Source organism: Juglans regia, chromosome 4, assembly GCF_001411555.2.
Source record: "Juglans regia cultivar Chandler chromosome 4, Walnut 2.0, whole genome shotgun sequence".
In the NCBI taxonomy this organism is placed as follows: Eukaryota; Viridiplantae; Streptophyta; class Magnoliopsida; order Fagales; family Juglandaceae; genus Juglans; species Juglans regia.
In genome coordinates this window covers 17567412-17628359 of record NC_049904.1, presented here as the reverse complement: position 1 = coordinate 17628359, position 60948 = coordinate 17567412, and the positions used below count along the sequence as shown (strand labels likewise).

Below are 60948 nucleotides of genomic sequence, written 5' to 3'. Positions count from 1 at the left end.
GAGCTTTCTCTGTTTGGAGAGAGTTCCTAGAAGTTAAGACAATGTCCACCACAAAGGAATTTATGTGTGAGGAAGCCCTAAAGCTGATGCGTAGTTTGGCTTATAGTCTGGATTTTCCATGTATAAGTCAGATTTATAACTTCGTTTTATTAATGAAATGAGTCTGTTTCCATCAAAAAGTCAGGATAAATTATAGCATATGCTTTAATTCATAAGGGCTTAAGTGACACTAATTTGATGGTCCTTAATGAAATAGGGAATATAATATGATTCTCCCAAGAAAGTAAAAAAAGGTTATGGAATAATAACAATATTAATAAGAATCATAAAAAATTTGAATGCTTGATAATGATTTTTCAAATCAAAGCCAACTTCCAAATAGAAAAAAGTATTTTATATTGAAACATAGTAAAGTACATAAAACTTACCCCTTGATACAAACTGGTTTCATCTTATCTCATTTCATCATTACAGTTTTTTTCAAATTTCTATATAAAATATAATAAACAATTCAACTTTTTCAAATTTTAAAATAATAATAATATTAAAAATAATATTTTAATAATATTTTGTTTAATTTTCATATAAAATTATCTTATCTTATCTCTTCATCCAAACATAACTTAATGTGTAATTTATTAGATATGTAGTTTCATAATAATTACGGAAGATCATCTTTGATTTAAGGGGTTATAATTTAGAACTTTGTTATTCATAAGTCTCATACACTATACATCATTATTTTTGTTATTTTATTCTTCTTAAAATAATTAAATTCTTTTAATCATCATTTATATATCATATATTTGATAAGAGAAAAAAATTAAAAAAATAAGAAAAAAGGTGGTGTTCATTGTGTGATACTTGTGAATAAATGTTTTCTATAATTTATAATATTATATGCGTATAATGATAATAATCAAGGACGTACCGAGTGTGCGATTTCTTTAACGTTTGGTTCCATTCCATATTCCGCTTCTTCTTCTTGTCTCTCTATTGCTCTGTAACGCGCACACTCGGAAATCCTCTCTCTCCTCGCAACTGTAGAAGGAGAAGAAGAATAAGAAGAAGATGTTGAGGTTCTTGAAGGGAGTAGTGGGTGGATCTGGCACGGGAATCAAAGATCTACCTTACAACATTGCCGACCCTTATCCCTCTGCTTGGGGCTCCTGGACCCACTTCCGTGGCACTTCCAAGGTTCCACACCTTAACTCTCTCTCTCTCTCTCTCTCTCTCTCTCTCTCTCTCTCATATGAGTACATATTGAAATATGGATGCCTGTGTGAATTTGTTTAATCCTTATGTGTTTAGGCGTTGATCAGGGCACATTCCGTGGTTCCAGTGGCTTAACGGATCTGCTCGGGTTAGGATTTGTTGATTTGCCTCCCTGAAATGTAGTTTCGGTTTTGGAGTCTAGAACTGGATTCAGCCCTCTGGATTTGGTTTCAGAGAGTTGATTTTATAATTTAATAGGAGTTAGAGTTCAATATTGGTTAGTGGATCTTATACTTGCAATGCTTGAAAAAACTACTTTGTCTGGTGGTGCTGCTTGCTAGCTTAGATGCTGGTTTTACCCGGGAAGCTAAAAACGTTTTTGACTCGTTGAATCTTAAATAGACTTCCACCTATAAGGTTTTCTCCCAGACATAAGGGCTGGAATGGTGACTTAGCTTGCCGTTATTTCTGTGTCTCGAAATGTTCTTTTGCTTCCTTTCAAGCTTATAAGCTAGCTAGTGAGTTGCAGCTTCTAGTATGAGAGGGCAGTAGTATGTGGGATGTATAAGCAAAGATTTGAAGCATTGTACTTATTCTAGGATTTAACTAAACTAGACAGAGAGGGTTCTGGACATTGTATAGCTTATTGGTCTGCGGTTTGTTTTTATGCGAACACCTTTTCTAAAATGGAAGATGGTAACTTCATAATTATGCATATATTTTTGCATCCCGGGGGTGGGGGACGGGGGTGAAAACCCCACCCCCAGCCCCATGCGGGGCGGGGTGCCAGGAAGGGGTGGCCCCGCCCCGTAGGGGGCGGGTAGCACCCCTACTTTCAAGGCAACATGGCTGAAGTCCTAAATTGCTTTGGAGCATGCTATGTAATATTATTAAGCTAAAGTAGTTTAATAACAAACTTAGGATCTGAATTCGAGAATTTGCTTTCAATTATTATGGTGCCAGTATGCCTGTAAAAGATTCAGAATATTCATGTAAATACGTTATTTGCTCGATATGATTGCAATCATTGTATATCTAAAGTATTTACAGGATTATTTATTATTAAATCCTAGGAAGTAAAATTTCTCTTTTGGCCTTTTTTTCATTGTTTTCATCATTGAAGTTAATGATGGCTTATTTTTCAGGATGACGGGTCTCCAGTATCAATATTTTCTCTTTCTGGAAGTAATGCCCAAGATGGACATTTAGCTGCTGGTCGTAATGGCGTAAAGCGTCTCCGCACTGTAAGCTTTTACTAGCTATAGTGTTAGATTTAAGTGGATGCTTATACTTATTATCTCTTTTCTTTGTGCACTCTTTGCTGGTTTTGTTTTCTGCTTTAGTGACTAACGGATCTTCTGTTCATGATTTTCTGATGTTGCTTTCCGTTTCCTAGAATGTAAAACTTCTTCTTACTTATAAAAAAAAAATTATTATCCCTTTGATTGATATTTTCCTTACTTTGCTTTTCAATCTGAGATATGTTCGCTTTCAATTGGTTTTCATTAGTCTTCAGGCAATTAACCTGCCATATATACAAAGATTTTGTTTTCATCGAATAAGTTCAGCTAGAGATTGTATGTGATATTCAATTGCATGCTTGTGTCTCAGATCTTCGTTGAAACAATCACAGATATGTTAGCTTGCAATTGCTTTTGATTCTGCATATTCAAGCATATAAATCTACTTTTGCTCTTGTCCAGGTCAGACACCCCAATATTTTATCATTTCTTCACAGTACCGAGGCTGAAACATTTGATGGTTCAAGTACAAAGGTTACTATGTATATTGTCACGGAGCCTGTTATGCCGCTATCTGAAAAGATCAAGGAACTAGGTTTAGAAGGTACAAAAAGGTACGTACTATCTCTTAGATGGATTTATTAGTTATTGTCATGCCTATCCCTCCCAACACAATCGTTAGTGTTATTTCTTCCATGCATACTGTAAGGCTTGAGTCACTAGCATTACATGATTGCATATGGATAGTTTCAGGAATTTCCAAAAATTCTTTTGACTAGCTACATCTGTACTATATTTTTCCACTCACATGCACATACTTTGCTTAATGGTTTTCTTTAAATCCATACTGATGGCTTATTTATATTGTTGTTTTCCATAGATTCTCCGTTTATTTTCTCATTTTAATATAATTAGTCTGTATGTGTCATCTGTCTTTTATTTATAGCTCAGCAGTAGATGCTCAATATCTCTTGGCCTCTATAAGTCATGTCAAATGCAAAAGCAAAATAATAGAACTAGGACAGCTGGTTGAAGCATCAATTATTAACGAGTTTGTGGATTTCATTTATCTTGACTTGGTATAATTTGAGTTGGTTACAGGGATGAGTATTATGCATGGGGCCTGCACCGGATAGCCAAAGCTGTGAGCTTCTTAAATAATGATTGTAAACTTGTAAGGATCCTTGGATTTGTTTAAATTATCTCGTATATTCCTAGACGTGTTTCTTGTTTTAGAAAATTATACTTTTATCACTCAAATTATTTCTCCTTTTACGATATAGTCACTAAAATGTCAAAGTCATCACTTTACCCTCCAAACTTGCACCCATTTTGCAATTTGCTCTCTCCTTCATGATCTAGCCATTGTAAACATGATGTCATTTATTTTTTGTTCATCTTAATGGCTCTCTTAATGAAGGGATGAATTTACTTATAAAAAAACGTTTGGGTAAGTTGCAACTTATGTTTCAAATTAGGGGAGTCTAGGTGACCGCCTTAATCTTTTCTTACTCTTAAGTTCTTCTTCTCCTCTCTCCCTCTCTCCCCCATTTACACACCCTCACTGAAAACTTCAATTCTACTTTTTAACTTACTTTTACTACAGGTTCATGGTAATGTTTGTTTGGCAAGTGTTGTTGTCACACAAACTTTGGATTGGAAATTGCATGCCTTTGATGTTCTATCTGAGTTTGATATGAATAATGAAGCTTCAGCTGGACCAATGCTGGTAATCTTTTTGTTTGAATGAGATCTATTTTTTTTTTATTGTTAGTGTTTGGATGTGAGATCTATTAGTTGCAATTTCTTCTTGACTTAAGTGATATATATCATATTATTTATGTGTACTCAAAATTGAGGCAAGATTTATAAGTAAGACTAAATATACGGTCTGTTATGCCCCTAGTTTTAGCATGCATGACCAACCACTATCACTTTTCTGCACTTACTCAGCTTATTAAGTCAGTTAGGCTTGCCAAATATCATCAACCAAGTGAAGAAGGCCACTTTTGGTGAAAATATAGGAAATATAGACTGCAAAATAATTGTTCAAGGAAATATTTAGCGCATTCCCCTATTATAGATTTGATAATTGGTTTTAACCTTGAAATCTGAGTTTCTAGATAATTTACATCAATTCTAATGGAGTTAAACTCAGCGCCTAACCAACCATAATGAACTTCTCTTAAGCCACCTTATTTGATCCCCTAACTTTAGCATAGCATCACCAATCCCACCAACCCACAATTATGAAAGTATGATTCCTACGCCAATCTTTTTCTATGAACATCTCTTTCCTCAGATAAAATGTTACTCAGTTCCCTAGTGAGAGGTTGGGTACAACATGTTATTGATTTGCTTCGTGGGGGTTCTTCGACTTCATCCTTGAGCAAAATCTTATTATCTCCCTATGGAAGGGGAATTTCACAGGGTCTAATAATTGGGGATAAACCCATTTGGTCATGGATAGCTAGATTTTTTATTTCCCGCCCGGGGGGGTATGTTATTTCCTGAAGTCTTTGAAAGAAGACTCCATTGACATTGACCATTTCTACATTTTTCTAGAGTGTGACTATGTTCAGGTGTAAAGTATAGTTTAAGTTTGAGTGTCCCCAACCTATGATTTGAAGTGTAAGCGAAAGGCTTGAAAAACTAACTCTAAAAGCTTACTTAAAGATCTAGAACAATGAAGTGTTTGGCGATGCAAGAGAGAAGAAATGGTGTTGTTGAATGAGTTGAGTGCCTTGGGTGCCACTGAAAAAGAATTGTCGTTCTTCAAAGAGGGTAGAACTATTAAAAAGTTGGAAAAATTATACTCTTAAAGGAGGTTAGTTGGAGACAAAAATCATGGGCTTTGTGGTTGAGGGAAGGTGACAAGTGCACGAGATCATTCTATTAGGTGACTAACTTGCACAGAAGGAACAACTCTATTGCATCCTTAATAGTTTATTTTTCAATATCCACTAACGCTCTATAAGTTAGTGATTATTTCATACAATAAGTGGTTATATTATACGATTTAATAAGAGGTTGTACACAAAAAAATCCCAATGGAGACCCAAATTGAAAATATTGCATTTTGATTCTTTGGGAATATAGGAGCAAATTGCCTAGAAAAGACTACTTGAGGAGAATGAGGTGCATGAGGTAGTGAAGACATTGAATTCAGATTAGGCCCCAGGTTCGGATGGTTTTACAATGTCATTTTTCCTAACATGCTAGGATGTGATAAAAGATGACCCGATGAGGGTTTTTCATGACTTACGTGATAAATGCCAATTTTTAGTCTTAGTGTAATTTATTTATCTTGAAGAAAGTAGGAGCAATTGATATAAAATATTTTCATCCCATTAGCCTTCTTTTTCTGATAAGTAATAATCATTTCACTAAGTCATATTTAAATTGCTAAAATGCACATTCCACGTACAATGATTGTGTGCAAGAAACTCATCTAGCTAGATAGAAAGAGATACAAGAAAGTCTTACTCGATCCTCAAACTTTTGGTAATTCCTTTCCCTCCAGATACACCATTTGAGACATGTAAGTACCATTTTCCACACTGTTGAGATTTGTGAACTACTTCCATGAGTTTAAAAGGTCCACCATGGTTATGGGCATAACTCAAGCCAAACCTACCTGTTTGAAAAAATCATTCCATAGAGCACTAGCCACCTAACAATATAGTTAAAGATGGTCCACAGACTCCCTATTCCTTTGGCACATATGGCACCCCTCAATCACACTAGTGTCTTTTCCTCAGATTGTCCATGGTAAGAATGTTCACAATTATTCTCAACTCATTTCATTTCATCTCATATAATTATTACAATTTTTTCAAATTCTTACAAAATAAAATAAACAATTCAACTTTTTCAGATCTCAAAACAAAAATAATATTAAAAAAATATATTCTAATAATATTTTATTCAATTTTTAACTTTCATCTCAACTCATTTCATCTCATCTGCAAAAACAAACTAGGCCTTAGTCTCCCATATTCTCTTCCAAGGAAAGGGGTTAGTATTATGAGGAATGGGGACACTGTAGAAAGAATGGACATTGAACTTTCTTGGATAGAGCCCAAAGTAGGTTATCTTCACCTTTTGTTCTCAAACTGGTGGAGTATAATAGACTAGAAATGCAGTGAAGGCCTAGAGCTCCCATTCATGAGTCACTCTGATGAAACAAACATTTCACCGAGGGGGTTCACTAGTTGACTCTGGAAGATTTGTTACCAAAGTATCCTTTGCCTGAGCCACCCTATATATCTCCATGCAAGCTTCTTGGGGAGCCCGACTACCACACCATTGATCATGCTAGGATTTGATCCTAGTACCATCTACCACTAACTAGTATGCTTAGAAAACTTCCCGCACCATTTTATTATATTCTTCCATAATCCCACCCCATATGTTCTAAGATCTCATTAGAACACCCACCCACGAAGTTTGTACTTAACATCTCCAATGATTCTCCATAGGGCCTCTCTCTGTCTCTCTGTCTCTCTGTCTCTCTCTCTCTCTCATTTTCGTAGCACTAAAGCCACTTCTCCAAGAGTGCATGATTAATGCAAATCAAGTTCCAAACTCTTTAAGAGCATTAGCATTGGTTTATGCATATGCATATGCAAAATTACCTCTTTTGCATATTCACTTTGTCATTCAAGCAAAATTCCCACATTGGCTTATGCATATTTGAAACAAAATAATAATAAAATATTATTATTTTATTATTATTACTTTTTTGCTAAAATCCATTTTTTTATATATATTTTACAATTAACATCCACTACATACATTTGACATTAATAATACAAATATAATAATAAAAAATATAATTTTTTAATAATAATATATTAAAAATATAATAAAATGAAAAAAAAAATTATAATATATTATAATAATAAAATGAATGTGCAAGTGAATGTTTTTTTTGTTGTTGAAGGAGTGAGAAAATGAAAGGATTGTGTGAGAGAGAGTGGGAGGAGAGAGAATTAATTATTAAAATATAATATGTAGGGTGAATAGTTGTTATCTAAATTTAGATAACAACTGTTCATAGGTAGCCAAATTTATAGATATGCATAAGCCAATGTGGATGATTTTAGGGTCATATTATCCAAATATGACTTTAGATATGGATATGCATAGACTAATGCCAATGCTCTAACTCACCCTTAGGGGTCGAAGAACATACTTTAGCCCAGCTTATCAGGTGAAATTTGAACTTTCTCCTGACCGACACCGAAGGAATCCTCTGCAGCTTTTCTAGGTGGTTAGGTACACTAGCTAGATGCTGAAATAAAGACATCAAATATGTAGGCAGGTTGGAGAGAGTACGCATGAGCAAAGTAATCCTACTACCTTTTGATCGACACATTCTCTACCAATTAACCAGTCTTCATTTGGTCGTCTCATTAATCCCATCCCAAATTGCCTTAGCCTCGAGAGTTGCCCCCAAAGGAAGACCCATATATTTCATAAGTAAAGACAACTCTTTACACCTAAAATGCCTACCAAACTATCCTTATTACCGACTTGACCCTATGCAACAAGCTCAAATCTATTCAAATGAACCTTTAACCTTGAGAATGCCAAGTATAAAAGTAGAGTACGCACACAACAAAGGTGGTAGTCATCATAAAATGATGTGAGGTTAATGTTACTAGGTTTCCTATCTTCCATAGAAAAAGTTGAGAGAAGCCCTCCACATTCTTTTTTTTTTGATTGGCACCGGATGTCCAGGAACATGGTCCTGACGAATCTCGGGGGTGCACAGGCTCTCGACCAGGAGTTTCCCGCAAGTGCATCTTGGGTAATTCAAGGGGAAAATCCCCCAGTCTAAATGTCCCTAGAGAGCCTTTTGCACCCAAGAGGATATGAACCTTAGACTTTGGGGGATCATACCCCCAAACCCAAGGCCTTTACCACTTGAGTCAACCCTTAGAACATTCTACTAAGCCCTACCATGACTATGGCAAAAAACTAGAGAGATAATGGTCCCTTGCTATTTGCTTTGTAAGGAGTTTACAAAGTGCATGTTTGAGATCGTAGTGAAAAATATAACTTATAACTTTAGGACTTATAACTTATAGCTTAAATAATAAGTTCTACTATTAAAAAATTATTTACTATTTGGTAATCATATATTTAAAACATTTTAAAAATGTTTCATTTGTTTGGAAACAACTTGTACATGAAAATTATAACTTAAAAACTTGTACATGATTTAGGCCCCTGCCTCGCCTCCCTGGGCTAAGTTTCGTCCTGCAACTCCATCTTCATAAAGATCCTCACCTAGGGTGGTTAAAGCATTTAAAACATACAAAAACAAAATGAGTCATATACTTAATAAGTAGTACATAATACAATAAACATAATAAACAAAGTTTTCTTGAAAGGCGTGCATACATATTACTTATACTTTTTTTTATAAGTAAAAACATTATATATATTAATAATAATAGGAGTAACCAAGTACACTGGACGTATACAAGAAAATAACTAGCCATACTAGAGAGCCCTTAATAACCAATAAGCCCGTGAAAATTAGAAATCTATCCAAAATACACCAAGCCCGAATGGGAATAGAACACACCTCCCCAACCCCAATCCCAACCCCAACCCCTTGTTTCCCAAAAGACTAATACTCCACCAGAAACTCCCTTTAGACTAATGCCCTCCCTTTGGTCTTCCCTTTACTTGAACTACCTCCCTTAGTGTCGTAGTTGATTGCCTACGCAAGACGCTTTAACTCCCTGATTTTCTTAAATCTTGATTTGGTTTCAAGTGAGTGGCCCGTCTCAATCGCAGTGAGAAGTGTTTTAAATTAGTCTTCACATCCTTCATATGAAATCCCCACACAATGTTGAATCTCGTTAACCTTATGCAGAACCCAATTCGATGGTGAACCAGCTATATTGTTTATCAAAGGAAGATAAACCAGGGGAACAACAATATCCTCAAACATAGTTCCCAATTGCACTTCTAACCCAAAACATTCCTCATAAGGAACCAACAACAAACCCACTGCATAACTCATTAAACTTGTATCTTTCTTTGTTTAACGGCCAGCACACCTTAACTCCTGTGTGCAGGTTTGTGCACCAGATCCACTGCCTGTGGCCATAAGGGGAACCACTTAACTTATCATAACATACTATGGTGGACCATGCTTAGGTTTGTGACATGCACTTCTACCCATAATTGCATTGGTGCCATGCATCTCTTATGACCATTCTTAAAGCTTCTTTCATAACTTGTCTTATATCTTTCTTATCATGATGTATGCAGACTGTGTAATGACATAGCTCATCATAATTATAATTGAAAACACATCATGATACATGTAAAACACATAATAACATGACATTCAAAATTCGCTTCCATCATAACATGATAAGTCGACGCTAGGAGGAAACTGTAGGGTTTTGAGGAGACCTCCTGCCAATGCCGATGGGCTCTGGCGACAACTCTGAGGGCACTCTAGCGCTGGTCCTCCCGTCGGCGACCGGGATTCTCTTAGGAAATGACTGGGATTCTCTTAGGAAACCTTCTTTTGGTTTCGTTGGCGCATATCTAGTACTTTCCTTACACTGGGACCCCTGCCATCGCCACAAACAAGACTGATGGGTTTCGGCGACTCCTCTGAGGGCACTCCGGCATCAGTCCTCCATCTGGTGACCGGGATGGCTAAGTTCATATATCTATGTGGGTCGTCAGCTTCATGGGTTGCTAAAGGGATAGAGGGTTGCTTAGAACTACTCTGTCATGATGGATTCTTTAGGGAGCTAAGGAAGGGCAATGGAGTTCTCATTATTCAACACCATATTAACACAAGGGGCAGGTTTTTGCAATTCTCAGAATTCCGGAATGGAAGGAGGAAAGGTTTGTTGGTGATCCCTGAAAGCGTATATGGCATCGAATGGAAAGGTTTTTGCGCATTCCATTCGAAGCGTCATAGGGTCCAAAGTCCCTGATGCAAATAGAGGCTGTTCATTGATGGAAAGACAGTGGTAAGGCCTTTCTAGGTCAAAGGTGTCTCGTACACCTCGGTGTTGAGGTCACTGGCGTGTATTCCGCTGAGAGTTGCCTCGTGGCGGAGGGTAAGGGTAAGGCACTTGTAAGAGACAAAGGCTGTCATGAGACATTGGGAGAAGTGGAGGGTAAGCACGCTCATGTGTTGCATGGTGAAATGGATGCCTCTACTCGATGTTTGAGGGTGGGAGAAGTGGAGGGGGTCTAGTAAGCTGTCAAAGCTCAATTGAGGGGAGTTATGGAGTATGTGAGAGATTTGATGATTAAAGTGGATAAGGGGCTAGAGCTGGTCATGGGTTTGGGTGGTGGGCCGAAAACGGACAAAGGGGGTTTGAAGGCAAGGCCTCAAGTCTGTCAGCACAGGACACCTCGACACCGTCACATATAGGGTTGTTTGATGCCAGCATCACTGTTTATGCCGATGTCACTCAGGTCATCGACATGTTGCCATTTGACAGCCCTTAGACACCAGATGCAAATGGGGTTGGTACTTTTTTCCAGGGTTTTGAGTACTTTGGAAGAAGAGGATGAGTCTCTCTCAGAAGATGAAAATGGTGTAACAGAAGGTAGTACTTCATCACTTGTTTTGGTAGGCGGGGATGAACCTAGCCCTATCTGTTCTATGCCTCTTGAGGGAGCAGTAGGGTTTAACGAAGTGGCAAAATAGGGTCGTTGTGGGGTGGCGCACCTACAAAAGCAATGTTCTCGTCAATGGAACGATGACACATATGCCGGAGGTGAAGGAACCTCAATGGTGACAACAACAATAGACATCAACAATATAGTTGCTAAGGAGATTTAGGATTTGAATGCAGGAGATGGTGGGGAGGAAATTATGGGTTTGTCGTTGGTGCCTTGTGAGGAGGAATATTTAGGGTCGGGAGTGTAGTTGGGAGCTGTGTCTGGAGAAAATATTGTTCACCTGGTATGTCTTTCTCCAATAAACAATATAGTGGGTTTATCATCGGATTGAGTTCTGTATAAGGTTAATGGGATTCAGCAGTGTGTGGGGCTTTCATATGAGGGATGTGACGACCAATTTGCAGCACTACTCACTGCGATTGAGGAGGGCCACTCACTTGAAACCAAATCAAGATTTAAGAAAAACAAAGAGTTAAAGCGTCTTTCTTGGACAATCAACTACGAAACTAATGGAGGTAGTTCGAGTTGAGGGAAGACTAAGGTTGCGTTTGGATGTTGAGCTGAGTTGAGCTGAGTTGAGTTTTTTATGAATAATAATGAGTTGAGTAGTGGAGAGAGTTATGTGGGGCCCTTCTAAACTGAGTTTAAAGTGTGTTTGGATGTTAAGATGAGTTTAGTACTTTTTATGGGAAATTGAAAAAGGTTGTGGGTCCCACGTGTAAAAAGGTTTTGAGTTGTGATGAGTTTAGTAATTTGAGAGTTGAGTGTTTGGATGTTAGATTCAACTTAAAGTTAGATTGAATTCAGCTGAACTCAGCTGAGTTTGAGAACCAAACGCAGCCTAAATGGAGGGCATTATGAAGTCGTCCTCATATAGGGAGTTTTGGGTTGGGGTTGGGGTTCGGGAGGTGTGTTTTGTTCCCATTTGGGCTTGGTGTATTTTGGATAGATTTCTAATTTTCACGGTCTTATTGTTCATTAGGGGCTCTCTAGTATTGGTAGGTGTTTCTTATACGCCCAATGTACTTGTTTACTCCTATTGATATTAATATATATATTATATTATTATTTATAAAAAAAAAAAATTGCTTGATACGTAAAAAGGGGCTTTCCTAAGAAGGGCATATATACATACCTCGTAGTGCTAATCCAATATTTCCGTCGCGTGATTGATCACCTATAAAATAGGCATGTAACGTTCGTAAACTTATAAAATTAAACACGTATTTTGTAATTAAAACTTGAAATACTTAGAAAACCTATATTTCCTAACCCTAAAATATTGTCGCTCCGCAAAATGCCTTGATTTTCACATAATTTCTCCAAATAATCATGTGATTATACTCCAAAAATATTACCAAGCCCAAACATTTGATTTCTCTCGACTTTCATCATCATTCGTGTCAACTAAAATAATAAATCCTAAACATATTATCTTGGCATCCCAATGTCTATTTCTCTTGATCTTGTTGTAGGAAATCATCATAAATAATAAATCCTATGGTCAACACTAACTGGGCAAGGGCATTTACGAAACTTAATTCCTAGAGGTTAAGGTCTCGTTTGGTTACACAGATGAGATGAGATAAGATAAAAGTTGAAAGTTGAATAAAATATTATTAAAATATAATTTTTTAATATAATTTTTGTTTGGAAAATGCTTGTCCTCCTATTGAGATTTTTCTTTTTACTTAATGATTAACGAAGTGTTTTTTAATAATGTTGTGAATTTTTTTAACTATTTAAAAGTGTTAAAAAAAAATGCATGTGGAAAAAAAGCAAAAAAGAAATATAGTTGAAATGGACTAGTGAGAGCTCCCAGTGGTGGTTGTAGAGCCACCTTTTTTGTTTTGAGATTTGAAAAAATTAAATTGTTTATTATATTTTGCGTGGAAGTTTAAAAAAATTGTAATGATTATATGAGATGAGATGAGATAGTTTGGTTTGTGTAACCAAATTAGGCTCCAGTCCGATCATATAAGTTTTAACCATTGGAGAGGAATAGATCAGAGGCCTTACATGCAGAGAAGTCATGCGACGTGGGGTGCGGCTATGTAACCAGTGAGGAGCAACGGTGGTTGTCTAGGGCGGCAGAAACACTAAAATGAGAGAGAGAGAGAGCTTACGTAGGTGGGGAGAGAGCTTCATGGCGCTATGGGCATTGCTTGGCCTGGCATGGGGAGGGAGGTGCCATGGAGGGGTCTAGCTATGTGTGGTGGTTTTTCGAGGTGCAATGGCGGTTGGTTTACATGGAGGGATGCTCTATGCTGGGTGTAGAAATACAGGGGGTGTGTTTGGTATTGTGCAGTGGTAGCAGTGATTGTTCATGGTGTGGCTTGGGAAAATAGCAGCTATCGTGGGTGTTTGGCTAACGGATGATATGCTTATGTGGCTTGGTTGTGGCTCTTCGTGATTGCTATGGTGTGGAGGTGTAGCTTGTTTCTTGGTTTGGACTGGCTTGCTTGGGCAGTGCTAGGGTGGTTGCTTCCAGTAATGGGTGGCTCGTGGTGGTCTGGGTGTGAGGAAGGTGTTGTCGTGTGGTGGTTCACGGTTGGATTGATGTGACTACTTTGTGGTGCAAGGGCTGGCTGGCTCTTGGTCTTCATGGTTGCTTTGCGGTGGAGGTTGCAATGTGCTATGGTGCTTGAGGGTGGAGGCGTGGAGGAGGTGCAGTGGGTGAATGGGGTTGTGATACGGTTTGCTAGCTCGTTGATAGCTTCCAGTGGTGCGTTTGGGGCTGGGTTGCGGTGCTTGTGTGGCCTACATGTTTCAAGGTTCGGGAGGGGCAAATTGTCGGGAGCTTGAGTGGAGGAAAGGGAGCTACGGCGAGAAGAGGCAAGAGGGGCACTGCTATGTAAAATAAAAGCCCTAGATTTGTGATGGAGGAGGCGGAGCTGATGAGGAACGTACATGCATGGTTTTAATACATGGGTCTGGATGTTGAGTAAATGGGCATTGGGCCTTTTCATGGGTTTTGGGTCTTGGTTGGTCCATGGGTCACTAGGGTTTGTTCTAACAAATGGGTTGGGCCATTTTAAGGGTCCAACTAAATTCCAGGGCTTGCCTTGAATTTCATCGGCTAAGTCACTTAATAACCCTAACGGGCCGATCTTAAATTTCAAAATGAGTCCAACTCGTCCAATAATACTTATGGGCTTTTAAATAAATTTTTGGGCCTAATGCTAATTAAATATAGGCCCACTTGGTCGATAAATATTAAATGCTTTAACTCAATTATTGGTCCATAAAAGCCATTAATCCACCATAATAAATTTTGGGCCTATGGCCTATTCAACATAATCCAATAAACCTCAATAAATAAACTTATTGCTCGTGGGCTATTCCAAAAGGATCCACTAGACATAATTAAGCCCAATCAAATTATCCTTATTAAATCCCTAATACTATTGTACCGGGTTGTTACATGAAGTATTGGGCAATGCTGAAAACAGGGATGAAGAAGGTTATCTCTAATTCTCAAAATGCCTTTGTCAGAGATATGCACATGTTGGATTCTATCGTTATTACTAATGAAAGTCTCAATAATAGTATTAGAGCTGGAGAGTCGGGATTGTTATGCAAGTTGTATCTAGAAAATGCATTTGAAATGATTTTGTGCTGTGCATGTTGAGGAGTTTTGGCTTTGAGGAGAAGTGGGGTGGGTGTATAGCTTTTTGTATCCACAGTGCGTCTATTAGTCATGGTGAATTCAACTCCAATGATTTTCTTTGATTGCTCCTGTGGTATACAACAAGGTAACTCATTATCACCTAAGAAAAAAAAATTGTTATGGAGGTGCTTAGCAGGATGATGTCACTATTAGTGAGAGGTCTTTTATCAAGCTTTTCGGTTGGATTGGGGAATGTAGATGGGCTCCTTGCCATACCTGCACCTTCATATATTACTGGGAGTAAATTTTGCCCAACTCATTTGGTGAAATTTCTGCTCCTTCCGCATGACCTCCCCTTAAATAGTTTGTCTATAATCTTTCGATGCTGTTGACTATACCAGCTAGAAGGGATAACTGAGATATAAAGTTGGGGAATGATAAAGTGATTTTTATCAAAGTGATTCTGTCCCCTTTAAGTGGTATAACCATTTCCACTGCACTGTTCTTCGTTCCATATTTTCAACAATACCTTTTCAAATGGACTTGACCTTAAAGCGAGCCTACAATGGAAGGCCCATAAATGTGATAGGTAAGGAAGCCTTGTTACAGGCTATATGGCTAGGCTATCCACATCAACCACATTGCCTATTGGAAGTATTTCAGACTATGCCAATGAGAGGGAAAGCTTTCGGAGGAAGGTGATAGAGATGAAATATGGTTGGTGGAATTTATTAGAGCATCACATGATTGGGAGATGGATAATTTATTTCAATTATGCCCAAATGTTCTCATTTAGGTTAAGAACGGGAAGAGAAGACCGGTTGCATTGGACCCTTCCAAGAAAGGGGTCTTTGAAATAAAATCTCTTCACCGAGTGTGTTGTGTCCCCATGAAAGTACTAATTTTTCAGGGAAAAATATTTGGATTAAATCTCCCTTGAAAGCACATCCTTCATTTGGGTGGCAGCACTAGAGAAATTCTTACATTGGATAATCTAAGGAGGCACCATGTTATGGTGATAAATTGTGCTGTATATGCAATCATGGGTAAACAGTTCATTTATTTCTCCATTGTGATGCTGCTGGTGCTTTATGGCAAGCTGTCTTTAGCCTCTTTAGTTTGAACTTGGTAACACCACAATGGGTGCCGGACCTTTTCTTATGTTGGAAAGACCAATTTGATTGTCAACAGTGGGATGACAGATTTTGGCTTGTCTTAATGGGTGCATATGGAGGGAAAGGAATGACTGAAGCTTCAAGGATTGTGAGAAGACTACAGAGGAGCTAAAGAATTGTTATTTTAGAACACTTTATCATTGGATGTCAGTACACGTTCTTCTAGCTTCAGCTTTCAGGACTTCATTAATCTTTTTTCTCTCTCTTAACTAGGTGTATCTATTGTATATGCCTTGTGTACTCAGATGGAGCCTCTTTTTTTTTTTCATTCATAAATTACCTTACTTAAACAAAATGTTATTTGATTTAAAGCTCAAATTTCTTAGTTCATATTGGTATTACTGAATCATAAAATAGGGCATGTTGCTGGGGTTTTTTTCCTTGTGCATTTCTTGCGAAACGTGGTTCAGTGATCGTTGTATTTGAGATTCGTTTCTTGTTGTTTTATTATTTTCCTTTCAGCCATATGCATGGCTTGTTGGAGCACAATACAAACCGACGGAGTTGTTGAATTCCGACTGGGCTGCGATCAGAAAATCTCCACCATGGGCCATTGATTCTTGGGGCTTGGGTAAGCTGCTCATAGTTCTTTTTGCAGTATATAAATTTGATTTGTTTGGTATGAGGTGGATCGTAATTCTCTTTTAATGTTGTCGTGGCATGATTGCTGGTATGCATATCTTTTGATCCTTCTTGTTGTGACCCCTGATATTTATGGCTGATCTATATCAATGAGCCTTTAATTGGCTACATATTTGCTCGCATGATAGCCTTTGTAGGATGCTGTTTCATGTGAAATAAAGCTGTTAGGGTGATTAATCTCTATCAGTTGTGCTGATAGCCTCCTAGGCTTGATTGCTCTGGGGTCTGTTTATATGCTTCTAGTTCTCTAATTTCGTATTATTTGATCATCTTCATAAATTAATCCTTTCGTTATCTTATAAAAAAAAATAAATCATATTGTTTAGTTATTTTTATCAGGCCATCTCTCATGCCTAATGGTTGCTAGGTGTATTCCGTGTAAACTTTCTGTGTACTGGGCTATGCCTATTGTTTTCTATTAATATAATCTTATTCTTATAAAAAAAACAAAAAAAGTTATTTTGATTAGTAAATCGCTTATTATAAAAAGAGAGACATCCAAGTACACGGATCTGTAGATGAGAGTCCCTAAATAATTGCATCTGAAATCTAATCATTCAAAGAAATCATGAAAAGAAGTTGGTAATAAATTATGAGATAACACGTAAAAAAATTATGAGAAGATTTATGATTTCAAGGTCTCGTTTAAGTCCTGTTATTCTTGTGGCACTCTAATTGCAGATGGTGAGTCATTATATGGAGAATAACCAATCTGGCTCTTAAATTATGCTAGTTCGAAAGATTCATTAGCTTTTTTTGTCGCTTAATTGTCATTCTTTCTTGATAGGCTTCTTTAAGCTATCTGAACTATTTATTCCTATTGATAGGCTGTCTTATATACGAACTTTTCTCTGGCATGAAGCTGGGCAGAACAGAAGAACTGAAAAACACTGCTTCCATTCCAAAGGTCAGTCTTGTATTATTTGGTACACGCCAATGATTGCTTGTTGTCTGCTTTTGTAGTTCAATATCCTACTTCTTCCCCACCCTCTCTCTACCCAACTTTTCCCTTCCCTACCTCACTTTTGGAGTAACATATTTAACAGTGTCTGCTCTAGTGTGCAAGCATTTGGTTGCTCTGATTCAATTTTCATTTCCATCTATCTATTTTCCCTCACAGGCTCTGCTTCCAGATTACCAGCGGCTTTTGAGTGCCATGCCTTCTCGTAGGTTGAATACATCAAAGCTTATAGAAAATAGTGGTGGGTTCTTAAATTTAATTGTCTGTAATAGTGTCGCAGAAAGTCTTGTCCTAGTAAATATGGTATGGTTTGCCTCATAAATGGAGCATTCTCTTTGTTTATTAATCTGTTATAACACTTTATCCTGAACTCTTTTTCTTTTCTGGATCTTATTCTACATTATTCTGTATTTCTTTATATAAGAGTATAGAGTAGAACAGACTTCTGTATTTCTGGTGGTTTCTTTTGGGTTCAAATTGTATGTTCACTTTATATAAGGGGTATTGAGTAGAATCGTATTGGCCTCTATTTTTACATACGACTATTTAGTTTCCAGGTTTGGGAGGTCTTGTAAAGCTCAGGTGGAGTTTATTTGAAAACATATGGATTGTTAATAAAAGCTGAAGTAATTTTCCAAAAGGTTTATTGACAATAAGCTGAAGTAATTGGCTGTTTTAGGTTTAGTTAGTGGCTAATGTTTGGGGTTCTGTTTTGTGGTGACCTCTTAGTTGTCCTCAGGAATGATATAAATGAGCAGCTTCTGCATCCAAAGATGGGGGATCAAAGAGACTTTACCCCGTGGGGAGACCTTAGTAGCTTCTTCATCCAAAAACATCATAATGGGCCTTTGTCCAATGATACAAGGTGTTGAGAACATAACACTTTATTAGTGAGAACTATATAATGATTTGTGGTAGGAGAGATAAGTCAGTCTTCAAACTGAAGCCTCATATGGGCCTGTGCTATTCCACATTGGACCTATGCTTTACATGTTAGACTTTGTGGTAGTCTCAGTTGTTTGGAGAATGTTTTGTTTGTATTGGCTGATTTTCGATCTGAACTTGATTGATCTTTCTTTGATTGGGTGGTGTTTCACATGGTCGAATGGTAGAGTGGGGTCAAGGTTGGATAGATTCTTAGTTTCTACTTCTTGAGAGACACATTATCCGGACCTAAGCCAGAGGATATTGCCACGGGTATGCTCTGCTCTGACCATTTTCCCATCTTATTAGATTGTGGGGGCATTCATGGTGGTAGGCGTTATTTCAAATTTGAAAATATGTGGCTGAAAACGGTTGGTTTTGTGGAAAGGGTGAGGGATTGGTGGGCTTCCTATTCTTTTCACAATACCCCTAGTTTTATTGTGGTTGGTAAACTCAAAGCCCTTAAGCTGGACCTAAAGAAGTGGAACATGGAGGTTTTTAGACACACGGATGAACAAAAATACCTTCTTTGGAATGAGTTACATTCTTTAAAAGGAGTGGCAACCGAGGAGTCCGCGTTGAGAAAGATTGAGGTGGTGTCTGAGTTAGAGAAGGTTTTGTTGTTGGAAGAAATTTCCTGGAGACAAAAATCAAGGATGACATGGTTGAAGGAGGCGACAAATGTACCAAGTTTTTCCACAAAATGGCAAATTCTCACAGGTGTAATAATGCGATTGAAGTGATCCAATCAGGTAACACGGTGTACCAATCCCCGGCGGATATACAAGACCATGTTGTGAACTATTATGATGATCTCCTCAAAGAGACAACAATGTGGCATCCTAAACTGGAAGGGTTGTTCTTTGATCAGCTGGATGCCAGCGCATCTAATTGGTTGGGGAGACCATTTGAGGAAGCCGAAGTGCTACAGGTGGCGAGTGATATGTGCAAAGATAAAGCCCCCAGGCTCAGATGGATTTTCTTTGGCCTCCTTTCAAGAGTGTTGGGACATATTAAAGGATGATGTGATGCGGGTTTTTCATGAGTTTCATCTGTGTCACAAGTTTGAGAAGTCCCTTAATGCTACATTCATCACCCTCATCTCGAAGATAGCGGGGGCCATTGAGTTGAAAGATTTCCGTCCTATTAGATTGGTTGGCGGGATTTATAAGATCATTTCAAAGGTGTTAGCAAATCGTATGAGCTTGGTGATGGAAAAAATTATTTCCAAATCTCAAAATGCTTTTGTAAGGGGTAGGCAAATCTTTGATTCAGTTTTAATTGCAAATGAGTGTTTAGGCAGCCAGTTGAGGGATGACATTCTGGGAGTCCTTTGCAAGTTGGATATGGAAAAGGCATATGACCACGTGTGCTGGGATTTTTTGCTTTATATGTTGAGAAGATGTGGTTTCGGGGATAGGTGGTGTGGATGGATCAAATATTGTGTTTCGACCGCTTGGTTTTGTGTATTAGTTAATGGTCAACCTTGTGGTTGTTTTTAGAGATCGAGGGGTTTGAGATGAGGGGATCCACTATCTCCTTTGCTCTTTGTTGTAGTCTTGGAGGCCTTGAGTTGTATGATGGAGGCCGCTGTTAGGGGGGGTTTTCTTGCTGGTTTTGCAGCGGGTAACGCCAACAATGAGGCTTTATCCATCTCTCATTTATTATTTGCGGATGATACTCTTATTTTTTGTGATGCAGACAACGGATAGATTCAAGCTTTAAGGGTTGTTCTATTGTGTTTCGAAGCTGTTTTGGGACTTAAGGTGAACTTGGGTAAGTCGGAATTGGTCCCGGTGGGTGAGGTGGCGAATATCAACCTTCTAGCTGTGTTGTTGGGATGCAAAGTGGCTACTCTTCCTATGAAATACCTCGGACTACCTTTGGGAGCTTCTTTTAAAACAAAAAATATTTGGATGGAGTTGTAGAGAAGGTAGAGAAAATGTTGTCAGGCTGGAAGCGGCTCTATCTTTCAAAAGGAGGGAGAGTGACCCTCATTCAAAGTACCATTTCCAATCTTCCCATGTGCTTTCTTTCCTTATTTCCTATACCGGTGGGGGTGGCTAACCGGATTGAAAAGATATTTAAAGCCTTTTTGTGGGGAGGCATGGGTGAGGATCATAAATTTCATCTTGTGAATTGGCAAAAAGGGTGCAGTCCGAAGGAAGTGGGTGGTTTGGGGGTGCGTAACTTGATCACTTTTAACAAAGCCCTTCTTGGGAAGTGGTTGTGGAGATTCCATTTGGAAGGGACTTCGTTGTGGAGAATGGTTGTGGGTTGGAAGTATGGTTGTGAATGGGGGGGTTGGTGTTCTAAGGAGGGTTGGGGGTCGTATGGTGTAAGTCTTTGGAAATTTATTAGAAAGGGGTGGATGGTGTTTGCAACACATATTAACTTTGAGGTTGGAGAGGGTACAAGAGTTAGATTCTGGTTTGATGAATGGTGTGGTGAGAGAGCTCTATCTTCAGCTTTTCCAGGTGTTTTCAGAGGCTGGAAATCAGCAGGCTGCTGTCTCAGATGTGCCGTGTCGAGCCAACAGTTCAGTGCATTGGAATATGATCTTTTCTATAAATGCGCAGGATTGGGAAGTTGAGGAGATAGCAGGTTTTTTCAGTTTGCTTTATTCCAAGAGGTGGTAATGGGTGTGATAGAATGGTGTGGAAACCTTCGGAGAGTAAACAATTTTCTGTTAAATCCTTCTTTAAGGTGCTGTCAAATTATCAGCCATTGTGTTTCCATGGAAGGGTATTTGGAGAGTTCCTGTGCCTCCCAAAGTTGATTTTTTTACTTGGACAACAGCCTTAGGTAAGATTTTGATGGCTGACAACTTAAGGAAACAGGGGATGATTGTCATGGAGGTGTGTTACATGTGCAAGAAAAATGGCAAATCGATTGACCATCTTCTTCTACATTGTGAGGTGGCAAGGGAGCTATGGGATGGCATACTTAGTAGTGCCGGGCTGTTTTGGATTATGCTCAAGAGTATGGCGGAGCTCTTAGCTTGTTGGAATAGGCATCATCATAGCCCTCAACTAGCTGCGACGTGGAGGATGGCTCTTTTGTGCTTATTATGGTGTATATGGATGGAAAGAAATGAGAAGTGCTTCAACAAGGAGACTTATCCAAAAAACATGGAGAGAGCTAGGGGGGAATTATTGAACTTTTTTGTCCTTTCTTTGGTTCAATGGCTTTCAGCTATAGTTTTATAGGGAGGGAATGTTCATGAGTTTTTGCTTTCTTTTCAGCTTTCTAGAATGTAACTAGGTGTCTCTTTTGTATACTTCCTGTGTACATGGGCTTTGCAAATTTCTTACTTACCAAAAAAAAAAAAAAAATGTTCAAGTATTTGTATAGTCAAGCATTTGGGTATCATGTATATCTGCCTGATGAAATTTAGTCTATGAGTTCTAATGACATGTCTCCTTTTGTGTTTATTTGGTTTATCTGTTGCCATAGCATTTTTTTCCTGCCATTTTTTTCCTTTTAATGAGTTATTTTGAATCAATGGATCGACAGAATATTTCCAAAATAAACTGGTGGACACAATACATTTCATGGAAATTCTAAATTTAAAAGATAGTGTTGAAAAGGATACTTTCTTCCGTAAGCTTCCAAATTTAGCAGAGCAACTTCCTCGCCAAATTGTATTGAAGAAGGTGATTTGGAAATTCTAATGTATTGTGGCAACTTGAAACATATGATCTATGGTTTTAAGTTCCATTTATACTTGTTTTTTTTCTTGTTTCTGCAGTTGCTTCCTTTATTAGCTTCTGCCCTGGAATTTGGTTCGGCTGCTTCCCCCGCTTTAACTGCATTATTGAAAATGGGTTCCTGGCTTTCGACTGACGAATTCAGTGAAAAGGTCATACTCTTCTTTACCTTTTCATTGTCCTTATTTTCAGATGTTAGTTTTTGTCTATAGTATTATTATTATTCTATTCTTTTATTGGACGTCAGATCTTTTTCTCATCTGACAAGTTAATTTATTGATTGTAGCTACTGCCAACAATAGTGAAACTCTTTGCCTCCAATGACCGAGCTATTCGAGTTGGTCTCCTGCAGCATGTCGATCAATATGGAGAATCATTATCAGCACAAATTGTTGATGAGCAAGTACGCAGTCAATGACAGATTTTAAATACTTTAGTATCATGCTAATTGTAGTTACTTTTCTACTTATAAAAAAAAAAATTGTAGTTACTTTTCTTTTGGATGCAAGTCCTAATTATGATACTTAACTGTCTCATCAATATGGAAGTCTTAACATTTCATTTGGTATTTGCTACTAGGTTTACCCTCATATTGCTACGGGGTTCTCTGACACATCTGCTTTCCTTCGGGAACTGACTCTTAAATCTATGCTTGTTCTAGCTCCAAAGGTATGCATATAGTATTTTTTTTGGTTTTAAACTTCTATTTCCTGCTGTTTTCTGTGCAATAGATTTATCTAAGAAATCTACCATTCATGCAATAGCAACCCCTTAATGTCTGAAGTTTATCATGACAGTAATGCTGATTGTGAGTCTTTTATGGATGGTAAACAATGCAAATACTGCATTGTTTAATTTTACCACTGTTGCTATTTGAAATCAGGCAACAGTAAGAATATTTTTTGTTCTTCATGACTCACAATTGTCGTTGTAAATTAATCATAATAACATGGAGTGGGCCAATCCTTGATGAAAATGTACGAGGATTAGAAATTCACTTGCACTTGATCACACCAAATGCTCAACTTTGACCTGCAGACCTGCCAAACCAACCTAGTGCTTTAGAGGGTTCCTGTTCAGTTTATCATTGAAGTAACTATAAGGGTTGGGTTTTGGTTGGCCCTCGACTAATGACTCTACAATGTTCTTTGTTTACATTGTTTGAGGGGATAATTGCATTAAGTATGCCTCATGAGGGTGTAACTGTTAGATCTAAGCTCATATATATATATATATATATATATATTGCAATTATATGAGAGTGGTTAAGATTTTTATTTTACTAATCACTGCTGGTAGGGGCAGGTTGTGGTCTTTGTCCCTTCTCTGGTGGCTGGTGGTGTGGTGACACTGCTGATGAGGGTGGAGCTTGTTTTCGCAGTCTCATCGTTTGCTGAATGCATTTGTCAAACGTGTCTGTCGTCCTGAGTAGAGGATGCCATATTTGAGTTAATACGTACAGGTCTTAGAGTCTATACTAACCGGTTCAAACACGATTTTTTTCTGATATCATGTGATTCTGGCTGAAATTTCCCAATATGCAACCAATACAAGCTGATGAATACTGATTTTCGTTCTGTATAGCAGAAACTGGGTAATTCAGGGTTGTGTAATCTGTACATTGGCTTTGATTCACCTGATTAAATTTGATTCTCTACTTTTCTGATGGGATTCAAGCTAATTTCTTCACTGTTCATCCATATTGAATACTTGTGTTTTGGTTTGCTGCTGGTTGGATTACATTGCGTGGTATTTTTACACTCATGGCTACTAAATTTGAGCTATTATCTTCTACATCTACCTTTAATTGACCCATGTCCTTGGAAATTTGTATGGGAAGAATAAATCTGTTGATGTGTTTCAAAGGGCAAGGGACTCTGTAGTCGTTTGAGTGATAAGATGCTCAGCTCAACTAGTCCTACTTAGGCCTCATGGGAATAGGAAGATGCTTACATCTTGTCTCTTATGTTGTCTAGCATTGAGCCTAATATTAGTGAATGATTACTGAAAGTGCAGTTATCCGCAAAAGCGCAAAATGCAGAGGTTGAAGAGCTTTGCTTACCAAAGCTCCTTTTTGGTGCTTTTTGTGCGAGCTTAATGTGTAGGAAAGCACACTTTTATATTGTTTTTGGAAAAAATATAAAATATCAGTCCAAGACCCAGAAAATGATGTCAACAAATATTCTTAAGCATTTGAGTTGATATCGAAGTTTGTTTTCATGCCAAGGCGCCGCATATTATCATATGTGATGTATATGCTTTGGACCCGATATAATAGTCCAAGTTGGCTTTAGATTGATTGATATTTGACAGCTTATGTTAGCTAGAAGTCAATACCTAAAATTCGAACTATGAGTTATGTAAGGAGTTTTTTGGGCAAGAACAAGATACTTTGGCTCTGAAGTGATGGGTATATGTGAAGGGCTAAATATGTATTGGCCTATTACTTTCGATGTTTCACATATGCAGCAACAATGTGAAGACCTTAGTGTTGTTCGCTCCTAGTTGGTTCGAAGCCAAAATGAGTTTGTTTGCCCCAAACTTTTGGCTCCTTCGCAACTTTGATAATTTCATTGTGTTCTCTCTACTTCATTGTGCCACTTGTTTGGGAAACGACCTTAGTTGACGCCTGATCAGGGTGGCTGACTTGGTGGCAATAGAGAATGGGTGGGAGATGGCTTAATGTAGATGACTAAAAATAGAAGACATTGAAAGTAGATAAATAACATAAAGCTTTATGTGGTTTGACACTAAGGCCTATATCCAAAGGATTTTGAGGGAGTAGTCCACTAGAAATGAATTGGTTACAAAACTTTCGGCCGCTTTCTCTCTATTATAAGGTGGGAGTGGGTTGGCTCAAGTGTAGTAGCCTTGGTCTTGGTGGTATGCTTCCTCTAGGTTTAAGGTTCAAACCTTAGGGTGCAAACAATTTCTAGGGGCCATTGGACTAGGGGAATTTTCGCTTGAATTACCCGAGGTGCACTTGTGGGAAACTCCTTGTTAAGGCCCGTGCACTTTTGAGATTAGTCAAGACTTTGTTCCAGGACACCATGCCAATGGAAAAAAAGTTGGGGAGAAGAAGTTATGATGCAAGTGAAAAGGAGCAACCGTATAGAGAAGCTTCATCATGATTCTTATGAGGTGGGATGGACGACGAATTCAAATTTTACCTGATGAATTGGGCTACGGTATGTACTCTAATCTTAGGAGGGTTGGGAATCTGAAAATTGCTGGTTTTTAACCGAGCTTTATTGGGGAATTGGTTGTGGCAATACTAACAAGAAAGTGGGGCTTTGTGGAAGGCGGTCATAGATGCAAAATTTGGCAAGGCTTGGGGTGGATGGTGATTGAGTGAGGTGCATGGATTTCATGGGGTGGGGCTTTGGAGGCATATAGGAAGAGATTGGGGGATTTTGTCTAAATTCATGTGCATTGAGGTGGGTGATGGGTCCAATATCAAATTCTGGCATGATTTATGGTGTGGTGGGTCCTTAAGGAAGCTTATCCAAAAATATATGGAATTGAGCGGGCACAAGAAGCTTCAATAGCATATCTCTACGAGTATTCGTAACTTTCTTGTATCAGCTGTTAATCATGCTTAGGTGTTTCTCTTGTATACGACCCGTGAACACGGGCTATGCTTATTGCTATGAATGGAAGTTCATGCTTACCTATAAAAAAAAATAAAATAAAGCCACCTATTTCATAACCTATCCACACCATTCCTTCCTCACCACCTGATGCTACTCCATCCTACTTTTCCCCAGCAACTTCCACAGTTCCCTTGGGAAGTTATGTGATGCTGTATTAGAGTTTGGTCTTAGATGTTAGACAGACCATTCAGTGTTTCACTCACATAATGATGTAAGTTATAGTCTGTTGGTAGTAAATGTAGATGACATTGTAATTAGAAGTTACTTGGTCAGGATTGGTAGGTTGAAACAATTGTTGGAAAATCGGTTTCACACCGAAGGTTTAGGCAAGCTCATAATACTTTCATGGGATAGAAATTTTTTTTTATAAGAAGATATTTTATTGATCTAGAAATAGGCAAAGCCCAAGTTCACAGGAAGTATACATGTGATTACACCTAGTTAGGAACTAGAAACGGTTACAAGGAAATCATGAAAGTTGAGAACATTAAAGTCTATAACAATGGCCCACATAAATAGTCTTCTAGAAAAAACTCTACTCTTCCAAGGAGCACTCTCGATCCTCAAAATTTCAGTCATTCCTTTCACTCCAAATGCACCAAAGTAGAAAAATGGGAGCCGTCTTCCACACAACTGCAATTTGTGATCCCCGTGATCCCACTCCAACTAGCTAGTAGGTTAACCCCCGCCGCCCAACAAAATCCCCACGGCATAACCCAGGCTAATCCCATTTTGCTGAAAGAGTAATTCCATGAGGCCCTTGCAAACTCGCAATGTAGAAGTAAATGATCCACTGTTTCGCTGCTAATTCTGCACATACAGCACCAATCAATGAGGATAAGCCCACATTTCCGATTGTCAATGGTCAGAATTTTCCCTAAGGATGTAGTCCAAACAAAAAAAGCAGCCTTAAGAGGCGCTTTACTCCGCCAAATGCTCTTTCAAGGAAAGTGATTACTAGCTTGAGTACTGAGAACCTCATATAAAGAGTGTACAGAAAATTTTCTTTTATTGGAAGGCGACCAAACCAACTTATCCACCACTGTAACAGCAGGTCCAATGGTGTATAACAAGTTAAAGAACTCAACAAGGACATCCACCTCGCAATCATGTGCCTCCCCAATGAAACTGACATTCCACTGTTGTGAGCCATTAGTAATTTCCCTCAAGTCAGCTACCAAAGCATCTTATTTCCGTGCAATTCTGAAAATAGAGGGATAAGCATCCTTAAGAGCCGTATCTCCAACCCAAACATCATGCCAAAAACTGATTCTATTATCATCCCCCATACACAGCATAGTGTGGCTAGATAAAGACCTCCAACCTTTCCGGATATGCTTCCATATATGCCCCCCTAACTTTGTTAGAGCACCAACCCCTCCTTATACTCCTGTACTTAGTATCAATCAGCACCTTCCGTAATGCTTCCCTATCATAATTATATCTCCACAGCCATTTCCCAAGAAGAGAGCCTTATTGAAGACCCTCAAATTGCGAACCCCCAATTCGCCACCCCTTATTGGAAGTACATTTTGTCCCAACCAAGTGAAGCTTAAACTTGTCGCCAAGTCCACTCCACAGAAAATCTCGTTGGAGCTTCTCAATCCGTAAGGCAACACTAGCTGGGAGAGGAAATAATGATAAGAAATATGTGGGAAGGTTTGAGAGGGTACGCTTTATTAAGGTAACCCGACCCCCTTTAGACAAATACAATGTGTTAGAGAAAATATGTGCTAAGGTAATCCGACTCCCCTTTTGACAGGTCTAAAAAGGCTCTTAGCCCATCTTAGAGAAAATATGTACTTGACTTATTGAAAGTATCTGGTTTCTTGGATGCATGACCAATTGATACTCCTTTGGATCCAAATTGTAAACGCTTGAAAAATGAAAGAGAGTTATTTGAAGATCCAAGTAGGTATTGCCAATTTGTTGGAAAATTGAGTTATCTTTTTATCCCCAGACTTAGTCGGAAAATTCGGTTGCTCTTACGAGCTCTTATCCATCATGGCATTACTTCTTGACAAGATGAGGGATTTTCCTTTAAGTTGGTGCTTGGTTCAGGAATAGATTATAGTGATTAGAATTAAGTTGAATGCACTTCAAGACATTGTGAAAAATAAAGCAAAAGCAAGGCCTCAAAACTAAAAAAACATGCTGGTTTTTGCTTCCTAGTTATAAGCTAAAAGGCTGGATTAGGATGTTTGTGTTGTTTTGAGATAACTTAATGGTATGGTTGACATTGCACTGTAATATTGACTAGCAAGAAATGTAACCTCCTTTTCTACCTTCTATTTTCATTCTCAGTCTACATTTAATGGAGTCATGGTTATTTCATGTATTAATGAAAATGCTAAATTCACCTCTTTGCATCAATTTAAGCTTGTGAGACAATTGGTGATTTAACAAATTGGGTAGTGGATGGTTATTTGTGTTTTTTGAATTCATTCTAAATGTTGTTTCTATTTCACTCAACATTGCAGCTTTCTCTACGTACAATTTCAGGGTCACTATTGAAGTATCTCTCAAAGTTACAGGTAATAACTTTAACTATTTGAGTAGAGAAGTGAATCCAATAAAGAGTAGGTTATTAGTTTATTGGTTACAAATGACTCGGTTGATGAAATTTAGGGCTCTTATTATTTTTCTGTTTATATTCTATAGGTTCTCAGTTTTGTAAGTCTTGCAGGTGGATGAAGAGCCAGCAATCAGAACAAACACCACCATTTTGCTTGGGAATATTGCAAGCTACCTAAATGAAGGGGTTGGTATCGGCAATTTGTTGCTATAATTGATTCATTTATTTCCTGAATGACTTGAAATTCTTGTTAGATATTTTCATTCTCGATGGGTTGTTTTCTTTTTCTAAGATGGTACTATTGGCCATTTTCTGATGATTCCTGAGAAGATTTTGCTTAGATTTCCCCCTTGTGAGAGTCTCAACTGATGGATTCAGATCTACAATGCAGACAAGGAAAAGAGTTCTGATTAATGCATTTACTGTTCGTGCATTGCGTGATACTTTCTCGCCTGCCCGAGGAGCTGGTATATTAGAACTCTATATTATGTTCATCTCTTTTACCTAGTTTTTCATAAAGTTCTTGTCTGAAAGAAAACGATTGTGTTTTAAATTCATCTTCCATACTTTTATATGTTGGATGTTCATTAAATTCAATTCATCGTTCCATACTTTTAGATGTTCATTAAGTTCAATATTATTTTACCATTTGTTTATTGACCAATAAAAAATTGTACTGTGCCAGGTATCATGGCTCTCTGTGCCACCAGTTCTTACTACGACATCAATGAGATTGCAACTCGGATTCTTCCAAGTGTTGTTGTACTTACAATTGATCCTGACAGGTTAATTATTGTACAGATGATTTGTCTATTAGTATATTAGTGTTGTAGAATTCTTTTCTTTTTTTTTTTCCTCATTGTTGATGTATGAGTTGAGTTTTTATGTCCCCCCCCCTCCCCAACAAAAAAAAATCCTTTGTTGTAGAATCTTGCCTATAGTTTCCTTCTTTTTATGCAAGTATAGAACTTCATTAATCAATGCAAAAGGCAGATTTAAGTATCTATGGTGTGTACAAGAGAACTCACCTATCTGGGAGCTTCTAGCTGTAGTTTCCTAAGAATGCGTACTTTTCTTTATTCCTTAAAGATCTTCACTATTTATGCTATTGTTGCCTTTTCAATTATGAACAGTGATGTGCGATCCAAAGCATTTCAAGCAGTTGATCAGTTTTTGCAGATATTGAAGCAATACCAAGAGAAGGTTTGTAAATTTAAATCCTTCTTTCTTTTGATGTGAAGCGCATCTGCTGGTTCTATATCTGCATATAGATATATGATAAGAAAAGTATTGCTTGAGTTCATATGCATCTTGTAATGACCCAAGGAAGACCCAAACCACATTTAGGCTTATATTCCAAAATGACCAGTCAATATTACAATTAGAGCTCACTTGTAATGATTATAATCTACAAGAACTTCTACTTATAAAAAATTATAAAAATAAACCACAAGAATTTCTTCCTCCCAAGTAATGGGGGATCTCATTTAGTACCCTCTCATACTAAATCCCAGTTGCAATCTCCTCTTATATATTGTAGGTGGCATGGCTTAAATCCTACATTTCTGGGTGGGACCATTTGTAATGACCAAGAAAAGCCTAAGTCATATATTGGGTTGTACTCTAAAAGGGCTGGTACAATTGGAGCCCCCTTGGAATCATAATAGATTGCAAGAACTTCGCTTTTCAAGCAATGTGGGATTTTATTCACCACTCTCTTGTACTAACTCCGGGCATTACACAGCTTATGTTTCTTATTCTTAAGCAGAGATAGGTTTACTTCAATAAGCAAGGAACATTTGGCAACATTGCTTGTGCACAAATACTCTGACTTAACAACATGGCAAAGCACAGACTTCATATAATGCTTTAATGTGTGGACATTCATATTTTAAGAAAGGGTTTCCTGCCTTAACCATTTTGCTTTGTTTTGGGATGTTTTCAACAGTATGACCTTTTTTTTTTTTCTTTTGCTTAATAGAAATGATGTTCTTGGCAAATTATAGAAAGTTACACATTAGAGTTCAGACTCAGCAAATAGTTTATGGCAGGCACATTTATAGTGGTGCTTTTGCTATTGCAAGAAAGTTTCTCTATTGTGTTCCTTCTCTCCATTCCTTTTTGTTTCTCTCCTCTCAATCTTCTTTCTGTGTTTTTATTAATCCTTATTTCTAATTTGATATGGTTGAGTCTTCAGGGAAAGAAAATTCTGATAAATGTCAATGATACTCATATTTTGTTCTGCTCCATTCTTCCATAATGTTTAATGTTGATCTTTTACCCCATTGGTGCTTTCTAGGCAAATTCAGGAGATACCACTGGAGCTGCAGGCCTTGGGATGCCATCCGTTCCAGCAAATGCTAGTTTACTTGGGTGAGTTATTTGTACCTTCTGGTGTATTTATGTGTGGGTATGGATGCATGCACGTGCGCATGCACATATGAATCTATGTATCATTGTCTGTACTTGTGTGTTCTTTACATTCAGAGGAATACCCGAGGTTAGGTTTATTTGAGGTGATTAGCTTAGTTGGAATGATTCTTAGCTCGTGCTGTTTATTTTATTTGAGATTGGGAAGTAAGATCGCATTGGTGAAGCCATCTTCTGTAATTGGATTTTTTTTTCCCTCAAAGAGGCCATGGGACATCCAGATGTCAAAACATGCCCTTAATTTACTATTCTTCCCCTGTGCCTGGTTGGACAGTTCTATTAATATCTTCGTACCCGACTCTATTCTTAACTATATTAGAAAATGCATATTTACCTTACTGTTGCCTTGAAACCTGTGTTTTCTATGCAGATGGGCCATGAGCTCCTTGACTCTCAAAGGCAAACCTTCTGAACAAGCTCCACTTGCTTCTGCAACTTCAAGTACACCTATAACTTCAACTTCTTCCAATGCCAGCTCTGGTACGCATATTGACGACTCTTTCATTTTACTTCATCAGATTATTGTATATCTGGGCTTTGTGATCTCTCTTTTTAACTCAAGCACACCTCTGGCTTTTGAATATACTCACCTTGAATGACGATCAATTTTGATAATTATTTGACATTTCATGGTAAAGATGCATATTGTAGATAATAAGGGATCCATAAAGCTTGTTTTATCCAGCTTTGTTAATTGGGTAGCTGATATGTTCTTGGTCCCTTTTTACTTATCAAAAAAATGTTCTCGGTCCTCTTTCTTATTGTCAAATAATAAAGATATATCTATATTTACAAAATAAGGCCTAGTGTGCCCATTGTTTTCTTATTATTAAGGATGAGGTTGAAAGTGAAGTGTATTGATTAATCATTTTGGACATGCATATGTATATAGACCCCTTTTTTTATAAGACAATTAATATCAAGGGGTGCTTCTGTTGTGACTTGAAATGATCTGTTTTGTTAGAATACAATGAGGTGGGCATGTAAAGAAAGGCAAGGGGATGTTTGGATAGTGAGTTGAGATGAGATGAGATGAAAGTTAAATAAAATATTGTTAGAATATAATTATTTAATATTATTTTTGTTTTGGGATTTAAAAAAGTTGAATTGTTTATTATATTTTGTTTGAAAGTTTGGAAAAATTGTAATGATCAGATGAGATGAATTGAGTGTTTTTGAATCCAAACAATTTATGCATACTATCTCTAATTTAGGAATATGGGAGAGCAAAATTTATTAATCATACTAGTTTGTCTTAATTTGAAGTTATCTACGTGCATCCTACACTAATATTAGATGATGCAGTTCAATTGTGAGTACTTCCACTGGATATATATTTTGATCTGGATGCATTTATTCGACTAGTCAATCTCAAAATATGAATTTTCTGCCACAGTCCTTGTGATGGATCCTCCAAGTACAGAACCTGCTGTCCATGGGAATTCCACCTCTGATTTTGCTGATCAACCTGTACCTGCATCCCCAACATCAACAGATGGTTGGGGAGAACTTGAAAATGGAGTTCACGAAGAGCATGAAACTGACAAGGATGGGTGGGATGATCTGGAACCCCTTGAAGAGCCAAAGCCATCTCCAGCTCTTGCAAACATTCAAGCAGCTCAAAAGCGACCAGTCTCACAACCTGCTTTGCAGCCAAAACAAGGTAAATTATCCATTCAACTTGTAGTTTTGGGCACAATTTACCATTTTGTGGAAGTGGATTTGAGAGTTGAGACATCAGCCCAAGTTTTGTCCAGCCAATTGGTCTGTGACCAGAAAATCTATGTATGGAAATATGATGAGTTTACTTGCCACGTGTGTTGCCAAAACATCTGCACAGCCTGATCAATTGATGACTTTGGTCTTGGGTTGTTTGTTGTAGCCTAGTCCACCTTTGAATACAAAGGTTAGTGGATGGGGAATCTGATGACTATTTGAATTACCTGTTATGAGAATCGTCCATTAAGCTCCTGTCATTTGGCATGTCTCATATGGACTAAAGCCAATTGAAATGTCAGGTAGATTGACATAACTTGGATGTTCTTTTAATTTCACAGGACCTTGTTTCTGAAACATGGCATTTGAAATGAATTGACCAAAATTTGCCATTAGGGTAATAAGCCTGTTGTGTAGTGGATTTTCCCAGTGGTGTCATCATAACATGCACATTAACAATCATTGTGTCCTGTTGTAGGATCTTTATAGTTGCTGCTGTTGTTATTATTAAAAAAAAAATTATTACTATTACTACTATTTTTTATTATAATTATTATTTATAGTTTCTTATATCTACTTGAAAACTCAGCTTATCACATGTGTGCACATATTCAAGCATCAATACGTCCTCATATATGTCCTCGTATATACAATTTTCTCTTTAGGATTACTTTTTTATTGGAATTTTCATTCAAGAAGGCTCTTAATGGATTTTTTTTTTCCTTTAGCTGCAAGTTCAAGGACGAAAATTACAGCAAAGGTCACCAAACACGACGATGATGGTGATTTGTGGGATTCCATAGCTGCCCCTGCTCCAAAAACAGTATCAAAACCTTTGAATGTAAAAAGAGCTGGGACAGTAAATGATGATGACCTCTGGAATGCTATTGCTGCTCCTGCACCTTCTACCAGGGCCCAGCCCTTGTCTGCTGGCAGAGGCAGAGGAGCAAAGCCTGCTTCACAGAGTCTAGGTGCACAGAGAAAAAACCGGACATCCTAATCTTGCAGGGGAATTACATAGAGCCGAACACATGAACAAGTCAGATTTATATTTGTACATTTTTTTTACTGTTTCAGTGCCCCATTTTTGCATTAATGTAAAACGGATCCATGTCACTGAGTTACACAATAGGCTGATTATATGCATACTGTGACTATATTATTTGATTTGTAATATTATTCTTTTTATTATTTTGGTCAAATAGAGACCCATTAATCCGAGTTTCACAAGACGAGGCAGGTTATAAGCATTTTTTCTTTGAAGAAAACTGTTGTGTGGTGTCTGACGAGAATAATATTCTACGACAAGCAATTCATTTATATACAATATGTGGAGTTTTCGACATTTAATGTTACTCATATGATTCCTCAAATAGTGTGGACTTCACATGCATCCAGCATGCTCTGTCTCTTCGAATTCGAACATCCAATTTGGGTGAGATTTGAAATGTATATTTGTCCTTCTGCCTTGACCTCGCTGTTCTTTTTTCGAAAGAATTTTTTGCCTTTGCGTGGTTTTTGGTTCTGGGTACTTGATCCAAGAGTTTTGTGAGAAAGCACTGGGGAATGAAGAATGCCATCAATTTATCAGCAAATGCGATTTGTATTCTTTGGGTTTCATTTTCATATGAAAGCATCAGGATATTTGAACTTGTGATTACAAACTAGGAAGTTCCATATGTTACCTATCTGAATGCTACTTTTTTGCTTGTTATATAACGGTTTGCAATTGTTGTGGTTACACAGGTTTCAATTATTTATTCCTTAACGGAGAAATTTGTTGAAGTTATATGCAGAATCTATCTTATATTTTTGCTGAGTTGACTGGCGAAAAGAGCTGTGGTTTGAAGCTTTCATTTGTCGAGAAACTTGAAATGAGGAAAGGATATGCAGAACAAGCAATGTGGTTTGGTATGGTAATCAATTTGTAAGGTTCCTGTGCCTGCCTGTGATCTTTAAGAAAATGGTATCCCATTTCATGCAGAAGGGATTGAATGATGCTCTTTCTGTGATCACTACTACTAGGTCGAACTGAAAGTGGGCTCTGCATGCTATTCTCTTGCTTGCACTGGTAGATCTACAAAGTAAAATGACAAACAGACGATACTTTTCACAATACTTTACACGACTATGTATATTGCTCATGAGCCCTTTAAAATTGAAGTTTCTATCATGTTGTGGATTTACTAGTGAAGCCGTGCATTTTTGTTTTCTAGGCAAAAAAGAGGTAAGAATTGGAGGTGGCCTTCCTACCAGGGGTTGACCATTGTGACATGGGAAGATGTAGATGCTCCCTTGAGTCGAATTGGAGTCATAATCTAAATTTTAGCAATGCAATAGAATTTTAGTCATAGGTTGGTTTGGATTCAGAGATGAGATTAGATGGTTTTAGATGAAAGTTAAAAAAAATATTATTAGAATATTATTTTTTAATGTTATTATTGTTTTGGGAATTGAAAAAAGTTGAATTGAGATTTGAAAGAGTTGAATTGTTTATTATATTTTGTGTAGAATTTAAAAAATTTATAATGATGAGACGAAACACTTTCCGAATCCAAACGGTGCCTAAAATTCGTATATCATTTTATCTCGTCTTATCTCACTATCCAAACGAGCCTAATTTGAGACGAAACTTATATTTAGATTTGAACCTAGGATCTAGTATATACAAAAATTTAGAAAATAAAAACTTGCTAATGTAGCTTAAGGACATTTGAGGTCGAGTTCTTGAAAAAGTTCTAAGCAAATCCAATACTTGTTCAATAAATGGAAACTATTAATCTCATGAATATCTCAATTTCCCGATTTATAAATAGTAAAAACTATCAATTTCGACAATTACCTCCAAACCTACCAAAATATTTAATTAACTTAAGTACCATTCATTAAAAAAAATTCAATAATACGAAAAAAGAAAAAGAGAAATCAAGGTGGCAACAGGACCACATTACTATGGGTAGTAATCGGCAACTACTCAAAGGTGTGATCTACGAGCAAATTGTAAGGGTTGTTGCTAAAGGACTTCGCTATTGTTGAAAAACATAGGGTCCTTTAATCCAAATAGTGCATAAAACAAGAGTGTCGTAATAAAATTTCCAAATTCCAATTATGCAGCAGAGGGGGACTATTGTTAACTAGTGCTATTTGAAAGTGTTTACATCACACTGCACAACTCACGGGAAAATTTGATTTTTAATATTCAAATTTTAAAATTTATCTTTTAAATTAAATTATGTCACGTGAATGTTTTGTAGCATAAAAAGCTTTCAAATAAAATTATTCTTGCTAAAAACACATGGTCCTAACTCCCAACAAATTTTTTTATATAATATTATATATGTGTGACATGTGTGAATATCGCTAAAACTAAATATTTATGTAACATGTATTCACTACTGTATTTAATATTTATTACGGATATTTATATAAGAGAAAATTTCTATAGAAGTTAGATGTTCGTCACATATATACAACATTTAATATTAAATGTAAGATGTTATGCGTAGATTTGTATAACATAGTTTATAGTATAAGTTACGTATTATATGCATTCATACGTGTTGGGCAGGGGATAAAATGAGCGTAAGTGTAAAGCCCACCGAAGGTCTATAGAAGATGAAAGCCCGCTACAATAGGAAGGAAGGGAGAAAGAGGGGTTTGACAATGACAATGCTTGATCTGACATAAATAAAAGATAGGACATCAAATTGAAGGGCAAGACATAAAGCAATGGGTAGAGACTTAAAAGGGCGACGGACCAGAGATTTCCAAGTCCATTCTTCATAGAGAGAGTTTAGTTGGGATGGAAAGCTTATATCAAACCATACTTATAGTTAGGGGTGTAAACCGGTCAGTCTGGACCGGACCGACTGGTTCGATCATAACCGGACCGGACCGAACAGACCAAATGCATGGTCAGTTTCGGTCCAATAAATAGAAAAATTTTGGTATTCGGTCCGGTGCTGGGATGGAGATTTCTCGGACCGGACCAACCGAATAAAAAAAAAAAAAAATTATATATATTATTTATATAATAATTGTACAATTAACAATATAAAATTTTAAATATGTTATTAATACTTGTTAATATTCTATAAATTAACAATATTTTATATCTATCTTCATCTAACCTATCACTATTAACAATATAAAATTTTAAATATGTTATTAACACTTGTTAATATTCTATGAATTAACTAATATATAATATCAATTAGTTAATTATATAGTAATTATATAAATTAATAATGTAATTTTCATTTAATTTATTATCATTGACCATATAAAATATTTTTTTATTGAGTTTCTTACATAATTCACATTAATAAATCACTTAATTTAATTTAGTATTTTAAATAAATTTTTTTATTAATTGATTAAAAAAAAAGATTGGACCGAATGGACTGACCGGACCGGACCGGACCGATAACTACCGGTCCGGTCCGGTCCCTATGGAGTGTTCGGTCCGGTGATGGACCGAAAATATTCGGTCCATCACCGGATTGACCGGTTTACACCACTACTTATAGTAGATTTTACACCTGTGGACAAAGACCTTTGTATGGAACTATGTAAATATTGGTCTTTTTTTCTTTTTAATATTTCCTGCCATTTATTATTAACCAAAGCACACTGCCACCAAGAACCACATGAGAGAAAGGATTGTCCGACTATAACGTTGACGCCAAAAAATACATCAGCAGTACTTGTGGCATTAATAAATCTAAGCCTGCAACCCCCATTTAGGATTTAATGCTTGACCTTCATTTAGAATCTAAAAGATATATATAAATATTGAATTTTTCAAAATTTCTTAGCTTCTCTTTTCTTTAAAGAGAAACTCCTGCTTTTCTCTAGAAAGAAAAGTCCCTCATTTTCATATTATTTTTCCACCGGAGAGGACAATGGATCCTTGGTTCCCTTCCTCCTCTACTTCCCATTTCACATACAAGTATGTTTATAGGTTTTTCTTCTAGTCTTTTTAAATTTTCCTTTACACCAGTTTGGTCTAGGCTTGACCTACCATAGTCAGGTGACCGATTGTCTACACTCAAATCACCATGCAACTCTCCAACTGCTGATCTATTGATATGAAGTGGAACCGTGACGAAATCTCGACAGGTGATCCTCAAGCATGGTTTGCCCTGCGCACACACACTGTTGCATGAAAATCATGCATCCAACGACTACACATGTTGTGCCAATGGTCTCGCTACCTCAAGATCTTTTAGATTTGATACACCCCATCTCACTATCACTAGTGCGCAGTCTCCTCACGCAGTCACAGGCTAGCCGGACGTGAAGAAACTCAGCCCGTGGCAGTCTAGGCTAATCTATGTCGGTAATTCTACTATGTTTCCACTTTCCTAACTAAAGATCTTGAAGTAGGGGATGGTGATCTCTTCAGCAAACATCTCAAGACAACAAATTACATTGCACCACCAAAATCCACCATCTCCAACAGTGGCAACACAATTCGCACAACTATGCAAACTATAAAAGGACCGTCTTTAAGACGGCGTCCTCTTTGCAGGAAATGGGTGAGTTTCTTCCTCATTCTGAACTTGATAAATACTCATGTTTACATGCTACTATATGTTCATTTTTTACTGAGTTGTTGATAACTCACCCATTTATCTTCATAATATTTCAGATAGCTTTGATGATTTAGCTGGGGATCAATAATAGAGTATATGGGCAATATTAGTTGAGAATAGTAGTTGGTTACCTCGGGATTCCAGTACTCGTGGTGCATATATTTATCTAGTAGACGCAGTTCAGTAAGTTTTGGATGATTGTGAGAACTTATGTAAACCCTATTTTATTTTATTATGTTCATTCAGATATGTGGATGTAATGCCCCGATCCCGGATGGGTCGGAGAGTTACCTCTTAACACTTAAAAATCATATCTCACTATACAAATATAAACTCAAATTCCTCAATTACTCATAGACCTCATTACTTTAAACCATTTACTCCAAAATAAAATACAACGAAGTCTCAAAATACATGCCAACTTTCCAAAGTACTAAGTCAACAGAGCAAAACAAAACTATTCAATAAAAATTCTCCAATAATAAGTACCCTCTTTGTATTTAATATCTATGCTCACAAAGCCTTACCCATGCTTCCTATTCTTGAACCTATGTTGAAGTATCCAAAATATCTGAAAAATATTGTGAAGATAAGGGGTCAGTTATCAACAACTGAGTAAGCAGATGACATATACTAGCATGCAAACATTAGCATTTACAGAGTACAGTATGTAGAACAAAATATTTTCTAGAGTTATCATTCAAAACAAAACATGTTTTGAAACGTAACATAGCGATGGTTTTAAGACATATAAAACCCAGAGTACTTTGGCATAACATAACCTGAGCATCATCATCACATCAAAACAGAGCATCTCATAGAGCATAGACCATGTTTCACCCCCGTGGTAGGGTTATGCTAACCCTGATGGCCAAACCGGGTAGAGATAGAAGTGAAATCTTTCCCTTATTACTCTTGGAGCCCCGAGTGTGCACACAGGAAAGACTATTTAAAAACCACTTTGTTTCCAAAGTGAGTGCACTCAGAAATAGAGAAGTTGGTACCAACCCAAACAGAGCAGAGCAGAGATAGAGTCAGATACAAAATCAGTACACCATGCCAAAGGTTTTTAGATGCCATATCAAAATAAAAAAGAGTACCAAAACATAATCAGATCATTCTCACATACTGAAAACAAAAGTCGGAGCATCTTTCTAAATTAATGCATAATTTTTCAAATTCTCAATATCGCTCTTTTTTAGATTTCAAAGACAACATAACAAAATTTAACTCATGTCTACACAATGCATGTCAGAAACATTTTATTTTTTTCATACAGATTTCATGAGTAATGCAAATAAGCGACTGAGGTTGGTTTTTCCCAAGTTTGCATTTTATCACAAAACATGCAAAGTTTTCAGAAAGTCAACCTCAGTCTAAACAATTTGTGTAAAGTCTAGAATATGAACCCCGCTTACTTGGACTTCTTAACTTAGCAGAAATTCTCCACAGCAGTACTGAACGAAAATCAATTGACACCTATAAAATAATCACGTAACTTCCATAAATTTTCAATCCACGTATTTCAATATCTAAACCTAAAATACCTATTTTAATACCTCAAAACCTACAATTGATCTTAACTCTAAAATATCATCACTTTTTAAATTTATCATTTTTCCCACATAATAACTCCAACTAAAACATTAATATTAACTAATATAATTTTGTACTAAAATATATATTGAAAACCATGTAGTCCATGAAAAAACATGTCCTACCGAAAACACTTGTTCAAGAAACAATTGGCTAAAAGGGTAAAACTGTAATTATTACTAAAAATATTTACTAAACCTACGGAAGTTTACGGGAACAACTAAACACCTATACTAGAAACAAGGCAGCGTCGTTGTTGTTGGAGAGTACATAGGACTTACTGAGAGAAGTTTCGAGCGGTGGAAAGTGGCTGGGCACTACGATTGGGGTGGATATGCTGGCGAGCTGGGCATGGGAGAGAGAGAGAGTGAGAGAGACCTCATGTAGAAAGAGCGAGGGACCGAGAGAGAGCTTGGTGTGAGAGAGAACGGAAACTCACCGTGAGGTAGTAAGGAGTGAGACGATCTGGGGCTGGGCGTCGACCAGGGCAGCGTCCAAAGGTGGAGGCTCGCCCTCCGGCGTCTTCTGATGGAAGTGGCGTCGAAATGGAGGGGGGGGGGGCTAACGACGTGGTTCACAGAGGGGATGCTTCCCCTGTTTTGGCATGCAAACACAAAGCCCTTCACGTCCATAGCGTATTGGCAGCTAGGCACGGAAATGCAGGGCAGAGTAGCTGTGGCCGACTGGAGTTGGGCTTTTGCGATCGAAGATGGAGGGCGATATGGGTCTCGGTGATGGTGGTTGAAGAAGGTAGCAGCGGCTGCATGGTGGTTCTATGAAGGTGCTTGGTGCTGTGGTTACGTGTTGGCAGGGCAGTGGGCTGGTGGATTTCGCCGTGTAGGAGAGAACTCGGAAGCTTGAAGATGGAGGTTGGCGTCAAACCAGGAGAGGCTGTGTGATTCTTGTGGCTGGTGCAACAACGACGGTAAAATAGGCAGTTTCCAAAGGCATGAGATATATGTGTATATTTATATGGGTGATATGAAAACCCTAGAGAATGAAAAGGGGTAGACGTGCATGGGTAGTGTGATGCGAAGGGGAAGTTGGAGATAAAAAAAATGAGGGATTTTCATGATGGAGAGGAAACTGCTGGAAAAATCTGCTGATTGTTTTAAACGGTGCGCTTTGCACCAAATTGGGCTGGGTGGGGCATTGGGCCATACAGTGATTGAGTAGAGTCCATTTCAAAAATTTAACTACAATAACAAGTCTATTAGAAAAAATTTGATAATAGTTAAAAACCATTTTGGGCCCATAAAAATAGTATTCGGAAAATTTCAACTGGGCTTTTCATATACTTAACTCAAAAATATAAAAACAGGCTTGGCACTAGGCCTGAGTGTTACAGTGGAGATGTTAATTTAGTTTATCTCATTTATGGTATTGAGGATCGGATATGTGGTTATGTGTAGTTAAATGATTTGGAAGTATTGATGTTTGATTTAGAGCCAATGGAGGTATATATATTGAATCCATTGGAAAATTTCTTAGTATTGTGAAATTCATTATCAGGTGACAAGAGTTAACTCCCTGGACCTCTGGGGTCGGGGTGTAACATATTTTTGGCAAAGAGATGCCAAGAAATAAAAAAATCTTACATATTAATAATCATCATCCATCTCGATCGATCAACTGACCATCACAACATTATTAATTAATGTGTCGGAGTAAAATTTCCTAAACCTTAATTATGAGGAAGAGGCCAGAGGAATACTTTGCTCATTCCTGAAGAAATTGTCTGGATCAACTGCAGTCTTGATCTTCACTAACCTATCAAAGTTTTCATGAAAATACATGGCTCCATAAACCTTCCCTTCTGCATAGCTGTTCTTACCATGGTGATTGATCCCAATGTCAAGATCCCTATAGTTCAAATATGCACTTCTAGGGTTCTTGGACACGAAAGGAGTCATGTAACTGTAAAGGCTCCTTGATTGAGTTATGAAGTTCTTTTCTGCCTCAATTCCTGCATCTTGCCAGCTTATTGAGTACTGGATTTTGAACAAATTCCCTGCACGATGTGGGAAAGGAAGTGCAGAAGCTTGTATTTGGTTCATTTTTCCACCATAAGGATTGAAAACCAGTCCAACTTTTCCGAGCTCAATCATTTTCTTCCATATATATTCCAACCCAGCTTTCGAAATCGGTTTCTGCACGTAATCCGATTTCCTCTTCCCGAAGATTGCCGTGTCGGGGTGTCGGTCGAGGAGGACTGTCGGGGACGTGACATTGCCATTGCCGGCGCCAGCCCACACAACAGAATCAATCCAACTCATTTCCGTCACATCTTCCTTCTTCAAACCTAGTTCAGGAAACTCCTTGCTTAACAACGTGATCAGGTCTTCTGCTTTTCCGAGGAACAATGCGACGATCGATGCTCGGATTGTCGTCTCCCCCTTCTTCACCTTGGATGTCACGGGCTGTATCAGCATCCTCATGAACAGGTTGTCATCCGTGGTCGGAGCGACTTGCTGCCATCGATAGACAATATCGGTCGCGTTCTCTTCCAAGGTCCTTTCAGCCCTAAAAACGGTAACCTTTTCCGGAACAGGAACCAACTTTATTTTGAATGCGAGTATTACTCCAAAACTTGCGCCTCCTCCTCCTCTAATGGCCCAAAAAAGATCTTCTCCCATTGAAGTCTTATCAAGGATTCTGCCATTAACGTCCACGATCTTCGCATCAAGGACATTATCTGTGGTAAGTCCATATTTCCGAACCATGAAACCATATCCAGCGCCACTTAAGTGCCCACCAACGCCGACGGTGGAACAAACCCCCGCCGGGAAGCCATGCAGCTTGCTCTTCTGCCATATATTATAATAAACTTCTCCGAGCGTCGCGCCGACTTGCACCCATGCAGTTTCTTCCTTGGCATCGACCACAACAGAACGAAGATTAAACATATCGAGGACGACAAATGGGTCTTGAGATACATACGAGACGCCCTCGTAATCATGGCCGCCGCTGCGGATTCTTATATGGATGCCATTTTTCTTGGCGCAAATCACGGCCGCTTGGACATGGGATTCCTCTGTCGGGGTCACGATGATGACTGGTTTTGGCGTCAATGTGGTGTTGAAGCGTGCATTGCGGATGTAGGCACGGAGGACGGATGAGTAGGAAGGGTTGTTTTGAGCATAAACTATTTTGGAGATTTGATCTGGTTGCTTTGTTTGAGATGATAAGCACTGGATAAAGGCGTTATGGGCAGAATCGGAAGCTGCCCATGAGGCAGAGACTTGAAAAAGAAGAAAAAGGCAGATTAAAGGAAACATTCTTGGCGTTGGCAGATACAGGAATGGGTTTGATTTTCCCATTTTTGTATCTGTTTATTCCCTTTTGTGTGTTTGTTTCCTTCTCATTTTGCAGCTAATTGTAACATATATATATATATATATATATATATATATTACATATTGGATCGAACACCTTCATATATAGGATTGATATCCCGAGAGGAACTCCTAGCCCATGGCCTCATGAAGGTAAGCCATGCTGTTGAAAAAGTACTGTAATAGGTCATAAATAGTAAATTCCAAAATTGGATTGAGATCCTCTAAGCTCTCTAATCCTTGAATCCAATTAGATGATTGGTTTGGAAAAGAAATAGATTCATGACTACTAAATTTATATGTGGGGTTTGTATTGCATAGAGATCTCCTATGGTCAACATTATTAAATGTAGTGAGATGAAATGTTGTGGTTATCTTTTTTGAATTTGATGAACTTTTAATCCCATCCAAAATTAGTGAGAATCGTTATTATTAAAAGGATAATAATACTATTTGGCCCCATGATTTTGCTCCCTCATTTTGACCGCTTGTGTATTTTATTTTATTTATTTTAATTTTTTTATTAATGGGTGTTAAGGAAGTCACCACTAATGAATTTGAGTATTTAAAAAAAATATATTTAAAGATATTTAAAAACTCTTTGAAAGAAAAAAAAAAAGTACAATTGCACTAGTGGTAATTTTGAGGGGACAAAATCATGGGGTTGAGTTTTGTAACCGTTGAAGCCCATCACTGGAGACACTATCGTTCACCGGTAGGCCATTCTCATTCTTTGTTGCTCACGCGCGCACACACATTCACTTCAAGTTATTTTATTTCACTCCAATGAAATTTCTTGGATATGATTTCAAAATGAGTAGTCCGTGGATTTTTGGGCATTTTTGTGTAAGCAAACACCTGGTGTTAGAATGGTCTTGAGGTTGGATTAATTGAGTTGGACGTGCAGTGAATTATATGGATACTCGGGGTTGAGTAGTGGATGTTTTTGTACTATTAGGGTTTTATACGACCATTGGAGTGGAGAAATTATTTTGGAGGCATATTATTGTTGTTTTCGTTGAGTTGTTGGTGGTTGCTTGAAGTTAGGGGCACTAAAGTGGGTTTGATATATTGATTATTTGAGTTTAATGTTGGCTTTGGTGGGTGTCAATATTGAAATTGGTATATGGTATTTTGTGTTGAAGTGTGGGCTATCCAAATTATTATATGGTTGTTTGAGTTAAGTTATTTTGCTGAAATATGGTTTGGAATTACGGGTTTTAATTATTTAGATTGAAGTTGTGTCGTTGGTCATTTAACACTTAGTGTATATTTTTTTTTTCTATCAATAGGTGAAGAGACTATTAGAGGTTGAATTCAAGGCATAGTTAATACGCTACAGGAGTCAAGTAAGCGGGGTTCCTTTACTAGACTTTACACGAATGGTTTAGACTAAGGTTGATTTTTCTAAAAAACATGATTTGTTATGAAATGAGAACTTGGGAAAAACAACCTTTGTCATTTATTTTCATTACTCATGAAATCTATATGAAAAAAGAGAAAATGTTTCTGACATGCATTGTGTAGACATGAACTATATTTTATCATGCTGTCTCTGAAATCTGAAAAAGAGCGATATTGAAAATCTGAAAAATTGTGCATTGATTTAGAAGATGCTCCTACTTTTTTTTTCAGTTTGTGAGAATGGTTTGAATTTGTTTTGGTACTCTGTTTCGTTTTGATATGGCATCTGAAAACCTTTAGCATGGTGTACTGATTTTGTATCTGACTCTGTCTCTGCTCTATTATGTTCTGTTTGGGTCGGTACCAACTTCTCTGTCTCTGAGTGCACCCACTTTGAAAACAAAGGAGTTTTTATGTTGTCTTTCCTGTGTGTACACTTGGGGCTCTGAGAGTAAATAAGAAAATATTTCACATTTTTCTATGCCCGATTTGGCCACTAGGGATAGCACAACCCTTCCACAGTGGTGAAATATGGTCTCTCCTCTTTGAGATGCTTTGTTTTGATGTGATGATGATATTCAGGTTATGTTATGACAAAGTACTCTGGACTTTATATGTCTTTAAACCATCGTTATGTTACATTTGCAAAGATGTTTTATTCTTCATGATAACTCCGAAAAATATTTTGTTCTGCATACTGTACTTTGTAAATGCTCACATTTGCACGTTGACATCATGCATCCAATGACTATATGCGCTGTACCAGTAGTCTCGCTACCTCAAGATCTTTTAGATTTGACCCACTCTATCTCGCTATCACAAGCGCGTAGTCTCGACATGCTGTTATAGGCTAGCCGGATGTGAAGAAACTTAGCCAGCGGTAGTCTGGACTAATCGATGCTGGTCATCCTACTATATTTCCGCTTTCCTAACTGAAGATCTTGAGGTAGGGGATGCCGATCTCTTCAATGAACATCTCAAGATAACAAACTAAAATGTACCACAAAAATCCACCATCTCCAATGGTGGCAACATAATTCACACAACTGTGCAACTATAAAAAGACCGTCTTTAAGACGACGTCCTCTTTGCAGGAAATGGGTGGGGATTAAGTTTTTGATCCCCAAATCCAATCTATTTTTCATTTTGCACTATTTTTGTTGTAATGGGGGTGTTTGTTGGAGAACCCCTCCCTCCTCACGTATCTCAATTTCCTTATGCTAATGAAATGTTTGCTTGATAGAATAAAAAACTCTTGAATTTGTCAGATGTTGACAATTTGATCAGATTTTCCGATATATTATATATGCAGAGGTTCTGCTAAATCTTGCTTTCCACAATGAATGATGGATGAAAAGTTCATTGGTTTCGTCTCTTTCGTTCTTTAGGCATGTAGTTAGTTGCGATCGATGTTATAAATTGCATGATACATACGCTGTTAGGTTGATGTCCTTATTTAGAGAACTTAGGGGGACTAATGTTGCTGAAATCTCCTTTGATGTGAGAGGTTACACGAGTCTGGATCTCTAAGAAAAACTGAAGAGCATTTGAATGTTTACATTCAGTTCAAATGTTAAAATTTTAGAACAAACAACTATTCTTGTAATAACCCAAGCTCACCAAAAAGCCCAGCCTAGCCCCTTTGTTTTTCTTTTATTTTCTTCCCCACCGCCCCCCTTTCTCCTTCCTTCCTGTAAATTCCACACCCTCCAAACTGATCCTACGCTCTCGTACAACCCCCTCCCTCAGCTCGTCTCTCTCTCTCTCTCTCTCACCCGCTCAAACACACTTTCACACACACCACTCTCTCTCTCTCTTCAATTTTCTACACACAACCACTCCATCTCGTCTCTCTCTCTCTCCCTCAATTGCCCCCCCCACCCACCGTATATATATATATTTCTCTCTTGCTCTTTCCCTATGTAACCTCCACCGACAACCACTACTCCTTGTTGTTTCATCACCACTAACAACAATATTAGGTAAATTGTCATCCCTCTTAAATAGTTTATTTAATGAATTTTGAATGTGAAATTTGTTAAGACTTGGTGTTGTGAATTGTTGAAATGTACATAGGGGATGTTTGAAAATCATTCTCATCATCCCATCTTATCTCATCTCATATCCTTCCCAAACATTACTAAAATACAAACACTTTCAAACTAATCACTACAACGCTTTCAAGCTAATCATTACAATTTCTTCAATTTTTCAAACAAAAAAACTAAAAAATGATTCAACTTTTTCAATTTCAAAGCAAAAATAATATTACAAAATAATATTCTAATAATATTTTAACTTTATAATATTTTTTATTCAATTTTTTTTCTCTTTTCCCAAAACCTAAAAAATACTTTACTCAAAAATACTTTACCAAAAGTGCATTTTTTTTATTAGAACTCCCCACCTTGCATGTCTCTTTCCATTAGTCACAACATGCACGTCTTTACATGTATTTATACACTCCATGCACAACCCCCTGCACGTAGTGCCTTCCACGCATCCTAGGGTTTTCAGCGCCGCAACAACACCCACTGCCAAAACTCCTCCACACTGTGAGCCCTCTCACCCACTCAAAAACAACCGTGTGATAACCCACTATCCAGCACAACTTCTCCTAGCGTCAATCACAAGACCGCGGTGAATGACCCAAGCCATCCTAGCACCACCACAGCCTAGTACTCACCCATTCAGAAACAAGACCATAATCCTCCACCGCACAACCCCTACATCGCCAGCCCACACTCATCCTCCACCTCACAACACAACAGCCCCGAACAACGTTCTGAGACCTCCCTCTCAGGACAGAAGCTGCTAAGCCACCATCGTACATCGTCCACACCAAGGGTGTTTCCGACCCATAACATGGAACAACCGCCTGCGTAAAGGAAATAATCGAACCTTTATTTTAAATAAGGAAAACATAGCACTTTTCCCCCAAATCGAGAGCCATGCCTTTTCACAGTTGAGGCCACTACACCACCGCCATTAGCAAAAAGTATGCTAGAGAACAAGCCCCCACCGTCGGACGCCGCCCAGTTGACGTCCAGCACCACCTTTCATAACCATATGTTGCATGACTAAACTCCCCCCTCTCCCTACCACTCAGGCTCTCTCTCTCTCTCTCTCTCTCTCTCTCTCTCTCTCTCTCTCTCTCTCTCACAGAAGTCCCACCATTATGGAACCCAGCCGCACTGTTGTCGAGATCCGCTTAGACCACCACCACACGTAGCCTCACGGTAAGGATTCATGCACAGCTACTCTCAACATAGTTAAGTGGGTTTACAAAATGGTAATATTTTATGTCACTGTTAAAGGGGGAGCTTTGAATTGATATTACATTTATTCCCTGATTATTACAATTGGCTTTGGGCTGTTTTGTTTATGTACTGGCCTTTATATTATAGGTGCGGTCAATTTTATTTAAAAATAGTCTAGAAACTTTATTTTTACGGCAAATATTTAAGGGATTTAGATTATGTTGTTAAACATTAATTTTTATAATTTAATTTCAAAAGTAAACAGTAAACAGTAAACAATAATCATGTAATTCTATTTTGAACAGTTTAAATCTAATCTAGTTCATTTTTATTAATTGAGATTTTATTGTTTACTATAATAGATTTTTGGTATAATTATATTAACTAGTATTAAATTTTTATAGTTAGATTTCAGTAGTAAAATAATTTAGGGTTCAAAGTATTAGTTGGAGAGATTATGTGGATATCAATTCTCATGGGGAGTGATGATATTTACGGCTGTGAGAATCTTAGAAGTTTTGGGAAAAATAGGTTATTTTGGTAGTTTTAGGCTTAAATATCAAAATAAGTGTTACTTGGAGATTTACGGAAGTTACGTGATTATTTTATAGGTGACGAGTAATTGTTGTTCAGCATTATTGAGGAAAATTTATGAAAAGCTAAGAGTCTAGGTAAGTGGGGTTCCTATGCTAGACTTTGCATAAAAATAAAATTTGTTGAGATTGATTTTTGAAAAATATGCATGTTTCGTTATGAAAAGATATTTGAAACAATCTCAGTTATTTATTCTGCATTACTTGTGGCGCCCCCGACCCCCATGTAAGGAAATACAGGAATCGAGATGCCGGGATGATGACAACACGGTCACGCATCCCAACGAAAGTGCCAAATGTGTGTGTACAAGCGACAGTGTACAAAAACAGCGCAGCGGATTAGTCAACTAAGTACCAGAATTTAAATACAATCTAAACATCAGTAAGGTTTAAAAAGTAGTTATACAGTCATCCAAAATAAAGTTTAACACATGTCCCAAAATACAAATGAGTAAAATAAAATAACAAAGCCTGTGATCCCAGATCACTCCTCAGGCGGAGCCGTCTCCTCAGGCTCGCCCTCCTCCTCCTCATCTGTATCAAAATCTGCGTTACCACAGAATGGTACCGCATGTAAGTATAACCCAAATAATCCTCAGGAATAAAATGCATTTAATGCAGCCAACATGTATGCATATGAAGAAATTTGCATTTTCCTCAAAACATCATTTTCTCCCGAAAATGATTATTTTCCAACATACGCCAAAATTCCAAATGGCCCAAAAATAATCCGTAAAACATTTTCCCAGAAAATGGTTTACACAAAATCCAACACGCTATTTTTCCAGAAAATAGTCCATTTTTTAACATATGCACCATGATCTCCCCTATGGGTCATCCGCATACCCTGGCTTTGTAGCGATGCCCACTTTCGCGCCCAACACGTACGTGGGAAAATATCCACTACATAACGAGCGATGCCCAGTTCCGCGCCCAGCGCGTACGTAGCCAAGCATCCTCTAGTCCCCGCCAGCAGAAGGACCACGGAGTCGGCATGAATCTCTCGTCCGATCCCATTGTCGCCCAGCGACAATCCAGTGGACGTTACTCAGTATATTCCGCTCCCGAGTAACCAGAGGAGCTCCATCGAGATAATACCCCATCTCGGCTTGGGGTTCGTGATACACACGCACCCAAAAAATCATTTCACATGAAAACCCAGTTTTCAATGAACACATGAACATGAATGCAATACATGAAAACCTAGTTTCCTCTACAAACATGATCATGCATGAAATTATGAAATGTACATGTACCAACTCTAATCCACAACCATCAATAACCAACCCAAACAAATCCAACCAAACAACTCCAATCACCAATCCATTCGACCCCCGTACTCCTCGGACTCAGTCCGGCAAAACCAATCAACAGTTCAAATACAGTGAAATGTGTTAGTGCAAAAATACATTAAATTCACAAGAATTCTTTGGAGAAATACTTACAGTGCTATATAATAATTTCCAGAGGATCACGAAGCTGCAAGAAATGGAAAAACAGCTGCAGAACAGTGTAAAATACACTGTGGCCGTGGGTCACAGATACCCACTTTTCAACGGAGACAAACGAAGACCCAAAAATGATAGGGTAGGGCCTAGGGAAGTCGGTGAAGCTAGTGGTGGTGAAGGTTGGCCGTGGGTGGCGGCACAAGGGGTGGTTTAAGGCCAAAAATACCCAAAATGGAAATGGGGTTGGTTGTGCTTCACCGGTGACGGATCGGAGGTGGGGTTGGGTCCAACAGGTTGCCAAGAGGTCGAGGATGAAGTGGTGTGATGATGGTGGCCAATGGTGGTGCGACGGCGGCGCGCAAGCACAAGAGGTGCCGCGGCTTGTGGTGCGCGTGGAGGCTAACGGCGACGCAAGGGAGGCTGAGATCGAAGGGGGAAGGTTGTCGGTGGGTGGGGAAGACGGTGGGTCGGGCGGTGCAAGTCACGGCGGCGCGATGGCGGTGGGCTGGGCTGACGAAAAAATGCACGGGGAGAGGGAGAGAGGCTGGGTCGCGCGTGGGAGAGAAGGCCGAAGGAGAAATAAGGAAAAAAGAAAAGAAAGAGAAAAGAAAATGAGAGGAAAGAAAAATGGAGGGAAAAGAAATGAGGTCCAATCCTCATAACTTGGGTCACAAAAATGATCCAACGGAAACGATTTCAAAACCACAAGTTAAATAAATTAATTTAAACGTAATGGTAAAGTCAAATTGAAAGAATTAAATCCCACAGTAATTAATTAAATATGAAAAGCAATTTAAATGCACAACAATAAATAAATATTAAGAAAGTACATAAAAATTTAATTTTCACCAAATTAAAAATCCTAAAAATAACCCAATTAAAAATCCAATAATTTAAAAACAAGAGAATAATTTTTGAATAAAATAAAAATAATCATTCAATAAAAATACACTAAAATACGAGGTGTTACATTACTCATGAAATTATGTACAAGAGTAAAGTATTTTCTGGTATGACTGGTGTTGGCATGAGCTTTTTTTTGGCATTTTGTTATTGAATTGAGAAATATGAGTGAATATGAAAATTTGATAACTTTTGCATGTGGCGTGAAGATGTTCTGAATCATCTATTTTGGAAAATGTGAAATGATTTGAATTTCAATACTCTGTTTTGATATGATGTGGCATCTGAAAAACCTTTGGTATGACTTTCTGATTCTGGTTCTGATACGGTGATTCTAATTATGTTTTGACTCTGATAACTGGCCCTGTCATGGAATATAATAGTGACCTCTGACCCTATCACGGGATATAATAGTGACCTTGGCCCTTTCACGGGATACAATAGTGACCTCTAGCCTTGTTACGAGATATAATAGTGACTTCTAGTCTTATCACTGGATATAATAATGACCTCTGACCCTACTACGAGATATAATAGTGGTCTCTTATCTGGGTGCAATCACTTTGGTAACATGGTGATTTATGTTCAGCATTGTTTTCAATAGAATGCACAACCCAAGTACGGGGGTTAAACATGGTCTCTTGTTCTAATATGATGCTTTGATATGAAAAGATGAGGATGTTCAATTATGTTGTGCCAAATGGGTGTTTGAATATGAAAAGTTAGTTTTTGAATATGAACAGTTTGAAGTGTTGCTCTGATTTTCTGATAATATATTTTTTTTTGAGATTTGCATATTGAAACTGAAATGTTTTGTTTATGGATTCTGAACTCTGTGAAAATACTCATATTTACATACTAGCATTTGTTTTCTGCTTACTAAGTTGTTGATAACTCACCCTATATCTCCACAATATTTTTCAGACGAAGTGAATGCTTAAACTGAAAATCGAGTATAGAAAGAGGGTACAAGATTGCTAAGTGTAGGGAATAAGTACTGAGATTATTGAAAGGTTATTATTTGTAGATTGATCGATTGTATTGACTAGATATTTTGGGATCTTGACAATTATATTAAGCCTTGAGTTGTCATATTTATGGTTATGGAGTTTTTGACAATGGATGAGGATATGTTTATGGAGCCTTTGGAATATTTATTTGTACTGTGAAAAAGGATTTTGGCGACAGGTTGTAACTCTCTGACTACATCCAGGACTAGGGTGTTACAGTTGGTATTAGAGTCAGGTTTGAGGTTTTGCAGACTATAATATTTTAGGTTTTGGATATTTGTGGTCTTAAGGAAATAATTGACTGATTTGAGGTGTAGATATTTGTGGGCTTGAGGAAGTAATTGGTAGATTTGAGGTGTAAACATTTGTGGACTGTAAGAGATGATTCTATTTGTATTTATGGTTTTAGAATCCGATAGGCTTTTTGGAATATGTGCTAGGAAATTTGAGGTCTTAGATTTTGTGGATTTTAAGAATTGATCTTCAATTTATGGTTTTACATTTAGTAGGCTTATTCCGTAGACTTTAGCAAATGATTTATATAAGATTTAAGGTTTAGATTTTGAAGGTATACATAAGGTTAATCGAATGCTAGGTTTGAGGTTCAGTAGACTATAATGTATGAGATTTTGAATATCTGTGGGCTAGGAAGTTAATTCAGATTGGAGGTATGGAAATTTGAGGACTAAGAGATGATATGTGGGAATTTAAGGTTTAAGATCCTGCATGTTTTATAGATTGATTTTTTGGAAGTTTGAGGTCTGGAGATGCTGCATATTTTAAAATTGATTTGGATGTGATTAAAGGTCGTAGAATTTTTAGGGCTCCAAGATATGATTTTGATGATACGTAAGGTTTTAGCATTGAGAACCTATGGAATGTGTCCCACAAAATTTGAGGATTTTTTTTTTCTTTTTGCATATTTTAAGGAAATGATTTTTATGACATTTGAGATTTTAGTTCCGGTAGGCGTAATTCTATGGACTGGTTAAATGGGGGGTTTAGGTAATTTCAGATGTACATGACTGAGATACAATGAGTTTAGGACTATAAGTTGTCAAAGTGCGCAGCGGGAGCGTGGGTTTTCGGTAAAATGATGGTTTGAGAGTTTATTTTCCGTTGGTATGAAGTTATTATATTGTGTAGAGAATTCAAAATTTATTATTAGGTTTTTAATTACATTGTTGAGGTTTATATTTTGTACTTGATTTAGACCTTTGAGGTGTACTATAAGTAATACAATAAGCATGAATGTGTATGTCTAGGGGCAATATGAGAGGCATCGGGCTTCAATTTTGGAGGGTTAGAATTTTTGTACATTAGGTTCGATAATTTGATCGAAGATTGGGATAGGCATGGAATGGTGGGGGTGGATAAATATTTAGGCTTAATTTATGGTACTAGCAAATTTCGAGGACGAAATTTTTTAAGGGGAGAAGGATGTAACACCCTGGCCCAGCAGCTTGCCCATTTTATTTTGGGGTTTATATATATGAAAAGCCTATTTGAGATTTCGAGTAAATTTTAGAATAAACAATAGTCCTAATATTTTTAGTTTTGGCAGATCGTGAATTTTTGTAGGCTCGCTAATTTAGTTAAATTCAATAAATATTATGAATTAGATGGAAAATTTTTGGGGACCAAGAAATTTGTGGGACATGTTGGAATAATGTAGAGTTTGAATCAAGGCCCAAATTCCAAGAAAAAATTCCATTTTTTTATTAATTTAATATACTACCCAAAACGTGGGCCCAAATATTTAAAATGGGCTCCGCCCGATCACTCCTAGGCCCACGCCAGTTTGCAATAAACTGGGAGACCAAGCGTACAGTCTTTAGTTTGTCTTTTTTTTTTTTTTATTATTAGCACTCCCCACATTGCACGTCTCTTTCCATTAGTCCCAACATGCATGTCTCTACATATATTTATACACTTCAAGCACAACCCCTTGCATGTAGTGCCTTTCATGTATCCTAGGGTTTTTAGAGCTGCAACAGCACCCACTGCCAATACTCCTCCATACCGTGAGCCCTCTCCCCCACTCAAAAACCACCGCGTGATAGCTCACTGTCCCGCAGCCACTTCTCCTAGCGTTGACCACGAGACCATTGTGAACGACCCATGCCGACCCAGCACCACCACACCCAGGTCCTCACCCACTCGGAAACAAGACCATAATCATCCACTGTACTTGTGGCGCCCCCCATTCCCCATGTATGGGAACCCGGGAATCGAGACACCTGGATGATGACAACACAGTCACGCATCCCAACAATAGTGCCAAGTGTGTGTACATGCAACAGTGTACAATAAACAACGCAGCGAATAATTAAGTAAGTCAACTAAGTACCAGAATTTTTAATACAAATTTACATAGGTAAAATGTTTAAAAAGAGTTATATAGTTATCCCAAAATAAAATATAATACAAGTCCAAATACAATAACGAGTGATCCCATATCACTCCTTCGACAGAGCCGAATCCTAAGGCTCGCCCTCAGCATCATTTGCATCAAAATCTGGGTTTCCATAAAATGGTACCGCAGGTAAGTATAATCTAAACAACCCTCGAGAATAAAAATGTATTAATGTAACCAACAATTATGCATGCATAGGATGAAATGAAATATGCATTATGCCCAGAACATCATTTTTCCTGAAAATGAATATTTTCCAACGCATGCCAAAATCCCATTTTGGCCCAAAACATATCCTTAAAACCTTTTCTCACCATTTTTCCAAAAAATGGCCCAAAACAATAATCTATCATTTTTCCAGAAAATGATTCACATAAATACTTTTATCCAACACACGTTATTTTCCCAGAAAATAGCCCAATAATCCATTTATTCAATAACTCACCATTTTCCTAGAAAATGGCCCATTAACCAATTTTACCGTATGCACCATAATCTCCCCTAAGGACTATCTGCACACCTTGGCTTCCTTCGCCACACCACGGGTAACGACCGTGCGTGCGACTTTGTAACGAGCGATGCCCAGTTCTGTGCCCAGCGCGTACGTAGCTAAGCATCCTCCAGCCCCCGCCAGTAGAGGGGCCACGGAGTCGACACGAGAGTGTTACGATCCCGTCCGATCCCGTTGTCGCCCGGCGACAACCCAGGGGACGTCACGCAATATATTCTGCTCCTGAGTGACCAGATGAGCTCCACCGAGACAATGCCCCATCTCGGCTTGGGGTCATGATACGCATGCACCCAAAAATCCTTTATCACATGAAAACCTAGTTTTCAATAAACATATGAACATGAATGCAATTACACGAAAACCCAGTTTCATTTACAAACATGATCATGCGTGCAAATATGCAATGTACATGAAACGTCTCAATATCCAGCATCCAACAATTCACAACGCAATCCAAAACACACAAACAACTCCATCCTCCAATCCATACGACCCCCTTACTACTCGAACTCAGTCTAGCACAACCAACTAGATCATAATAAAAATGAGTTAGTGCAAAAATACATTTAAATCACGCAATTTCATTGGAAAAATACTTACAGTGCTATAATAGAATTTTTGAAGGATCACGAAGGTGCTAGTAGTGGCGACACAACAACAAAACAGTGCAAAATGCACTGGGCCGTGGGTCTCAAAAATCCACTTTTGAACAGGGACAAACCAAGACTCGAGATTACTAGCAAAAGGGCTTAGGGACGTCGATGAAACTAATGGTGGTGGTGGTTGGCCGTGGGTGGCGGCGTAGAAGGCGGTTGAAGGCCAAAATGCTCAAAACGTAAATGGAGTTGGTGGAGCTTCACCGGTGGCAAATCGGAGTTAGGGATGGGTGGTTTAGGTTGCTAGGAGATCAAGGATGATGTGGTGAAGAGATGGTGGCTGGAGGTGGCACGACAGCGGCGTGGGAACACAAAGAAGACCGCGGCTTGATGCTGTGCGTGGAGGAGAATGGCAGAATGAAAGCGGTTGGAAATCGGAGGGTGAGGTCGCCGACCGGAGGGGAAGCAAATGGTAGGGGTGGTGACGGACACAAGCGACACACGGACGAAAGAATGGAGGTAGAGAGAGAGGGGAGAAAAAGAAATGGGGGAAAAATAAAAGGAGAAGAAAAGAAAAAGGGAAAAAGAAAAAGTGAGGGAATGAAATGAGGTACAATCCTCACATCTTGGGTCACAAAAATGATCCAATGAAAAAATTTCAAAACAGCAAGTCAAATAAAATAATTTAAACTTAGTGATTAAATGAAAATAAAATAATTAAACCCAAGAATAAACTAATTTAAAATAAAGAGAAATTTAAACGCATAACAATAATTAATATTAAGGAAACATATCAAAATAACTTTCACAAATTAAAAATCATAAATATAAACCAACTAAAAATCTGATAAACTTAAAACAAGAGAACTAATATTTAATTTAATAAAAATAACCCTTCAATTAAAAATAAATTAAAATACGGGGTGTTACAGTACTGCCCCTGCACCACTAGCCCACACTGAGCCTCCACCTCATGACACAACAGCCCCGAACAACGTGCCGAGACCTCCCTTGCAGAACAGAAGCCGCTAAGCCACCGATGTACATTGTCCACACCAACGGTGTTTCCGCACCCATAACACGGAGCAACCACCTGAGTAAACGAAACAAATGTACCTCTCTTTTAAACAAGGAAAACATAGCTCTTTTCCTCCAAACCGAGAGCCATGCCTTTCCATAGTGGAGGCCATGATGCCACCGCCATTAGTAAGAAATTATACCAGAGAACAAGCCCCCACCGTCGGACGCCGCCCAGTTGATGTCTAGCACCACCTTTCACAACCCCACGTTGCATGACACGTAAACTATCCCCCCTCCCCTGTCATACCATGCTCCTTCCTTCTTACGTACACTTCTTCTTTCTAACGTATGTTCCGTCTTTATGACGTAAGCAAATCCTGATGGCAGAGATTATGTAAATTGTTTGCCCCTTCTATCTAGCGACTGCGAGACTCGTCATGCGTGTCGAACCATGATGGCGTGTTTCGAAAGATATCGTGTGACTTCTAGGGCACGCCCAATGTTTTAATTATGCTGGAAATATTTATAAGGAGTATTTTCAGTGTTATTGAATTAAGATTGATATTAAATACAACAATCATAATATTTTTGAAGAGCTCCAAAAATATTATAATTGCCAGAAATCATTTTAATATCATTCAATTATTTAAGATATTATGAGATTTAAATTATGTTGAAAGCTTTTATTAATCAAATGGTTTTATTCTCTTTAATATGTTTAGTGAGACTTCATCATTTTATTAATGATGAAGAATATTATTTTATAAACTAAAGTTAGTTTAAAATAATATTCTACCTTAATTCCTTTAAGTGCTTTTAATTAAGTTAACATTTACGCATTTTCAAATCAGTATTTGAGATCCACCATTAGATCGTTACGTGGATCCTCAGACGAAGGGACTGGGTTAAATACCTAGACCCCCCTCTCTGCCTCCCTCACTTTTCCCCGTAGCCCTCTCTCTCCTCCCTCTCCCTCAAGCATACGCAGTACGCAGCCATCTCCATGCTGAACTGCTCCACACCTCAGCCTGGTGCCGCCGTGCGTCGGCAGCTCTCACCACCATCACCACCAGCTCCACCTCACACCGGTGAGTCCTCCCATGCCGGTCCCTCTTTCTCACGCTGCCTCTCTCTCCCCGTTGGAAGTGGAAAGCCCGAATGGGCTTGGTGGACGTAGCGCCGCCGTGCGCCATCCTCCAGCGCCACCACTCCCACGGTAGCTTCCTCTACCACTAGCCACCATTCCCCAGCGAACTCAACTTCTCCCATCCAGCCACCTTCCCCATAGCATGCAAGAGGAGACCCACACACGGCTTCACAGTGCGCGGCCTCTAGCGCCGCCGAGCATGGCACCCACGACCACCAAGCGACGCCATTGACCTCCTCTCCTCTCCCCTTCCCCTTCCTCCTCCACTTGACCCGAGGCCCATAGCCTCCCTCTACCTCACGGCTTCTTCCTCCTCTCACGCACGGCTTTTACACCTTCCACCGTCGTCCATTGCCACCCACGGCAGATGACCACCACCTCCAACCTCCTTAGGCCACAACCGAGCTATCCCAACCGCCCATAGCCCCGATCTACCACCCATGCACGCACTCTCTCTCTCACTCTCCCACGGCTTCTCCTCCACCATGTGGCTAGATCCGCCGTCGTGAGCCACCATGGCGCCACCCCAGTGGCACCATGAGCTCCACCAGCGACCCCTCAGCCCAACCCTAGGTCCAAACCACCACTTTGAGTGGTGAGTAGACACTACACGTGATGGACAACCACTGCGTGTGGTTGACCACCACTGTACACGGCTAGATCCACCATGTTACGCTCTTTGCCATCATCACAAGGCCACCACGAGCCATTCCAAGACCACACCTAGCTATCCAAACGCCTGAACAGTTAATGTACGTGGGTTAGTTGCCACGTACGACTCTTCCGACATCATCGGCTGTGACGATCAACGAGCAACGCACTGGTTATCCAGTCGATGGTATAACTCTCTATCCCTCGTTAATTTTGTTTGATATTGATTAGTTGACTAGGTTGTGGACTGTGCTGTTAGTATTTGTAAAGTTGTGGCATTGTGATGTGGTGCCATGTGATGAAGTGTTGGGCATTTTGTGTAGTGAAGTGTTGGGCATATTTGTGCTGGATGGAGATGTGTTGTGCCGTGTAGTGTATTGGGAAGTGTTGGGCGAAATTGGGAGGTGTACTGTGTTGTGTTGCGGATGGTGTTGTAATGGTGGCGTGGCGTATGTGGAATGGAAACAGTACATGCTGAGTGTACTCTGTGTGTGTGTGGCGTAGTGTGAGATAAGGAGAGTATATGTAAAATATACCCTTCTGGCATATTGTGGAATGGGAAGAGTACAGGCTGAGCTCTGTGTGGGGTATGGTATATGAAGGGAGTACATGTAGAATGTACTCCGTATGACGGGGTGATACACCATGTGGTAGATATGCCATAATGGTGATGTGGCGTAATGTATGTCAATGGAGTACATGTGGAGTGTACTCCATGTGATGGAGTGATGCACCATATGGCGGAGATGCCATAATGGTGATGCGGAGTAGTGCGTGTAAAGGGAGTACACGTGTAGTGTACTCCATGTGGTGGAGTGATGCTCCATATGGCAGGTACGCTATAGTGATAATGTGGCGTAGTGTGTATGAAAAGGGGTACACGAGGAGTGTACTCCATGTGGTATACTGATGCACTACATGGCGGGTATGCCATAATGGTGATGTGGCGTAATGCATGTGAATGAAGTACACGAAGAGTGTAGTCCATGTGATATAGTGATGCATCATATGGCGGGTATGCCATAATGGTGATATGGCATATGTGAAGGGAGTATACGTGGAGTGTACTCCACGTGGCAGCGACACTCTGTGTGGCGTGTCGTAGAAATAGGGATGGTTATGTGATTGATGGGCGTGGAACGTGATGGGTAGTGTCGGGAATTGTGGAACAGTGTCCCGAATTAGTTATGGCGTAGCCTGTAGTCTGAGGTGACAAGTGTCACCATGATGGACTTATGGCTAGGAGTATGCGTTAAGCAGCGGAACAAGTGTAAGAGTACGTAGCGGACTCATGACTGGGCAACCTCACGAAGTGACGTGGTTATTGGCAGTCATGCTTATGATGGGTGAAATGTTAGAGTGTAGGAATGGCATAATGGGAACGTGACAAGATGTCACGATGTGACGAGAGTATGTGAGGAACCGTACTCATGATGAGTCTGGAGTTGACGTAGCAGAATGTTGGGTAATGCGACAAGGTCACAGTGTAGCTTTGGAGCAATCTCAGGCTATGTGACGTGACATAAGCCGTAGTTGTGAATGGAGTCTTGTCGTGTTAAGTATTGGGATGAACTGTTAAAAGGGATGGGTAGCATGAAGAGTCATGCTAGCCGGGTTAAGAGAAGGGATGGGTAGCATGAAGAGTCATGCTAGCCGGGTGATCAACATGTTATATGTTGATCTTAGGTGATAAAGGGGGTAAGGCACATGTGTAACATGGTGAGACACATGTGTCGGACGGATTCACCATATGTAATGGGTAATCTGTCATTAGTAGAGTTACATGGTGCTTAAGCCTCAGAGTTGGTTTAGAGCCATGTGGCTTGTATGGATGGGAATGAGGATTAGTATGGGCTAAGGTGCATGAAGACAGTGATGGGCGTATTATCAAGGATTGGGATGCGTGATTCCATAGGTCGGAATCATGCGTCGGAATGTGGTTGTAAGAAGAGTAAGGCGAATGTCTTAGTGTCTTAATCCTAAGGTGAATCATGGGTTTACTTTAGTGGATGAGCACTCGAGACAAGACCTTGAGTTGGAAGATGTGGTGACCGTAAGTGGCCCCTGAAGGGTTTAACATAGTGAATGGCATGTAAGTGCACGGGATAGAAGGAGAGTGTTCCAAGTATAGCATAGTTCTATTTATAGTTTAAGTTGCTTATGCATTAGATAGAAAATGACGCTAAGGTATGTGTATGCATGTAGGTTGCCATCTGACAAGCACAAGAATTGACTGCATGATATGCAAGTAGCATGGAGTCCAGGTAAGTGTTACGTTCATACTCTTCTAGAGTTTTACAAGATACAAGAAATGCTTTTCCTTTAAGATGCTCACGAAAAGAAACGAAAGACACTTTAAGAAAGAAAATGCTAGGTGTTTAAAGGTATAAGTATGTATGGCCCCTCCTTGGCAGCCCCTTTTTACGCAACCAAAGTATTAATTGTACGCATGTGAATGGATGACTATACGCTGTATCTATTGTATGTATTTTCTAAGAAAATCCACAAACGGATAAAAATGCATGAAAGGCATGACAACGAATGCTTTTATGGATCCTATGAACTGACGGAGGACACGTTTTAAAGAAAGGAAAGCCTTTTGAAAGGAAAAATCCCGTCCAGTGAAGTTTTCAAAAGAACGCACGTATGCACGTAAACATGCACGAACTCTTGAAGAAATGAAGGCACTGAAGGGAGAAACATTTTACGAAAAGGATGCCCATGTTTAAAAGAGAAAAATCCCATCTAGTGACGTTTTCAAATGAACGCATGTATGACACGTATGCATGCACGTAATAGTATGTACAAGTGATGAATGCAAGAATGAAAACCTATGTTGTTATATTTTAACTGTATTAAGTAATGCTTATGAGTCTTCGACTCATTTTTGTTTTTATGCATGTCCCTCCCCCCACAAGAACTGCATGATC

The 60948-nt window shown here is 38.5% G+C and overlaps 2 protein-coding genes across 2 annotated transcripts; one reads left to right on the top strand and one right to left on the bottom strand.

The window, feature by feature from the left end:
• Positions 1-929: 929 nt before the first annotated feature.
• On the top strand, positions 930-34196 carry LOC108990673 (probable inactive serine/threonine-protein kinase scy1). Its single transcript, XM_018964700.2, has 21 exons — positions 930-1197; positions 2361-2459; positions 2919-3070; positions 3558-3630; positions 4063-4185; positions 16383-16491; positions 17390-17469; positions 17683-17764; positions 21964-22103; positions 22199-22309; positions 22444-22560; positions 22737-22826; positions 28291-28344; positions 28497-28571; positions 28777-28852; positions 29071-29170; positions 29519-29588; positions 30685-30758; positions 31186-31295; positions 32212-32478; positions 33260-34196. Exons 1-21 carry the CDS (start codon positions 1072-1074, stop codon positions 33529-33531), a joined length of 2400 nt encoding a protein of 799 aa, XP_018820245.2. The 5' UTR covers positions 930-1071; the 3' UTR covers positions 33532-34196.
• Positions 34197-41357: 7161 nt separating this feature from the next.
• Positions 41358-43098, bottom strand: LOC108990670 (berberine bridge enzyme-like 21). Its single transcript, XM_018964698.2, has one exon. It carries the CDS (start codon positions 43042-43044, stop codon positions 41413-41415), a length of 1632 nt encoding a protein of 543 aa, XP_018820243.2. The 5' UTR covers positions 43045-43098; the 3' UTR covers positions 41358-41412.
• Positions 43099-60948: the final 17850 nt, after the last annotated feature.

Bases quoted from the DNA above. Each gene is read 5' to 3' on its own strand.
- LOC108990670 (XM_018964698.2), bottom strand. From the start codon at position 43,044: ATGGGAAAATCAAACCCATTCCTGTATCTGCCAACGCCAAGAATGTTT.
- LOC108990673 (XM_018964700.2), top strand. From the start codon at position 1,072: ATGTTGAGGTTCTTGAAGGGAGTAGTGGGTGGATCTGGCACGGGAATC. The intron at 22,827-28,290 runs GTATGCATATAG...TCAACATTGCAG, and splicing joins TGCTTGTTCTAGCTCCAAAG to CTTTCTCTACGTACAATTTC. The intron at 29,171-29,518 runs GTTAATTATTGT...AATTATGAACAG, and splicing joins CTTACAATTGATCCTGACAG to TGATGTGCGATCCAAAGCAT.